Raw genomic sequence first — 72,089 nt, 5'->3', positions numbered from 1 at the left:
AGTTGTCTTGCTGGCCAAAGCTAACAAGTTGCTGCTAAATGCGAGTAAAACTGAATTTGCGTTGTTTGCGCCTACGAATACGCCACAAAACGAAAGTCTAAACTCCTCCTTTGGGGGTCAAACTTTAAAACAAGTAAATGTACCAAAATTGTTGCACGTGTGGTACCCGGAAGATCTTCTTTAGAATTAGATTATGAATAAATTTGCACCAGATGTAAGTAGAAGCGCTAACTGCATGTACAAGCTATATATATGTCCTTTATAACCACTTTGCCTCAAACAAGTGCTACATTCTACACTTTTCTACTCCAGGCTGCTAACTTATTGTCTCTTGTGTTGGGGAACAATGACAGTACAAAAGTGTACGACATTACTTACGTTACGTAAAAGAGTACTACGACTATTCAAAGGATACTTTGGTCTCCCACAAGATATTAGCACACGTTCGCTTTACTACATATATTTCATTTTACAAGCAAACATTCAAAATCACAAACCATACCCTCTGCATGATTTTTCTAGATGTGTTGAGTACTGTCTCCCTACGCTTAGCATAAGAACACCGCGAACTAGGACCACCTGTGGTCAGCAACACACTATCAAATACCGAATCTCCTCAACATACTTGACCCGAAGGGGAAAAAAAAAACTTCCAAAATTGAGTTAAAAAAAATTATCCTTCATAATTGCATATAATACGTTTAATACAGATATTCAGATTAGTTTTTTTCTTTATGTGTCCAAAGTGTTTATAGTACAGTTTCAATCCTGTTCATTTTTCGTTTTCGTTTTCTTTTAGTATGTTTTGTAAATGTATACGTGCACACATGCGTTCTTGGCCTCACCTATTTTGCATAATGCAATAATGATGTTTTTTAAACATTTCATTATTGCAGTGTTGTGTTCCATTTTCACATTGGTTTTGCGCGATCAAAATTCGCTGGCTGAGAGTCCTTGTATAAAATGTTGTTTCTTTTTTTGAATCTAAGTTGTGTTTGACATGTTTTTTTTTGTGTGTGTACCAGACCATATTTCGGAGCAAAAGCCTCCGCCAGGCCTTTTTCTGCTGTTGTTTTGTTTTAGTTTTTTTCCAGTTATATGCACAGAAAATAAAAAATCAAATAAAAACCTCAACCTCAAGAACCTCAAACAACTTCCCCTTATTGCCTAAACGTTATTCTTAACCTTACTCAGGAGGTATGTAGGTGGCGCCCTATATTTTCAGAACAATGACACCACTTCATCCATCGACTCCTCGCTACAGATTTTAATCTTTTTAAACACTAAAAACCATTTTTATTTATAACAATTGGCGTTTTCTTGAATTTAACCTTTGGCAGATTCCCCTCCTCAATCGTTTTTATTGGATTCAACCCGTCATACCACCTGGTGGAACGGGTCTTCCCCTTCATTCTTTTACTTTAGTTTTTATCGCTGGGATACAAAACTGCCCATACCCCACATAAAATAGCAGCAGTACTTGTCAGGCAATACTCATAAGTGACCACTACATCATTGTCAGCCTTTAGCAAACGATTAAGAGTCATGAAAACATAAGTCATATTCTCCCAGTTCCTGTCAAGTCAGTATATGGTGGTCGTCGCTCGTATGTATAAATAATGGTAGGATGTGCCAGATTAACGACGAAATTACATAAGTTTATTTTATTTATCCCCCCCTTCATTTCTTGCTCACGTTTGAAGAACATACAAAATATCTTCGGAATCAGAACACGAACATACCATTTCATACTAATAAAACAAAAAATAATTGCATAAAGTGTAAATACTGCGTAAGATAGCGTCATCACAACAGTGTGGCGACTTCTCTTGCGCACGATCAGATAAAGAACGCTGAAGCAAAATGCAATGAAAATATAAGAAGAATGTTAAGGAGGTGTCGAGATGAAACTTTAGGTGTGCTGTTTTCTTTCCTTTGTGGAATGTTTTGTTGTCACCGTAGACCCATTAGTCATAAGGCGACAAATAGTTTCCTGCAGTACGTAACATATAACTAGGAGCAGCCTCTAAATACCAGAACATTCTCGGTTTCAATTTGTGTTAGCTCCGAGAATGACAAGCCATCATGCGCAGCTAACTCCCTCTAGCGTGCGAAGGGGCGCAGAACAGTGACGCAGTACCACGCTACCTGCATCGTGTATTCGCGTTCTTTAGCATTGTGGTATGCGCTGCAAGATTTTGTTTGTGTCGCCATCATCATGGTCATCAGGTGACTAACATTGCCCGCAAACTTCGATACGTTCACCACAGGCATGGACTCATGCTCAGCCGCGAGTTAGTAACCTGCTGGTGCAAAAGCACCTAAAGTGCAGTGCATCCGTGACGTCATCAGTTGACTGTACCAGTTTCGAGCTCGAGCGCACTGGTGACGCCGCTGAAAATGCGATAACCTTCAGGTCCCATAACCGTGTCGCGAGGTATACTATGGCACTCTATCACGCACTTAAATTCGATGCTAGCATGAGTCATCTTCCGGGCCGTACTCCCTGTGATTTAGTACAAGATACACGTACGCTCACGAGCCTCAGTGCTGTAAGCTCTCCTCCGTGAAGTATTGCGTCAGTAGCTCTTCAAGAGAGATTAAGAAAAACGCCCCTAGAAATGAAATATTCTTCAATACGAACTGAAGTGCTATGCTGTGGATAAATTATAACCTCAAAGAAACAAGTGTTTAAAGAGAAGAAAAACTGCCTGACATTTTCAAGAAGATAACAACGAAATAGATTGCGAGAAAGTCCTACAAACACACACTGAAAAAGTCCGAAAGCTTCAAGGAATCTGAAAGGAGGGCGTTTAGGACCATGTGAAACCTTTCAGATTTCTGTGCTTTGAACTAATATCTATGGTTTTCGACTGATAACACGGAAAGAAGCAATGATTATACGCGTTCTTTGAACGGCTCTGAAAGAAAGCTTGTGCCAGAAAACATAGTCATGTTTGTTTTATTTGTGATATTTTCGGTGTCAAGGTTAGTGGTATGCTACCCTTTATTGCGATAAAATGTCATAATGACATGCCTGTATTTAGAACGATACATCATTCAATACTTCATCCTTCTAACTATAACATTCTTCATATACATCCTTCTAACTATCCTTCGTGTACATCATTGTAACTAAAAAATGGTGACTACAAATGATTCACGCCAGTGGCATGTGGCGAAATTCTTAACCTAAGAATTACTTCGCATGGAATGCCTTTCAATGGTGTTATAGATATCGGTTATACAAGTGTCTCCATACATACATGCTCTAGTTTATATGCGGGTGAACAAAATCCGGAAAGAGCGACACGATACTCAAACAGAAGTATTGCGAAAGTGTATTCTGGGAATGCGCCTCTTTTGCGCCCTTTTGTTAACATGAAACTGTTTTATGCCGCAGTCCACCACGCCTCCGCTGACGTATACCTTCGACAAAGAAAGTGACGTTGAAAAATATGTCCAAATAATTTTCGAAGAAAATTGGAAGAAAATTTCAAAGAAGCCAAGCATCTGCTGCACAGAATCGACACAACAACCTAACAATTCTCAGCGCTCGGCTCTAGCGTCTACACCACAAAACGCACGTTGTCAAAAAACCATTTATATACACCATACACTCACAGCTTTGAAAATTTAGCGTGTTTTTGTCATCATTGGCAAAATGAATGGTGAGACATGGTCTCGTAGGGCGTGCTCTAAGCCCTGTCGCCTCCACGGATCGTGGTCTCTCCTGCACGCGTGTTTATCAGACTCGTAATTCGGAAGACCACGAAGGTCACTTCGCGCGCTGCCGCGGCCGTGTTTACAAAAAGAGTGCACTGCTGACACATGACGCAGGAAAAACGGTGAACGTCATGTATGTCCTGTGCATAGCTGTACTCTCTGGCCGTTTAGATAGCTCTCCTGGCTGTTTAGATAATGAGATATACACCAAAATTGGTATGGTATAGCATGACTGTATGACAAGCATAAGAAATTAGTCACAACATCAGAATCGTGACATGTATGTCATGAATGTAACAATTTACATGCCATGGTCTTGTTGCTCTTGCGGTAGTATCGTTCACATAACACATAGCAAACTGGCAGGGTATGGCATGACTGCATGGCGAACATAAGTGACAGGCCCTAACGTGGAAATCATGACATTCATGTCATGTAAGTGATGACTACACGCCATGCACTTGGTGCGCTCACGGTATATACCAATTTTGGTATTATGTGACGTCAATGAATCATGAAGGTATGACTGGTGCAAAACTTCACAATCATGACATACGTGTCTTGCAAGAACGCGACTACATGCCACGAACATAATAAACTCGCGGCCATTTCGCTGGCTTCACATATACCAAATTTGGCACTTCGTGACGTGAACAAATGGCGACGGTATATCATGGTGCAAACATGATATTCACAACATGCGTGTCATGTAAAACATGACTACATGCTGCGCTCACAGTGCACTCGCGGCCGTTTCGCTAGCTTCAAATACACCAATTTTGGTGTTACGTGACGTGAATGGATGATGAAGGTATATGACTACTGCAAACATGATAATCATGACATGCGTCTCATGTAAGAACATAACTACATACTACGATCATGATGCGTTCGCGGCCGTTTTGTTAGCTTCACATATACCAAATTTGTTATTGCGGGACCTGAATGCACAATTAGGTAAATTGTATGTCCAAACATGATAACTATGACATGCATGTCATGTAAACATGACTACATGACCCGCTCATGGCGCGCTCACGGCCATTTCGCCAGCTTCATATATAACAAATTTCGTATTGCGTGACGTGAATAGACGAAGGTAAATGACACATCCAAACATGTTAATCACGACATGGATGTCATGTAAAACATGACTATATGCTACGCTCATAGCACGTTCGCGGCTGTTTTTCTAGCTTCACATATACCAAATTTAGTTTCACGTGACTTGAATGGACGACGAACACAAATGCTAGGCGTGACCATGATACTCGTGACATGAAAGTCATGCAGGAAATAATTTACATGCCTACTATTGCTGGTATTGGTATTGCAAGTGTTAGTGGTGCCGTCGTTATGCGGCTCTAAACATACTTGCAACTTATCTAGATACGTGAGTGCGCATAACATTTTATATGCGATGCGTTTCTTAGCAAACTTCGGCGACTTTGAGCTAATCTATCTATCTATCTATCTATCTATCTATCTATCTATCTATCTATCTATCTATCTATCTATCTATCTATCTATCTATCTATCTATCTATCTATCTATCTATCTATCTATCTATCTATCTATCTATCTATCTATCTATCTATCTATCTATCTATCTATCTATCTATCTATCTATCTATCTATCTATCTATCTATCTATCTATCTATCTATCTATCTATCTATCTATCTATCTATCTATCTATCTATCTGTCTGTCTGTCTGTCTGTCTATCTATCTATCTATCTATCTATCTATCTATCTATCTATCTATCTATCTATCTATCTATCTATCTATCTATCTATCTATCTATCTATCTATCTATCTATCTATCTATCTATCTATCTATCTATCTATCTATCTATCTAGCTGCCTACGACTTTTAGCTCTCCTGGCCGTTTAAATATAGGTATCAATACTTAACTTGGTATGGCATAGCATGATTGTAGGAAGAATATATTTGACAAGTCACAACATGAAAATCATGCCCTGTACGTTATTAATTTCATGATTTACATTTGATGGTCCTGCAGCTCTTGCGGTGGTTTCTTTCACATGGTATGTTGCAAAAATGGTATGGTATGGCATAATTGCATGGCGAACACAGGCGACAGACCTTAACATGAAAATTATGACATGCGTGTCATGTAACAACATGTCTACATGCCACGCTTATAACGCGCTCACGGCCGCTTCGCTAGCGTCACAAATACCAAATTTGGTATCACAGTACGTGAATGGATGACGAAGGTTTTTGACTAGCGCAAACATGATAATCATGAGATCCGTCTCATGTAACGACATGCTACATGCCACGCTCAAGATGTACTGGCAACCGTTTCGCTAGCGTCACTTATACCAAATTCGGTATCGTGGCACGTGAATGGATGAGGAAGGTATCATACTGGTGCAAGCATGATAATCATGAGATATGTGTCATGTGAGAACATGACTACATGTCACAGCCAAAGCGCCAATATATTCTGACGTGACGCGTTGAGCGTGTTCGCCGGCGTTTATTTTGTCGCGTCACGCCGGCGTTGCCCCGCCAGCCGCTGGTTTCACAGGCGCACGCCACGCTGCATTGCCTTTGACGCATGCTTGTTTCAACGCGTCCGGCGTCCCTCCATCACGAAAAGAGGGAGACGTAGTGTTGTCTGCGTAACGAATCCTCGTGAACTGCAGCATGTCGTATTTCGCACCGGTTGCCGTCGGGCCGTGCCGACAGACGCTGGTCGCGCCTGGCGCTATACAATAGAGAGAGAGAGAGAGAGAAAACTTTATTTGCGCATAACGCGGAGCATTCCAAATGGTCGGGCCCCTATTCCAGGGCTCCGCTGGCCCTAGCCATCATCTCTACCCGTTGGACCAGCCAGCGCTGATCAACAATGGCCGAGCTGGACAGCAGCGCCTCCCATTGTTCCTCTGTGTTGTTCATGTTGTGGTGTTCTTCATTGTAATGCGTACACTCCCACGTGATGTGAAACAGAGTTGGTGTGGCCCCACACCACGGACATATATCTTTGTATGCTGTGGGGTAGAATACATGCAGCCTGTGTAAGTTCGTGTATGTGTTTGTTTGGATTCTGCGTAATGCCACCGATTCCATTGCTGTAAGTTTCTTATGCGGTGCTGGATACACTTTTCTATTGTCCCTGTAATACAGAAGAATTGCACCAAAGTTAGGGTCTAGGGGCGTTGGATCCTCTATTGCAGTGTGCAAGGAAGCTCGGTAATCTGTGAAGCCTCGAGTCGCCTCATCCGCAAACTGGTTCCCGGTGACGCCCTCGTGCCCCGGCGCCCAGATAATGGTTTGGGTGTATTCAATTGGGAGGTCCTTGTGAGCTTTGGTTAGAATTTGGAAGGCCTTCATACATATTCTACCTTTTTCGTAATTTCTACATGCAGCCTTCGAGTCTGTGATTATTGTCATTGGGGTTTTTCGCTCCCTGCCCTCCTTGATTGCCAGCGCAATCGCTATCTCTTCCGCTTCTGTGATAGAGGCTTGGGCTATGGAGGCACAACTTGTGACGTTTCCTTTTCGGTCTGTGACCACGGCCACCATGTTCTTTGCATTTACCTGATATGGTGCAGCGTCAGTAAACCTCGCCGTATTCAGATATTTTGTCTGTTTATCTATGTAAGCGGCTCTTGCTTTACGTCTTCCAGCATGTAAAACTGGGTCCATGTTCTTCGGTAGGGGGCATATTTTGTACCAGGCTCTGACTGAGCACGACAATTCCTTAGCTCTTCCACGTGCCTGTACTTGTTCGCCGAGGCCGATCCTCTGAAGAAGTTTTCTGCCGGTTGTCGTCTGTAGCAGGCGGTTAATCTGGGTGGTTACTTGTGCCTCAGCCAACTCATCAAATGTATTGTGAAGTCCGAGCGCTAATAGCTTCGCAGTTGAAGTGCTTTGTGGTAGTCGCAGAGCTGCTTTATACGCCATCCTTATTATTTTGTCTGCTTTTTCTTTCTCCTCTCTATTCATGTTGTGGTAGGGTAGCGAGTATGTTAATCTGCTGATGACTAAGCTCTTTACCAAACGAAGCACGTCTTGTTCTTTCAGTCCAGCACGATTGTTCGTTATTCGGACTATCATACCAACAATTTGTTGAACTGTTCGTTTAAGCATATTCAGTGTGTGGAGACATCGTTGATTGGACTGTAACCACATTCCTAAGATCCGAACAGTTGTTTTCTCTGGTATAATATTGCCGTCTAGCTTGACCTCAAGGCGGAGGCTCGGGTCTGTCCTTTGTTTTTTACTCTTGGAGAACCGAATGAGTTCCGATTTGTCTGCTGAGCACTGAAGCCCCCTTTCTTTAGTGTAATCTTCGATAGTTTTAGCTGCCAGTTGAAGCCGCTCTTCTTTTTCCGCAAAGCTACCCTTGGTTGTCCATACAGTGATGTCATCCGCATAGAAGGAGTGTCGGATGTCGGGAATACCTTCCAGATTTTTGGCTAGACCAATCATGGCTATGTTGAAAAGCGTAGGCGAGATCACAGCGCCTTGTGGTGTGCCTTTGCTCGGTGGGTGGAAGACATTGGATTCGTGTTCTCCTAATCTGATAACAACGGTTCTTTTAGTAAGGAAGTTCTGTACATATTTGTACGTCCTTTGACCGCAGTTTGTCGCTGCTAGCCCATCTAATATGGCCTTATGGCTTACGTTGTCAAAAGCGCCTTTTATGTCAATGGCCATGACAATGTTTTCTCCTGCTTTTGGAACATTTGTTAGTACTTCCTCCTTTAAAAGCAGAAGGATGTCCTGTGTCGAAAGGTTCGAGCGGAAACCAAACATGGTGTTTGGCAACAAGTTATTTTGTTCAAGGTGCCGTTGAAGTCTGGCATTTATTAATCTCTCAAACACTTTGCCTAAGCACGAGGTAAGAGAGATTGGCCTGAGGTTTTCTATTGCCAATTTCTTTCCTGGTTTGGGTATCATAATGATTACAGCATGCTTCCATTGTTGTGGTATAGTGCCATTCACCCAGTGTTTGTTAATGAAGTTTAGAAGCGCTGTTATGGCTTCGTCATTCATGTTGCGAATCATGGCGTTGGTGATTTGGTCCGCCCCAGGCGCTGTGTTGCGTTTCATGCTGACGATTGCCGCTCTGACCTCGGCATGCGTGAAAGGTGCATCCAGTTCTGAGTTTGGGAGCCCAGTGTATTTAGCCTGGTAAGGGGCTGTGATGGCTCGGGCGCCGAAACACTTAATATAGATGTCTTGAAGCAGGTCATCTCTTGTGCCTGGATATGTGTGCAATAATCTTTCTAGAGATTTTTGTCCTTCGCGTTTAGTTTTCAGAGGGTCAATCATGGCTCTTAGGATATTCCATGTCTTTGCTGTTCCTAGGGTTCCATTTAGTGAATCGCAAAATTGTTCCCAGTTGGCTGTAGCGAGTTGATTAGCGTACTGTTCGGCTTGCTGCGTTATTTCTTCCATTTTCGCTTTGAGTTTCTTATTTCGCTTTTGCCTTTTCCATCTTTTAGTGAGGTTTCTTCTTGCTTCCCACAGGTGGAGAAGGTGAGCGTCTACTTCAGGGGTATCATCTGTTCTGGCGACAGTTTTGGTGTACATTTGCTTTTCATTTCGAATTACTTTGCACCACTCGTCCAAGTCGTCTATGGCGGTCACGAGCGCTTTTAGCGCTTTTCTATATGCGTGCCAGTCTGTAATTTTGGCTGTGCCGATGTGTTTGCGGATTCGGCCGGTGCGGATTGTGGTGCTTAGTATGTAATGATCACTGCCCAGGTTTTCAAGGGTGTTGTACCAGTCCACGCTGTAGCAGTTTTGTACTATAGTCAAGTCCGGACTTGTGTCCATGGATATGCTGTTGCCTATCCTCGTTGGTATTGCAGGGTCAGTTAACAGAGTCATTTCCAGTTTCTCTATTTGTCTTGCAATATTCTTGCCTTTGGTGTCTTGCATCTTATATCCCCAGCTTGCATGCCTGGCATTAAAATCCCCAACTATGATTAATGGATTCCCTTTCGCCAGTTTTGCTGTCTCTTGAAAGAGCTTGTCGAACGTTGCTCTCTTTTGTCTTGGGGGACTATAGATATTAAGTATGAAGGCGCTCTTTCCATGGCTTCCTTTGTAGATTATTTCTGTTATGATATGCGGGATATCCGCCTCTTCAATGGGCTGATGACATATTGCTGTAATTGAGTTATCGACTAATGTAGCAACTTTCCATTCTGCGTCCCTGGTACTATAAGTTTCGTAGCCCCGTAATTTTGGTTGTGTTCCGGCTTCCTGGACTGCTATGACAGCAGGTGGCTTTTGTTGCGACGCCACCAGCTGCAACAGTTGCCCTCTTTTCCGCCGGAAACCATGGCAGTTCCACTGCCATATTTCGCACTTTTCTGACCGCTGCGTTTGATGATTAGCCATTATGCGTCTCCTGGTTCATGGCCGACAATCCGGGCCTGTTGTAAATTTTCTCAGCTTTTTCTCTGATGTTGATGCCTGTGGCATGCTTTCGCAAGGCTTTCGTGAATTCGACGTGTTGTGCCTGGATTTTCTTGTCCAGAATCTCGAGCTTTCTATCTACATTTATCATTACTTGCTCTATAACTGTCGGTATAACTTCCTTTAATGTTTCTTTCAGCATCGACGACGTAATCATTGAGTCACCTCCTGCATTCGGTTGCGTCTGCGATTTCTGGCCACTCTGGGTGGGTATAGAGTTTTGTTGTGGGTGCTGCGTTTGTTGCTTTTTTAGTTCCCTATTTTCGCGTTCTAGGTCACCTATTCTCACCCGCATTATCTCTAACTCACGTTCTAAGCGCGTGAGTTGTGGTGTTTGGTGTGAGTGTTGGGAGGATTTTGCTGCCCAGCTCACCTGGTTCTTCTCTTCCTTTTTCTGCGCCTTCTTGCCCTTGTGCTGTTGCTTTGCTTGGGCCTGCTTGTGGCCACCATTCCTGGAGTTGGAGCAGTCTCGAGAGCCGGACCTGGATCGGGATGTAGATCGAGATCTGGATCGGGAACTGGAACGGACGCGTATGAGTTTCTTGGTGCACTCCGATGCCGCCGTGGGATGGCGTCCGCCGCACAGGGCACATTCCGGATCGCAAGTGTGGTCCTCAGGTGGGTCTCTTAGGCGACAGTTACTGCACGCCTTTGTCATTGGTGTGGGACAAACATCCGTCCTATGTCCCTGGCTCTTGCAGAGTTTACAGTACTGCCGTGTGGGTTGATAAGGCACGCACGGCATTTCGCCACCGTAATAATACACGAAGCGCGGCAGTATTGGTCCATCAAACGTGATCACTGCAGTTTGTGACTGTCCGAGCATGCGGGCTTGAACAATTGTCACTCCTTGAGTGCGCACTCGGAGATGGCTCAGGAGTTCAGCTTCTGGCGTTTCGCGTTCTAATCCGTGTACCACTCCTTTCAGGTATCCAGCAGGAGTGGATATGTAGGTGTTCACGGGATAGTTGGTGCCATTGAGCTCCAGTGTCTTTATCTTCAAGATCCTTTCTGCTACATCTTCGTACGGAGTGCTTGCAATAATTATGTTTGATCCGTTGCGAAGGCGAAGCAGAAATTTGTGGCTGTTACAGGCCTCCGGGTCACCGCTCGCAAGTTCTATCGCTCGCGCAACCTGGTATGCTTTCAGTTCCTTCACAACTAACCCTGGTCTGGGCCGCATAATAATCTTCATATCGTTTTTGGGCAGCGGCGCTGCGCGCGTTCGTCGCCGGCCCCTTTCAGATGCTCTTCCGCGTTGCTCTTCTGCAAGCGTTCTAGCGCCGGAGCTGTTGCTCTCAGTTTCGCCTCGAGCAACGCTGTCATCTTTCGCGGCGCGTTCTTGTTTTCTGATGCGTTTTCGCAGTCGCAATGACATAGCTACCTGCCACTGACCATTCTTGGCTTCGTCGTCGCGTTCCTCCACAGAGTCTTTTTCCTTGTTCTCGGCGTCGCTAGTAGATTCTCCTTGTAACACCTCGTCAGGTGAAAGGAAATCTTCGTTGGCGTCCACCGCAGAGCTCACTTGGGTTTCGATGTCTTGGTCATCCATGTCCATAAGTGCCTGGGCTAGTTCCGGGTCGTTGTCCGTTGGGGTTCGGGCAGATGCAGCGCAACGCGTCGGCCGAGAGCTGGCTGCCAGGACTCCGCGTTCCGCTTCGCCGCGAGGCTTAGCGTGGCGGGTTGGCATGCTCTGCCGAAGGTCTTCACTTCCCAGAGGAAACCGGGATCGCTTGTCCAAAAAGGTGGTGTCAGCGTGTACCTGACGTCTTCCTGCACAATTGCCGTAGTTTCACTGGTAGTCACATGATTTTAACCGCTGCTAGGTACGATGATTGACGGAGCCGATGTGAATGCGTGTGCACTTCTCGGCGCCACCTGGCGGTCCGCTATACAATAGAGTGCTCGCGTTTTGCTAACGTAGCGCCCCTGTGCCCAGCGTGCGCGGGCGTCAATGCTACAGTGAAGTATATTGGGCCCTTCATGATACGCTCGCGGCCGTTTTGCGAGCTCCACATATACAAAGTATGGCGTTACGGGCCGTCAATGGATGACCAAATATATGACTGGTGCAAACAAGATAATCCTAACATGCTGTCATGTAAGAATATGACAAAATACCACGCTTATAGCATGCTCGCGGCCGTTTTGATAGCTCTACATATACTATATTTGGTATCATGCGACGGGAATAGATGACGAAGGTAAGCAACACATCCAAACATGATAATCATGACACGGAAGTCATGTATGGCATCATTAACCTCCACCTCCTAATGTTGTGCTGATTTTAAATGGACAAATCAGCATTGCTCTTTCGTGTTTCGCATATCATCGATTCCCACTGTACGTTCTGCCAATTGGTTTTTACTTGTGTTTACTGTGTACTACGTCCGTACACCTCATAATGCTGTGCGGATTTTAAAGTGACATATCAACCTTCCTCATTCGTGCTTCGCGTGTCATCAATTCCCACTGTAAGTGGGATCTGCCTTATTTTTACGTTATTTGCGCCCATTTTAGACTCACAATAGCAATCGCATTGCGCTGATAGAAAGGGTACTAAGGTCGCTGCTGCGACTGGGTGATTGTCAGTTTAAGTGTTGTGCACACGCCATGCCAATCGCTAATGAAAAGTTAATGCGGCAAGTTCTGTGTTATGATTTTCACATGGCTGCTAAGTACACCACATGGTGCAGACATTATCAAGGTTGCCGTTAACCTTGCAGAATGTCATAATGTCATATGCATTACATTTTAAGGATGAAAATTCCCTTACCGAAACTTTGCTGCACTTGAGTGGGCGCAAACAAGTTCACGTGGTACATTGATAATGTTTATGGCGAGACTAATCACGTGGAAACACTGAACGCAGAGATGACTGATACAAGGTAATTTACGGTTTTCACGGGTGCTAAATTTTAGATGCGAAACAACTTATAGCGGAGTTCAATTCGGTGTTGATAACAACTCTTATGCCTAGTTCACACTGAAACATCCGCTTTCTACAGCGACCGAAATTCCCCTGCCGCCGAAACGCAGCGTCGTTCGCACTGGACGCGCCCCGCGCCGCCGAATATGCCATCTACTACGGGGCGAACGCGGGATGGTTGCGCTGTCACCCGGTTGTTGTCGCGGCTCGCAAACGCCACTACACTATCCAGTGGTGTATACTTCAACGATTCTCGTACGCAAGAAGCAAGAAAAGACAGTACTGCTTACTTTGCTGGCAAGTGGCTGTCTTGCAATGCACGAAGAGCAGAAAAAAATTGCCCGCAGCTTCCCTCGGGGGAACACTGAGGAGGATGCGGACCATATAATTGGTTAACGGGGTGTTAAAGTGCGACTTACTTGGGTCGATGGCTAAATTGGTTACCGTGGTTGTGAAATGGGGTGTTAAATTGCGACTTACTTGGGTCGATGGCTAAATTGGTTAACGTGGTTGTAGGAGGGGGTGTTAAATTAGTGAACACGTACACACGTATGCGAAAGGGCGGCGCTGGTCGAAGGGACGTCGATCATTGTGTTTGTGGATTCGTTGGAATTCATTTCACCGCGACCTTGGACGTCGACGCGCCGTACAAACCAACCGACGAGCGGCAACTGAGCGAGCGAGCGCCGACCTTGAGTATATATACAGCACGACGGCGCATGCACTGTCAGCTGTTGAATGTTCTCGAAGCGCGACGCCACATGCGCGTCCACTGGAGAATCAGGAGAATTGTAGATGTCGAACGCGGTGTGTAGAGGAGGAAGGGTGCACAGATGGTGGAGGAGTGAAGCGCGCGCGGTGTGTAGAGGAGGAAGGGATGCACAGATGGTGGAAGAGTGGGCGACGGCGCGACGGCGCATGCGCGCGCGTCAGCTGTCGAATGTTCGAGAAGAGGTGCGGACGGCGCGGACGGCGCACTACAAGGCGCGAGTATAAGATGCTCCGCATCTAAAAAACCACCGACGCCAGCGGCGTTGGTGGGTTTGTTTTGCTCTGCAAGACCGCAACAAGCTCGGTCACGCCAACAGCAAGCTCGGTCACCTCTTTCACGAAATACGGAGGCGAAATAGGTACAAAGTAGGTTAAACTCCCGTTGGTTTCAACATTCAGTTACATGCACTGCGGCATAACAAGTCATTAGGGCTTGGCCGCCATTTTTCAAAATTCGTTGACTAGCGCTCCTATTGGTCCGCGGTGACCGATTCGGCGGCAGACGCCGCAAAAATCGGTCCGAGAGCGATCGGCGCGGAGAGGGCCCTTTCGGCGGAACTCGCCGCCGCCGAACCGGATTCGGAGCACTTTCGGCGGTCGGAATGCTCAGTGTAAACGCGGCCTTACTGCGAATGCGCAACAGCTGGCTCAAGCAATACCAGCGTGCGCTCACCTTCTAGCGCGTTCCACTCTGTAGCTGCTTTTAGGGGCAAAGAGCTGTGAGTCGAGCCACCTCTAAATTATAACTTGCTCAATAGATGACGTTGTGTGCATATGTCCTTGGGAATAATATAACAAGATGGCGCTAGTGATTTGCACAGCATATCTACGGAGGGAATGATCATAAGTGGGGCAAAGCGTCCATCCATCCGTCCATGTATCCAACCATTTGTGCATCCGTCCGTGCGCCTGTCCATCCATCTACCGTGCTTTCGTCCATCCTTCCGTGAATCCATCCATGCGTCCATCAATCTGCCTGTCCGTGAATGCTTCCGTCCATCCTTCCGTATGTCCATCTGTCCCTGCTTCCGTCCATGCATGCTTCTGTCCATCCGTGTGTGCTTCTGCCCATCCGTGCTTCAGCCCGTCCGTGCGTCTTTTCGTCGGCCTCTTCACCCGTGCGTTCGTTCGTCCGTACTTCCGTCCGTGCTCCCACTCATCCGTCCGTCCGAGCATATGTCCATGCGTCCGTAAGTCCACCCGTGCCTCTGTCCAACAGTTCGTCCCCGTACGGGGACACAGACGGACGGATGGACGCTTCGCCCCACCCATCATCATTGAATTCGAGGATATGTTGTGATTAGTTATGTGCGCAACTGTACACAAACACACAGCCTTGTGGAAACCAAACACCGCGAGGGATGCGAGGGAAGACATGAAACTTGCTGCACAATCAAGCTAAGAATACGGCATTAAGGGCCCATCTCACCTTTGCACACTCAAGCACTTTGACATTATCACTGGTCAGTCAGTTGATCACATGTATTATGTGTTCATAGGCGTGACGAAGCGCGTGCCTCATGAGCCGGGCGGCTATAGTGTACCCTGCCTTCGGTGAACTGCCGAGTGAATGAGTGGCACTATTTCTTTAGTCGCGCAGGTCTTAGGCTATTTGCTTTGGTTGTCAAGACAGGGCCTTTGCGGACTTTAAAGCCACATTCATTTGCAGAATATACATTCATTTGAGCAAGGGGAAGGAAAATTGCCTAAAGGAAAAGGAAGGTTCCCACGTATGCTCTTCGGATTTCAAACTCAATAGTGGTACTAATTTAATATTCTTAAGCAACGAAATAGTGGTATGATGGTCGCTACAAAAATTTGAAGTCAGTTTCTGTCAGAAGATGGTTCCTATGAACACGTGTATTCACAAAGTTCAATGAGAAACGTGTGCAAAAGCTAATCTACTGGCAGCCACGCCTATACAGGTGTGAAATACCCTGTAGTTTCTCTACTTGTGAATAAATATTTTCCGGAGATAAAAATATCATTGTGCCCTAATGGGAGTTTAATATGTCGCATCTCTACGACATATTAAAAACCAAGCTTGCGGGTATTCCTATACTTAGACGGAAAGCTGTACTTATATCAGAACGCCACTTGGTCTGTAAATTATTCTTACTATTAGCGTTGTTCATCACCTCTAACAGTCACTACAATTCCTCGTTTAAAGTTAGTTAGTGTGAAACGTAGCATGCAGACAAGAAGCCACTGATCGCGATGTTCATTGTTGTGCAACTGAGATATTTACATACAAGCACGACACATCGTTAGCACTTTCATTCCTTTTTTCGAGTTTCTTTTCATAGTGGCAAATGGTAGGTTAATAAAAATAAAAAAATGACAGATCCCATGTCTAGAGGGAATCGATTATATGCGAAGCACGAATGAGAAAGGTTGATATGTCATTTTAAAATCAGCATAATGTTACGAGAGGGAGGCAAGTGATGCCATACATGACTTCCGTGTCATGATTATCATGTTTGGATGTGTATTTTACATTCGCCTTCTATTTACGTCACGTGATACTAAATTTAGTATATGTGAAGCTAGCGAAACGACCACGAGCACGCTACGAGCGTGGTTTGTTGTCATGCTCTTAAATGACACACGTGTCAGTAGTATCATGTTTGCACCAGTCATAAAATTTCGTCATACATTGACGTCACTTAAGACCAAATTTGCTATATGTGGAGCTAGCTAAATGGCCATGAGGGCATCATGAAGGGCCTAATATGCTCCAATGTAGCGTTGACGCGCGCGCACTGGGCACAGGGACGCTACGTTAGCAAAACGCGAGCACTCTATAGCCTGACGCCAGGCGCGACCGGCGTCCGTCGGCGCAGCCCGACGGCAACTGGCGCGAAATGCGACATGTTGCATTTCGCGCCAATGTGTTACCCAAGCAACACTGCGTCTCCCTCTTTTTTGAGGGAGTGGGACAGGACGCGCTGAAACGCGCATGCGTCAAAGTAACGCAGCGCAACGCGTCCCTGCGAGTTTATAGCAGGACCCCGCGCCTGCCGTCGCAACGCCGGCTTGACGCGTCGAAATGAACGCCGGCGAGCACGCGCACCGCGTCACGTCGAAATGTATTGGCGCCTTCACTGTGGCATGTAGTCATGTTCTCACATGACACGCATCTCGCCATTATCATGTTTGGACCAGTCACATGCTTTCGTCATCCATTGACGTCACGTAATACCAAATTTGGCATATGTGAAGCTAGCGAAACAGCCGACAGCGCATCATGAGTGTGGCATGTAGTCATGTTCTTACATGACACGCATGTCGTGATTATCATGTTTGTATGTGTCATTTTCCTATGTCACCCATTCAAGTCACGAATACCGAATTTGATACATGTGAAGCTAGCGGAACGGCCGCGAGCGCATCATGGGCGTAGCATGTAGTCATGTTGTTACATGACACGCATCTTATGTTTATCATGTTTGCACCCGTATCATACCTTATTGATCCATTCACGTCCCGTCATACCTAATTTGGTATATGTGATGCTAGCGAAACAGCCGTGAGCGCATCATGAGCGTGGCATGTAGTCATGTTGTTGTTACATGACATACATGTCATGATTTTCATGTTAAGGTCTGTCGCTTATGGTAGCCATGCAAACATGTTCAACCATACCAATTTTTCACCATGCTATATATGTGAACGAAACCACCGCGAGAGCTGCAAGACGATGAAATGTAAGTTATGACATTTCCACAGTTTCAGTTGATCATCTACCTAAAGAGAGACTACAACATAACTTTGGATTTCCAGCAACCGTGAAGCACACGTTAGAATGTATTCGGACAAAAAAAATGATTAAGTTCATTAATTTTTTTTCTTTCTAACTAGCAGACACCCACGACAGAGAAGTGTCGTCAGTTAGCGTGTCTTCCGAAATGGAGTGTCGTGCCAGTCGCCCATTGGCAGCTTCAGCAAAATGTGCAGGTATCACGGGAATATGAGTTTCAACAGCAACCTTATGAGCCTCCTAATGTACTAGAACAGCTCGACAATTGCATGTAGTTGGTTTTCATCCGATTCACTCGTTCTTGTTAGAAAAAATTTATTGCCACAAATGTCAATAACACTCAACAGAACATTTCCTACTTAGACATACTCTAACTATGTTGACAAAATAGACGTAATTTACAAGAACATGAATATGAGATGACGTTGAAAAAACATGTACATAGGATGGTTCACACAAACTTAACCACAAAAAATACTTCAAGGTAAACAAGAGACACAAATAAAACATGAATATGTACATTTTGCAAATATACATGTTGGCATGCCATTTCTGCCGGCGCATGGACACATCAGCTACAAATACAGGCCGGCCAAAAAACAAGTTACGCTCGTCCGTCACAGACCGACACAAAAGGGCAAGACCAGTGTCGAAGAAATTTCTCTTCACCGAGGAAGAAGAGCTCCTCCGACAAAACAGACAACAGCTCCGAGTACAATCGCTCTAGGACCGGGTAGAGCGTGTGGCGGCGGCGGCCCGCTGCAATCGCCTCGCAGTGATTGCCCCAGAGGCAGAAAGAGCCGGCAACAATGAGAAGACAAGCGAAGCGGCCTCACGAACAACGCCCAGAAGAGACGAAGCGATTTACTCTGAGGCAGCGAAATCCGGCATGTACGGCTCTCAAAAAAAAATTACGGCATATTCACGGGGTGGATGATGATGAATGGGCGAAGCTCCGAAGGGATTCATCGGTAAACTGTGAATCTTGTGTGTAATTCGCCCAGTCGATCATCATGTAAAGACGTGAGAAACGCTGTGTGTGTATATACACAAATCAACTTTTATTTGTTCTTAGACGATGGATGGCTTGCGATGTCCCTTGCCTCGCGCGCTCCCACATCGGGATTCTGTCTGCGAGCGCGCGCTGCTGCCGCCTTGCGCTCTCTCCGCTGTGCAGCGTTATCCATCCGGCGACTCCGAGCGCGCGCCAACAGCGAACGGATTTTATTACAACGCTCCCCCTAGCGTACGTCGCCGCACTAAATCGAACGATTGCCTTCAACCAATGACACGCGCCATATGTGACATCATTCCTATTTTATAAGATCTCGCGTCTTTCATCAACTACAAGTACCGCTTTCTAGTTTATAACATCTTGCATCTTTTCATCATCAGCTACAAGTACCACCATCTAGTAAACACTACAAGAACTAAACGAAAGGTGGCTACATACAGGAGATGGTACCGCCATCTAGTGAACACTGCAAGAACTAAACTAGAGGTGGCTACATACAGGCTACAGGGGACGCACAGCCCACGCCCTAAGGAGCTTCGCCCCTAAAAATCGCGAACAATGACACAATGCCTCAGAAAATGCTGATTTGTTTCCCGAAGGCAGCAGTTCGGACATGTTGCTGACTGACCATTCTCCACCTCTCCAGGCGGTCAAGAGTGGGAAGCACACCCCACCCCAGGCGCCACATGAAGTCCCGGAGGTGTCCAGGCAGAAAAGAAGCCGTTAACGTGCTCCAAGACACCCGTCTAGAGCAAGCACGGCGGGCTGGCGTGACCAACGGAAGCAACAGAACAGCAGTTGTCTCAACTATGTGGTTGTTCAAAACTTCTATGCCAGGACAGCTCGACTTGACATGGCGAAAAAATGCAACAGTTGTTGCATAAAACGCAGGAGGCGTTATTGACTGCGGCCCCCTGTTAAGTTGCACATTAGGCATCAAATGCCGAAGGTGAGTACCCAGAAAGTAATATGCAAGTGTTCGTGCGGGAGATTCCTTCCTTTGCACTAGGCGCAAAAGGAAGCGCAGTGCCAGCAGCCGACAGCGTATGGACACTGAAGGGAAAGCAGAGCCTTCCTGAGAAACCGAAAACTTCGTCTCCGAATCGCCCAACTAGCTACTGAGGCACATGACTATGCGAACATCCTCACTAGCAACAATTGGCATAACTTGTGTGATCGACTCAACGGCTCACTAAGTACACCTCGAACGTGGCGTATACTCCGTGCTCTTTTAAATCCCACGCAGACAAAATGACACACTGCTAACGCAATACGCACCATTCTCCACAAATCAGGGCTCGACGATACCACTCTGCTGCACACCTTAAAGCAACACTATGTATCCACGGGCCGCCATCCTGCCTACCGTGATTATCCACACGTACACGATACGCCTCTAGATGAGGACATTACAGAAGCAGAGGTTAGGGCAGCTTTGTAGAGCACTAGGCGCAACACAGCACCCGGTACAGACGGGATTACGTACACACTTCTGCGTAATTTAGATGACCAGTCCATCGAATATTTAACCGCTTTTTACAACGAACACTGGAACAACGGCACGCTACCACAGGAGTGACGACACGCAGAAATCATACTTATTCCAAAGCCTGGCAAGCCGCTATCCCTCCAGAATCTTCGCCCTATATCCTTAACTTCATGTGTAGCTAAACTCTTTGAACGCGTTTTCCTCTCTTGACTACAATTTCGAAGACAATCACTTTTTTCCTGATACACTATTTGGCTACCGTTCTGGTATCTCTATACAGGACGTATTATTACAGCTTAAGGAGGACGTGTTTGATAGCCCCACTTCAAACCAGGTCCGAGCTATTCTGGCCCTGAATCTGAAGGATGCTTTTGACAACGTCTCCCACGACCTTATTCTTGACAATCTCGCTTCATCTCAGTGAGGCTCACGTATCTACAGTTACATCAGGTTCTTTCTTTCTAACCGCACGGCCACTATTAGGATTGGAGACCTACGTTCGGACGTCATTCGTCTCGCAGGCAGAGGAACACCACAGGGCTCGGTTCTCTCGCCCACTTTGTTCAACGTGGCTACGGCTAAACTCCCTTCCCTATTACAACAGGTTCCCAACATCCAGCATGCCATCTATGCAGATGGAATTACACTTTGGGCAACCAAAGAATCAGACGGAATCATTCAGGACGCCCTACAGGAAGCTGTGTCTGTGTTACAGGACTATGCTGCTGCCGGCAGCCTTACGTGCTCAGTGGATAAGTCGGAGTTGTTATTGGTATACAAGTGGCGCCGCAAAACCGCTGATTCTCCTGACATTTCGCAGTTTCTTGATGGCCATCCTATCCCTCTGGTACCACGAATTTGCATTTTAGGCCTCTACCTTCAGTCCGACGGCAAGGCCTCGCACACTACCCGCCTTCTGGCTCAGAAGATAACTCAAATTACACACATGATCCAACGCATCACCAATCGCAGGAGAGGCCTCTGTGAGAAGGATGTCCTCCGCTTAGTACAAGCACTCATAGTTAGTCGGCTCACTTATCATCTTCCCTTTCACAATCTCACGCTAGCTCAAATAAAAAAGATGGACATTCTTCTACGGACCGCTGTGAAGGCGGCTCTCGGCTTGCCTCCACATGCATCTACACAACGCCTCCTTCAATTAGGAGTCCACAACACCGTAACCGAACTCATCGAGGCCCAGCACAAAAGTCAGCTCCAACGGCTCAGGCAGACCCGTCAGGGCTGCGCCATCCTGTCTCGTCTTGGCTACCCGATTCCCCGAAAACCCGCACAAGTACCGCGACACAAACTTGCTTCTACTGTCCGCGCACTCATCAAAGTGCCTCCGATTTCACGCAATATGAATCCCTCCCGCCCCGCCGGTCATCGACGTGCCCGAGTTCAGGCTATGACACGCGTCTTTGGTGATGGCACCTCAAACTTACAAGTGCTTTACACTGATGCAGCGCGCTACCCAGAGAAGTCAGCCATGTGTTTAGCCGTGACAGATGACACAGACACCCTTGTGGCGTCTGCCACATTTCGCACTACAGACAGTGGTCTGGCAGAGGAGGGAGCTCTCGCTCTGGCAATTGTTCACGCTACGACAGTCACATGACTCCCCTGTCACTATTGTAACAGATTCACAAGCTGCTTGCCGTGCTTTCGCTCAAAGACTTGTGGCTGCACATACACACAATATCCTCTCTTCTATCTCACCGTCCGCATTACGTCCTGTGCGTATCGTCTGGACTCCTGGACACGCCTCTGTCCATGGTAATGAACGCGTTCATGCGGTTGCCCGAGAGCTGACCGGCCGGGCTCCATTGGAAGAGCTGTCCAATCCAGACGACGCATCGACAGAACCACTAAACTACAACGCTACGCTGGAGTACTACCGACAGAGCCGTTATACGTATCCTCCCCCTCATCCTTCACTTAACAGAGCAGATGCTGTCGCTTGGCGGCAACTACAGACCAATTCATTTCCTTGCCTTTATATGCTCAATCGCTTTCATCCCACTCTCTACCCCTCCTACTGCCCCTTCTGTGGATCCGTACTGACGGTGTTCCTCCCATTCCCAATCCCACCACTTCCTCTTGGGAGTCTGGACTGCTAAGCTTACGCCGGCAGGAACAGCAGCAGCTGGTCCAGCGGGCTAGCAGGGTCGCGCAAGGCAATGGAGCCCTGGACTGAGGGCCCCACCAAAAGAAGGCTCGGTGTGCATTTGTTAACAATAAATGTTTATTCTCTCTCTCTCTCTCTACCTGAGAACGCTGCCGTCCCAGTGCCGCGCGAGAGACCAACTCAGTGCCACCTGACCAAAAAAAGAAACTCAAAGCAGACTGCAGTGATCGCACGATACGTAAAGATGGTTGCCCGACGTGAGAAAGGTACCAAATGCGACCGGAAAATACAGTCTGCGCAAGGTACCTCCGCTCAAGAAGCGGGAAGTCAAAATGCCATGCATCCCGAATTTTCACTCTTACTTCTTCGAGAGCGTTTAACCAAATGGATTTGCAAATGCCGTAGTGGTTGTATAAAATACCTAAATTACGAAGGGACGCGGCCAGCTGAATGGGAAAACCGGCGCTAAGCCTGGGATTTGGAGAACCAATTAAGAAATACCGGAATTTGGAGATGTTCAACGCTGCACCTTAAATGTCACCATACTGGGAAAATAACACGCAGGCTGCGTAAAAGGCTATCTTCATCTGAAAGGTTCAAGGTTATATCATCAGCGAAAGCTGTGACTTTCACGACACCGCTACCAGGAAGCGCAAGACCCCAGACATGTGAATCCGCGTCAAGAGCACGCAAGTATGGTTCAAGGCTGAGGACAAATAGCACAGGAGACAGTGGACATCCCTGACGGACCCCACGTGTTATGTAAAAGGCGCCACTTTCCCAGCCATCCAGAACTAGTGTGCTTTTCAGACCAGTGTATTTATTTTTAATCATTTCCGCAAACGAATGAGAAAAGCCGAAGGCTGTGAGCACATTAAGGATATACGCGTGCTCTATAGTCGGTCAAACGCTTTTTCCTGGTTCAAAGACACAAGGATACCACGCGCAGGTCGCGACAGAGTATAGGCTATGATATCCCGTGTGGTAAATGACAAGCTCTGTATTTCTCGTCCAAGCACTGATGAAGTCTGGTGATGACCTACCAGGGTGTTCAACAGACCCTTCAAACGTTTAACGGCTACCTCCACGAATATCTTTTAGTCAACGTTGAGGAGCGTGATAGGTCTCCAATCTTCAGGATTACCAGAGGAAGAAACACCTTTTGGAATAAGCACAATGTGTCCATCTCCAAAACTTGATGGAAAAACACCGTCCTCGTAGCATCGCCGGATAACCGTGGTAAAGGTGGCATCAATATCATTCCAAAATGTCAAGTAAAACTCAATAGGGAAACCATCTGGCCCAGGGGCCGCTCAACGTTTCATAAATTTCAGTGCCGCTTTTACCTCTTCAGCCGACGGAGGGATGTGCAGGCAATCCGCAGTTTCTTGAGGAACACGGGGCAAACTTCTAAGCATTGGCGGTGTTTCATCACAGTTAGTCCGCATGGCCGAACACGACATTGCTTCAAAATGCGCCAAGAAAACAGATCTATGCGCTAGGAAGCCGCTTCGCAGGTGGTATTTGTGCTGTCATAGAGACAGATGGCTGTGATTGCCCAAAAAACGAATGTCTCGCGTAGCGCAGCACCTCGGGATGTGCACATGGGTTGTGTGTACATCGCCATGCTGTTGCCGCCAGGGACGAAGCAGCAGTCAAGCGCTGAAAGCGTTCACGCATTTCGCGCTGCCATGCTCGCATCAGAGGAGAAGGCATCTCGGCGTGCGAAGCAGTTCGTAACTTCATCGCAGTATCAGCAAGTTCTTCAGGAACGCGTCGACGAAGCGAACGCCCCTTCATTGCGCAGCGCAGGCGCCACTGTGTTTTAAGCGCATCCCGATCTTTAGGACCAGACGCCGTGAGCGACACATGTATTGCGCGTGACAGATCTGATCTTGAGCGCGTGTCCTGCAGGACGCGAACATCAAGACGCCATGGCTTTTCCGAAAAAGAAAATGGAACTTCGAGCTTCAAGACAATAGGCCGATTATCATATACGTACACTGAAGAAGGTGGGAAGGACGGAACGCATAAATCGGAGACAAACGCGTCTAACGCTCGTAGAATATAAGCCCGGTTGAGCCTTGTGGAGAATCGTCCGCGTCGCCATGTCCAAACAAAGGTATTTCCGTGCGCTAAATTGTGTGCGTCCAGTAATGAAAAGTGGTGGACAAGGCGTCGCAGCTCGCGTGAATTCCAAGCAGACCGGCCCCAGCCAGGGCCTTGTACATCGGTTCGCGTATTTAGAACGCAGTTGAAGTCACCAATCAGAATGACATTAAGAAAAACACATTCAGAAAAGAAAAAACACATTCAGGTTTCTAAAAATTCATTAGACTGTACAGCTTACGCTGGCCCATACACCAACAGTATCCTTAATTTGAAAGAAAAGTAGCAACAGTCTAAAGCCAAAACCCTGCCCACGCCATCGTAAAAAGCATGACGATCCAGTAATGGAGCTCGATTAAAAATAATAATACCGACTCCAGTAAAACAAGATGTAGCGAAAGAGAAATAACCATCTTGTTTGAACTTTCGTTTAAAAGCAAGCACGTCGGATAGCGAGAAGAAATTTGTTTCTTGGAGGCAGAAAACATCACAATTTGCAGCACGAGCCACTTCAGCCTGCTTTGCCGGACTACGAAAACCCTGAACGTTAAATGAAATAATATGCAGTGTAGTAGCCATAATAAAAAAGTAAAGAGTAACCTGGACGCATAGTTCTAGACGGTGTCCTGGAAATTGTCCAGGGGACACTTCCTCAACCAAATTACAACGCACTGTTCGACCCTCCAGAAGAGGGTCGAGGTTTTTTGGGCCGTTGGGATTTACCACGGTCATCACTGCGTTCATCGGAGCAAGAGCTGGAAGTGTGCCCTCGCTTTGTTTCACGTGGAGCTCCCATGTCGACGTCAAAATCGGCAAGGCTAGACAGTCCGATGCTACTATCCAGTCCCAGGCTGAAGCTGTCTTCCGAAGACGTGTCCTGTGGAGGTAGGGACTGAGCCGCCGGCAAGCTTGGATCCACATCCTTGATGCTGGCAACACTCTCCACGTCTCGGCAGGCCGGTGTAGGCACCCTTTGTGTGGGCAATTTTTTACGTGTACGATGCGATGCCGAAATGGTCGGAGCAGCCGCAACAGAAGAGGCTGTGGTATTTTCGCCATTGTTTCCCGAAGTAACAGGGGTCGTAGGGTCAACTCCTACAGCAGCAGCCTGAGAACTGGGGTCATTTGTGCACTGAACATCAAGTGGCATCAGATAAGAGACGCCGATGCCGTTTGCAGGGCAGTGCGTTGCGTCTTTCGAAGCGCATGGTTCCTGCACCAGCGGGGAGGCCGACGCGCCAAGCGTCGCAACGACAATCGCGCTTTCGTTGAGCGCTTCGTTTGAAGGAAATTGTAGGGGTGAGGCCAGCACAGCGGTGACCTCCTCTGCGTCCCCCGAGTCGGTAGTTGGTTCCGTTGCCGGTGTCAGTGGTGGAAAGGCACCAGCGGCAGCGTCTGAGTAAGAGCGGCGGACAGGGCAAACCACATTGGGTGGCCGTCCCCGCAGCGTCGACACGGGCGGTCACATCCTCCCCTAACGTGACCGTGCACACCGCAGCGACCACAATATGGTGTTGTGCACTGGGCTCGTAGATGGTCCCATGAGCCGCATCTTCGGCATTCACGCTGGAGAACACCGTAGTCGAACGTGGCACGGTGACCGGAGATGCGCAGGTAGTCCGGCACAGGATTAACGGTGTTCATCTCCATTCGAACATACCGCGTTCCAGTGAGTACGCCACGTCGCCCGTTCATCAAACCACTGGTGACAGTGAGCATCTTGCCATATAGGGATAACGCTTGAACGAGAGCTTCGTTTGAGACGAACGATGGCAGGGACTGTTTAAAAAGAATTATTTTTTGCATTTTTTTCGGTGGCACAACGCTGCCATCGTTGAACGATGGCTGCTCTGTTTAAAAAAATTATTTGTTTACCAAAATTACATGACACACGTTCCACACGCAATATGGTCCCGCGGTCAATAGGCGTTCAATTACGATGACGCAGGTTAAGTGTTTTGAAAAGAAGAAGTTCAACGATCTCGAGTACTTCGTACTCAACTATGGCAGAGCAGTGAGCCGTCTCAATAAAATCTACGCAGGCAAATGAGCACAAATATTTTACATATGACTTATTTGTCAAGTGTGAACCGAAGCGGCTACAGTTCAACCACTTTCTCAACACCGATTAGTCCTGATCTGGCTCCTGCGTTCATACTTGTACCCATTGTCGATTAAAAAGCGAATATTGCGCATATATGAGGCACAATATCAGCTTGTCGATGTTCTGTAGTTTGCTTCTTTATACTAGAAAATGCATACATAACTAATCTTATGCACCGTAGCGTTTATTACTCTGCGCTGGCAATGCGTCGCTATGCCCGAAAAAGCAAGTGTTTTCTTCGCTGTGCTAAGACAATACGGTGCTGCCACCTACCCGTGGCCTTGCGTTCTACAAATTAGGGCCTCCGAGATTGTGCGCGCACGCCACGCTCTTGCTATCGAAGGCTGATGTATTTGTCTTCCGAGATTACTGTCAAATGGGGCTCCTCTATGTCTCAAACAGCGTGGAGAGCCCGATGTGCGCGCGCGGAGCACATCGAGGCACCCATACACAGCGCCTTTCGAATTCCATTTACCGTCTTTTTCGCGCAGAAAATCAAATAAGCGGTTTATTCATAAAAGCTGGATATGTCGATGACTTTCCGTCAACAAAACGTGCACTGCAGACCCTAGATCACTTTGCTTGCTGCCACTAGATTGCGTTAGCATTGTAAAAACAGCGGTTCACTTGCGTGGGGCGCCAGTTAAAAGCGAACTATCCATACTCCATATCCATGCACAGGATCACTTACTTCACACGGCGTACGCTGCGATTTCACCGTTTCCGCTGGCCCATAGGAGGAAATGACGCCCCAAAAAACGGAAGAACTTTGTTCGAGAAAGGCATTTTGCGTGACTACTAGCGTAATTGACCACACGGTAATTCATGCGCGATATTGCAGAGCTCCTCTGTCATCGTGACTCGGCTCGGCTTATGGAGCGGCTGCTGCATCTATCGAGCAACTTCGTTTCGTTCCCTTCTCCCCCAGTGGCGCCACCAGCTCAATGCACGTTCCCTATACTTTTGAAGCATATCTTTAAAAATACATTGCGTAATACGTTAATGCGCATAATATACTTCACCGATCACAGCCAGGCTTTTTCGCGGGCTGTTATACTGTTAAATTACTGCTTGAATTTTCACACGCACGGGCCCCTCCGCCGTGGTCTTGTGGCTAAGGCACTCGGCTGCTGACCCGCAGGTCGCGGGATCGAATCCCGGCTGCGGCGGCTGCATTTTCGATGGAGGTGAAAACGCTATAGGCCCGTGTGCTCAGATTTTGGTGCACGTTAAAGAACCCCAGGTGGTCGAAGTTTCCGGAGCCCTCCACTACGGCGTCTCTCCTTATCATATGGTGAAGATGATGATCAAAACTTTATCACTCCCAAATACGGGGACCGGCCGAGTGGTCGGTTACGCTGCTTAAAGGAGGTCAGCGGGGATCCTTTGGTACACCGCGGCCTCCAATGCGCGTGATATCATATGGTGGTTTTAGGACACTAAACCCCCCATATCAATTAAAACATGTGCATGTGCGGTGCGACATTGCTTCCTCCTCAACAAATAAATGCACATTGATTACTGAATTACTATTTTAAGGTCATTTACATGGTTTGACACGCTATACATTTAGCTTCTTCACAAATCTTGGGGCGGCAACAAGCTGGTTGATTGGATAGCAGAATACTTGCGTTCGGGCTGAAAATTTGTTTCGTTTATTCATGCAATGTCATCTGATGTACAGATTACACCAGGGGCGCCACAAAGGTCTTTACGTGGGCTGCTTTTGATTATTATTTTATTCACTACGCCAACGCAGGAAAAGACCAGTGAGACTTAAATTACAGTTAGAATGTATGCAGAAGGCTGAGTTATCTGTAAAACCATCTCTATAGTACTCAAGACAGAGATGCGCTGAATAGTTTTTTTTTGTCGTTTAGTAACAGAAGTGAAAAATGGCAAATGTCTACCAACTTCAAGAAGACTAATCACAACTTTTGTGAATAAGAAACAGCCTCTTCATTTTACATATACTGATAACGGTGTAAGTCTTAAAATAGATTGGCGTAACTCTAACAGCAAATTTTAAGTGGCATAGGTACGCGAAACACTCTGCGATGTTCGAAAACTTCGGTATCTCCTGCGCACGTTGGGCAACTCGGTAAAAGAATGTGGACTGACAGCGAGATATAATTATATCACACTCCTGTTTGCATCGGTTTCTTGCTTACGTCACTTGGAATTGACATAGCTTGGTTAGAATCGGCTTTAAAAAGTAGTAAGGTTTATATTTTGCCGCTTTGACTGGCGTTGCAGGCCTACTTAGCATGCGCATGGTTTACGTCGAACCTGCAATCGTGCCACCCTGCTGTATAACACAGTTTATTTATTTATTTATTTACTTATTTATTTATTTATTTATTTATTTATTTATTTATTTATTTATTTATTTATTTATTTATTTATTATTATACCCTCAGGCCCGAAGCCATTACATAAGGGAGTGAGTAATACACAAATACAGTGAGTTTATTTATTTATTTATTTATTTACAGATACTGCAATCACCTTTGGTGATTTTAGCAGGGTGGTACATGAAGTTAGTCATGAACAAATGGCAAGTACAATGACATATAATATATACAGGTTATACAATGTCTATAGGGCAAATACACACTTCGGCTGCTGACCCGCAGGGAAGTTGGTAGACATTTGCCATTTAAGTTAAGTTAGAGGCAATATAAAGCAGAAAACATTTCCTAATTAAACAATTTTAGCTAAGTAACAAAGCAAATAAGTACATTGGACAGTAAGTAGAGGCAAGTAATTAATAAAAAAATCCTAATATACAGTGTTAGCTAAGGTGTTTTTGAACAATACTTGGTTTCGTATAGGGGCAATGGAGTCGGGAAGGTGGTTCCAGTCTGTGGCGGTCCGCGGGAAAAATGACTGTGTGAAGGCGTTAGTCCGTGCGTGGGTTATCCTGACTTTGTTTGAGTTGTCTAAACGAGCAGAAATGTAATGAGGCGCTTCAATGAATTCACTGCGTAGTTCAGGGTGATAGAATAGTTTATGGAAAAGACACGGACGAAGAATTTTACGACAAAACGCTAGAGATGCTAGGTTAAGCCTCAATTTCATGTGAGTGACATGTGAGTGACATTTCATGTGAGTGACGCTGATAATCGGATAGTATGTAACGGGCCGCGTTAATCTGAACTAATTCAACTTTTTGCATCAGGTTGACTTGGCTTGAATCTCAGAGTGATGCCGCATACTCAAGCTTTAGAAAAACCAGCGTCTTGTAAAGTAAGTAGTGGTTTTAGTGAAGAAAGTGCTCTGAAAAAATACGTCGAAGGTATCGTAATGCCCGGTTAGCGTTGTTGACGACGTAATCGGTGTAATTACGTCGTCAATAATCGGTGTGAGTGTTCCAGGTAAGGTCAGCTGAAAGGTGAACACGTAGGTATTTATAACATGAAACATTTTGTGGGAGTTATCAATAGAGTAAGAAAGTAGCTCTCCAGGAGTTCGGGATGCACGCATATACTTGCACTTGTTAGTGTTAAGCTCAATGCACCAGATTTCACACCAACATGTTACAGTGTTTAGATCTGGTTGTAATGTTATCACGTCGTTGTTGGAGATTATTCGACGATAAATTAACAGGCGGTGCAATGTGCTTTGTAGAAAGATATTCTTGGCGTTCTTTATTGCTGCTATGTAAGCGTCCTGCGCGGCCTTGTAGGAAGACCAGCGTGCGGGGGATGAAGATTGCTTCGCTGATTTATAGCGGCGCTTCTTTTTGTTAAATGACCTTTTTAAATGAACGTTGTACCATGGCGTTTTTTTGGTCAGATTCAATAGTGTAAGTAGGAATGAATTTTTGTGTTAGCTCATTCACCTTTGCTCTAAACAAATCCCAGTTCTCTTGTACGCTTCGTTTATCAGAATTCATCAAAAATGTTTCAAGAAAACTGCTTAAATGGTTATTGATAACTTCAAAATTAGCTTTTTTATACTTACGTATCACTTTGGCTGATTTTGTCGGTTTTGGACGTAACAGGTCAATAAAGAACGCTAACAAAGAATGGTCGCTGAAACTGGGTAGGTAACTACTTGCTGATATTAAGTCCGGCGTAGAAGTTAGTACGAGGTCAAGAGTGTTTGCAGTGGTCTGGGTAGTTTTGGTTGGTTGTTTGACAACTTGGGTCAATGAGAACGTTGTGCAAAAGTCCACAAACTCCTGGGCTAGCGAATTGAAAGGAGTAATAGAGGGGGAATCTCTATACCAAATCATGTTGGGAAAATTAAAATCACCGAGCAAAAATATGGGGAGATTCGGGTACTGAGTGCGAACAGAGTAAGTAACATCATGTAGCTTGTTAAAAAAAGTGATACTGTGCGTGGGGAAGCGGTAACAGACAGCTAGGACTACTTTCTGATAACATAGTTCGACGACTGCCCAGACAGTCTCTAAGTCACTTTGTACATGTATGTATGATGATGGAAATTTATTGGAAATGGCTAGCATAACACCACCGCCTCAACCTTTCGGGTGATCACAGCGGTAGATTGAAAACTGATGAGCCGAGAAAAATGTTTCATCGTCGGAAATTTGCGATGTCAACCAAGTTTCTGTTAATACTAAGATGTCGGGGCAACAGGTGTTGGTGAGGGATGCCAATGAATCTCGTTTATTGCAAATACTACGGATGCTACAGAACAGAACAGATGTGTTGCATAGCTTATGTCCACTACCCCTCGCGTCCCCCTAGGATATCTGTCGCGGAGAAGAGCTCACGTTTTGCGAAGTTAGACGTGGTGTTTGCTGGGTAACGGTTACGTCGTCTGTGACTGGGCAGTACGCGAATTGTTCTTTGTTGATCACTAGCGTTTTGTAGCGTAGGTGAAAATGCGGGCTCAACCGGTTGGTTTTTTTTGCGTACGTGGCAAGCTTTTTACGAATCTGACACGTGGCCAAGCAAAAATCTTCGGAAACGGATACCTCCTTCTCTTTAAGCTTTTTACGGACCCCGAGTATTTTATCTTTCGTTTTAAAGCTAGTAAACTTGACAATTATGCGGCGACATTTGGCATTCGAAAAAGTGCCAAGTCGATGTGCTCTTTCTATTGCTCCACTCGGCAACGAATCGATCACACCTGCCAATGCATAAAGCACTTTTGCCTCACATTCTTCCCACTTTTCACGCTCATCATAAATGCCGTAAAATAAAAGGTTATTGCGTCGCGACCTGTCTTCTAGCTCGTTTATGCACAGCTGCAGGAAATCAACTTGATCTGTTAGTGTTTTTACTGATTCCTGGGTGACACTGTTGTCAAGGTCTAGCGCTTTAGTTTTTACTTCTAACGCATCGACCCGTTTTTGTACTTCGCGAAAGTTATCCTCTATGTTTTTTTTCCAGCTGTGATTGCCTTAATGCCAGCCGCGAGATCGGCCTGATTGCAAGCCGACTGCACCGAACGCACCTGGAGGTTTTTGAGTATAGTTAAGATTGCGGTCATTTGGTCAGGTGGGTCGCTTGGCAGTGATTCACAACCTTGAGGGGTGCTCCGGAACGAGTATTATGCGGCCCAGAATTCAATTCTACGTCACCCGAGCATATCAAAACTAGCATGCAGTCACAAATACTTTCACAAAACACTTAGGAGCACGGGAGAACTAGCAAGCAACGGTTGTCGCTTCTTTTGGCATATAACAAGAATTGCTTACGCACCTGCGAAATGCAAAAACGAGGAGCGTCAAACATGCTGTACGAATTGCTCCCGTGCCCACTGAAGAGACTGCCGGCCCGCCATCCTTTTAACTGCTGGTGCCGTAGGTGTCGACGTCGATGACACTCTGTTTGGACACACTGGTTCGAGTGTTCTAGCACACATATCTTTCATTGCATTTTTTGCACAACATACCCACTGATTTAATGACTTAAATATTGTACCCGTTATGTCTAGTCTAAATAATTTTCCATCATTTCCCCACGAAACGAAGATTTATGAATGAGCTCGATAGGCTTTCCGCATATTCAGTGTAGAGCAATATGAAAAAAAAAATTGCACGAACATGTATTTTGTTAAATTGTACTTTTGCAGGGTGCTGAACATCTGCATTTACACCTGCTTTGTCTCAAAAGCTGGGACAGCCGTATTTGTAAATATTCAACATTGAGATGCTGCTGTCACGCTAACTATTCTTTCCTTTCGGAGAAACCGGTGTTTTGTTGCGAAATTCCCAGCGTAAACTGCTAACTCCACCAACTCTTCAATCTGATTGCTCCCCCCCCCCCCCCCCCCCCACCACGCCGTTACCGATCTGAAGAACCCCGAACTGATGAAGCCCGTGCCGTTTACGCGCATCCACACGAGCCGCGATGCCACACTGGTTCGCAATTCCCTAGAAAACATCCTGCGATGCACATGAGGTAGTAGGTTTTTTTTTGGTTTTCTTAAGATAATCGAGCTCTTCGTTCCCATATAGCCTGTTCGAGAACATTTATGATAATAAGACCTCTTTATTAGAATCTTAACTAGCATTTTTTTTTCAGTGGAACATAAGCAGCATGAATGAAAAAAGGCTCAAGGGGTAAGAAGGCTGGTAACAAAATAATCATGAAAAAAGACCCGGACTCAACTTGATGGACGACTCGCGTAGTCAGAGTCCTAACAAAACACCACACCTCAACACTACGCCGACAGCTGCCAGCAGAGGTTGGCCGACGAGATTGTGAATGTTTTTTCTTTCTACTTCTAATTTAGAGCGGCTGCAGTAGGATACAATTTTCTCGCGATAGCGTTGAAGAGCTCGTTTTGCGGAAATTCCGGCATTGGCGTCGGAGTAGGTGTCAACGTCGCAAAAAATCAGGTTGTCAGCAAAAAAAGGTTGTCAGCAAAAAATCATTATCTTGCGCGTGGCCTAAAGATACAGAGCGGGCAGGCCGACTCAAATCACCCGTTGGCGTCGTTTATACACACGAAGGACACCGATCTACGCAGGGCGACATTGGTAGGCGCATCAGTATGAAAGAGCTGCTACATGTAGGGCTGCTTGTACTCAGCAGAGTGGCGGAGCAGAAGCGTACTGGGCCCATAACCCATAGGTCTGCTTATCGAAACAACGCTCTGCTGCTATCTTTTTAGATACTTTGAATTTTCGGACAATTTCTTCACATTTTGCTTATACGACGTATTCATTAAAGTTAGTTGCGAGCTACCTGAAGAAAGTATAAGAAAGATAGGCATACAGTCTTTTTAAACTAGCCCATAAAATCACTTCAAAAGTAGCTTCTGGCTTTTAGGAGCAACGAATAACGAAATGCACATTCTAGTGGTACAGCCAGTAGCGTCCTGACTCCTGCGGATAATAAAAACTCAGATGCTTAATTTCGTAATACCATGTACCTTTTTTGTCAAGGTTGCAGCCAAAAAATGTATAACTGAAGACCTTCTTACCGCATATGCGTTAATGATGAGTAAAAATCTTTGAAAAGTTTGTTGGCAAGGCACAGGTGAGATTCGAAATCACGATCTCCTGTTTACTATACAGGCGCTAAACCAACTAAGCCAGGGCGCTCACGCTTCTTCGTAAATGCGAAGCCCACCGTTGAAGGAGAAAGAGTTTCGAGAAAGACCTACTGCAGACGCGTGATGTGACTGAAAAAGCAGGGCGGTAGCTATATTGTCAACTTAATGCATAATGGAGATCACGCATGATATCCGCTGCATGTGTCCACCAGGCAGTTAGTAATTTGATTTCACGGGTCAGATGGTCATTTCATATGGTCATTAAAACCTCGCGTCAAGTCCCATTCAGAATTGATCCATATACTACACATGTGAAATGCTTGCTTTGATGGCGACAATGGATGTCATATTGTTCCAATTCCGCTTGCGCCCCTCCCCCCAGGCCTTCTTCATGGTGTCGACCCTCGAGTGAGTAATTTCTTAATGACTATGGCCCGCTAGCTAAGGTGAGTTCTAAATGAAAACTATATCAAATCAAGTTTCATTGTTTCATAATAAGATGTACAGAAAGAACATACAGAAGGAGGTCCCGTAGTATACACTGAAACGGTACCTCCTATGAAATGTAAACATAAGGATTTGATTGGCAACAACAGTGCGAAAATAAGAAAATACAAGGTTAAAATTTCAAATACAGATACAAATAAATGACGACGCTCTCGCCAACTATATGCGATCGGAAATGTTAACTGTAAAATATATTCGAGACAACCTTAATAAAAAACAATATAAGATTGAATATTACATGCAGCGTGCGACTAGCTGACTCCCGCATAATATTGTCGGCAGGAGTGCTCAAACCGTAAGAATAGGAGGCAATGTGGATTTATGATGCATATTTTGTAATTATTTTGCACAATACTGCAGACAGTTGTCCAAGCTGGAGATGATGCACATAAACAGACACAAAAAAAGAAAACATATCACTTTCTGCGTAGCAAAGGTGAAGAAGGTGTTAAATAAATTTTGATCTGTAATTGATTGTTCGAGGGAAGAATAAATATTTATATAAATTAGTTCTTGCGAATACAGTTTGATGCGATAACTGTGCTTGTGACTTGAGGCTCGACCGATATGATTCTGAAAGTAATCGTCCGAGTTTATTCCGTGCTTGTTAAAATAAACCGATAAGAAATTCAAGCGTGCCTTTATTCTTCTTTCAGACGTTGGCTCTAATTCGGTCATCTGTACCATATCTGTACCATATCTGAAGCGTTTGTAAATGTACCGGACAGCTAATCTTTGAAAATTTTCGAGTTCTTTTAGGTTGATTTCGGTATAAGGATCCCCTGACAGGACTGTCCTATTCCAAAGAGGGTCTAATAATTGTTTTGTACGTCATTAACCCAAGGGAAGGGGAGGATTTACCCAACTTGTGTTTCACGAAGCCCAAATTTGTTCGGGGGTGGGGGGGGGGAGTGTTTATGTTTAGAAGAAGGATAAAAAAAAAAGTGAGCCTCGCAACTGTCTGCATCAGGGTACGACACCTCAGCAGTAGCTCACAAGGGATGGGGGTGAGGAGGGATTAAAAGGATAGGAACAAAGGTTTAGAGATAGAGAAAGAGAGATGAGGAAAGCCAGAGAGAGTGACGACAAATCAAGGGCATAGAAGAGATAGGAAAGATGGAAACACGGTCACAAAAGTCGGAGGACGGGGCACCACACAAGACGGAACACTACATTAGTAAATGTACCACTCATTCAGGAGACGCGCGCCTGCTGTGGGGCACAATTAATCAGCTCATTAACAAAAAGGAGATATCCAGGCGAATAAAATTTGAAAAACTGGGCATGAGTAAATTAGAAATCGCTGACACCTTTAACAAATATTTTTAACAGTTGGTGAGTTTCCAATAGACAGCACGGAAACGTGTTGCGAGAACTATATAGCGTCAAATTACCCGTCTAGTGCATTCCTGTATCTTACTGATCAACAAAAAGTGCTAAAGCTAATCACTTCATTAAAGGATAACTGTGCTTGTGGCCCAGATGACATTAAGCCAAAGCCATTAAAGGCTATAAGTCACCTTATCGCTACAGCACTAACGCACATTTATAACTTGATGCGATCTTCAGGTGTTTTTCCCGGTCAAATGAAACTTGCGAAAGTAACTGCCATCCATAAACGTGGGTCATTTGATGAGCTTAACAAATACAGACCTATATCTGTACTCTCTGTGTTCGCGAAAATGGCTGAGCGAGTTACATATAAGAAGATTATGGGCTTTCTATACGCAAACAATATAATAGCAAAAGACCAGTATGGATTTTGCAAAAACAAGTCTGCTGAGTCGACTCTACTCAGCATCAAAGAATACATTCTAGACACCATTGAAAACAAAATCTTTACACTAGGAATACTTCTGGATTTTAGAAAGGCATTCGACAGTATACAACACGATCTAATTTCACGAAAACTACCGTAATATGGCATTCGTGGTACCACAGCTCAATTATTACAAAGTTATCTCTCGTCTAGAAAACAATATACTGTTGTAAATAATACACACCCTCAAGTTGAACACATTAAGTATGGTGTCCTCCAGGGATCGATTTTTGGACCTATCCTATTTCTGCTGTTCATTAATGATATCGTAAATATCGAGGGACACAAGAAAATAATATTGTATGCTGATGACACAAATGTATTTTTCGCAGTTTCAAACGTATGTGAACTATATAAAGAAGCTAACGTTTGGATGGAAAAACTAAATTTATGGTTAAACACAAACAAACTTCAATTGAATATCGCTAAAACAAAGTATATGTTTTTCGAGCCTAAAGGAGTAGCTCATATACCATGCACTCCAATTTACTTCCAGAGCACCGAGATTCAGCGCACAACAATAAAATTTCTAAGAGTTCTATTCCAAGAACAACTTTCTTGGTCTCCTCACATTGACGAGATAAAGAAAAGATCTTTCCAGGAGAATCGGCATTTTAAATAGACTGAGATACTACGTCCCAACAAATGTCAAGCTGCAAATTTACTACGCACTAGTACATTCACGACTAACATACCGCTCCTTGGTGTGGCTAACAACGACCCCTTCAAACTTTAATTCTCTGTTGATATTACAAAAGCGTGCTATACGTCCTATATCTAACACTCCCCTTTACGAAAGTGCTCGACCATATTTTAAAATGTACAAAGTATTGCCTATAAAACTGTTATACAGACATAAGCTATGTCTAGAAATATTACACCAGTATAAACTGAATACATCACTATTCTTGGACACATATTATGTGAAACAAACACCATACGAGCTGAGAAAGAGCCTAATATACAAATATAGATCACGCACGAACTACGGTGGCCAACGACTAGCGTCACAAATTCTAAACATTCTAAACAAACACCCAACTATATTACATTTACTGGAAGACGGAACTTCAGCTAGATCATTAAAAAAATAACGAAAGAGTTTCTAGTGGATGAAAGCGATGCTTGTCTTGATTTTCGACATTTGTAGGTAATGATATTTTGTATTCGTTGCACCTTGTTCATTATTGTCCCTTTGCCTGTTGTTTATTATACGCTAATTTTTCTTGTAGAGCAACTCGATTTCCTAGTCAAGATGTCTCTTGTTAATTTATTTGATAGAAAACATGCATTTGTTTGTATTTGCCACCACTCGAATAAGGGCTGTTTAAATTTCTATTCTTTTATTCACACTTCTGGCAGTTCTTGTTCGACTATGGTACCCGTGTAAGATAACACGTGATGTAATTTTCTGCGTACTGTACTTGCAGTATGTTTCTGCTTTGCTGCCAGGGTGGCACGACCACGTCAGGAATTTACTTAGCCTTTAGTCGTGCCCCCAGGGCAATCTTGTTCAATGTTGCCTTGAATAAAGCAAAGCAAACCAAACCAAACTTGCGAGAGCTCTTGACGGCGTCAAGAGATGGCGTAGAGTAAGTCCAGTTGGTCAGAGCTACGCTGTCGTTGGAGGTCGGCGTCAGGAGATGACGAAGGGTGAGCCCATGAAGTCGGCCAGAGCTACGCTGACACCGGAGATCGCGAGGGCAAAACCGATCGGCACGGAATCCAGCAAGCGAGTCCCCAATTTTTTTCGGGATTTAAAGCACATACCATTTATAAGGGTTGACGCGACTGGAAGTTAGCGTAATTTCTAAATATTTGCACGCCTAAACTTCTTTAAGGGGGCTATTTTGTATACTGTAGGTAAAAGAAAGTTTCTTTCATGTGTTATTGATGCTCATGTGCACCGTTTTCTGAAGATTATTTACCATTTCCCATTTGTTGCACTCTTCTGCCAATTATTTAAAGTGCCGTTCAAGGTGATTTGATTATGTACAGAATTTACCGACGTAAACATGACGCAGTCGTCTGCGAATCATTTCAAATGAACAGAGTGGTCCGTTACATGTTGAATGTCATTAATACAGATGTTAAAAAAGAGTGGGCCCAAGACGCACCCCCCCCCCCCCCTCCAAGGAACTTTTGAGTGCACATTTAAAAATCTCAAACTTGATCCATCAATGTTTACCTACTGTTTTTGATTGGAAAGGTGTGTGCTAACCCAGTGAATAATGCGCGAGGGTAATACAATTGCTCTCATTTTTAATATGAACTTTGATTGCACCACTCTGTGAAATGCCTTAGAAAAGTGTAAAAATATTATTCAATCTCACCACCTTTGTCGAGAATCTTAGTAAATTCATAAACTGTCGTGAATAGTTAGTTACTGTAGAATATCCATGCCTGAAACCGTGTTGTGCTACAGTTATTACATGATTTTGCGCTAAAAATCACTTATGTATTTTGCTAATATATGTTCAAGCATCTTACACGAACACAAAGTCAGGGGGATAGGATGGTAGTTGTCTATCTGTAATGGAGAACCTTTTTTAAATACAGGAATTACTTTTGCAACACGCCATACACCAGGTAACGTGGCCGTATCGATCTTCTGAAAAACTATTGCCAAAAGAAGAGCGATCTATACTGCATATCTTTTAAGGAACGCGTTTGGAATATTATCCGGTTGTTCTATCACGCGCCAGTTGTTTTATCATTACAGCAGTTACAGCAGTTGTTGTATCACAAGATCCATACCTTTCTTGGTTATATATGAATTGTGGTTGTTTTGTATCGTGTATAAAATGGGAAACATGGTACACTCAACCCTGTATTGCCGATAGTTATAGCTCGAGAACAAAACGACGACACTGAGTCAAGAAGGACACGAAGGACACGTGTCCTTCGTGTCCTTCTTCTCTCTGTGTCGTCGTCTTGTTCTCGTGCTATAACTATCGTCATGTCATACCAACTAGACCAAGCTGCCACACTTCTAAGTTATCCGGTTCGGTTGGCGTCTTCATGTATAAGTGCAGGAGGTCAGTTACGCCTTCAGTAGATACACTAACGGGGTTAATTTCGTTATCGTGGAATTATTCGGAAAGCGGCTGTGTCATCGAAGCGCATGGCTTCGTAAAAATTCTTTGAAAAACTTGTTGAATGACTCGGATATTTCCTTTTTATTGGTAAGAACATTTTAGATAAAAGATTATTATTTATTTACAATAAAAAAACTTTATTTGTTTTCCGTTAATTCGTTTGGAAAAGAAACTGCCAAAATTTTGCGCGATTTTCAGTCAGAGAACGACCGCGCTTAACAATAAAGTAGCGCTTTCTCGGTTCTTGTAGCGTCAGCTTTAGATCGAGAGCTAAATTAGATATAACAGTCCTAACAAAGTTTTGTTTTCTATAACGTTTTATTTTGCGTTTTATTTGAATATTTTCTCCCTTATCTATGATTTCTCTCAACCGATTCTTTTCATTTTATTTGGGATAAGGATGTCAATTCAGTGTTGACAGCATCTTTTAAATTTAGTCCGTAACGTGTTGACGTTGTCATCGCCGAAAGAAAGAAGGGTGTCATCTAAATGGAGTATGATGTTTGAGTCATCAGCTGCATCGTAGCTTTTAACTTTCACCGCTTTAGAACAGCACGAAGACGAATTGCGTGAAAGAACACATGTGAAATAGACTAAGTTATTGTCTGAAATCCCGTTGTGGATTTCAGAGGAGCACTCGCCAAGGCCAGGGGTGCACAGCACTAGGTCTAATAATAAAGACGATGTAGGGGTTCACGTGTTGGAAGCAGGACGGTTTGGCATAAGTTGTACGCCAGCTTCATGTCCAATAAGGTTTCAGGTCTAGTTACATCCGTTGGGCGACACATCAGCGATCGCCACTCAATACAAGAGAGATTCAAATCTCCTCCCATATTTAGCTTCTGATTCCGATATTTGTCCCGGTGATCGTACAGATTTAACAAAAAATTGGGATTAGCGCCAGGTTCCATGTATATAGCCCAGCAACTACAAGCTGATTGCCTGACAAGCTAACTATACAAAACAAAGTTGGCCCGAATCTGTAAATGTCGTTGAAATACGATAGTCTTGCGTCTGGAGAGAGTAAACAAAACGGTTATTTGATGTTCTGCGCAAGAAAATTGGTGAATGGTATTCTGAAGGCGCTGCGTTAGAGTGCCTCGAGCGTGTAGCAGAAGCGAACAAACACATCTATGCACGTTAAACCACGAGCGCCATCTGGCTGTTATCTCCGAAAACCAAGGCGTGCGTGACCGCGGAGAATGATGCGTGCCAGTCTCGGAGGTGATAATGTGTAGAATTCAAAGCGACGGGCAGGTGCCACCACCACGTCGTAGCAAAGCGTTGGAAACACCTTCTTGCGCATCGCGTTGCACTGTCAGTGCAGCGCGATAAATGCTACAGTCCTTAAAGTTACTTGTGTGTGCCTCTTCTAGTATAAAGGGAGACATACCAAACATAGACGTGTTGTTATGGCGCCTCTGATATGCGCAATATTTGCTTTTTAATTGACAATTGCACAAATATGAACGCTAAAGCTTAAGCAAAATGGGCGGGTGCTGCGGATGGGTTTGGCCGTTTAATGCCGTTTGAGGTAACCTTAGGGCGGACAAACAGACAAATGTACAGACAGACAAAATTTTTCCGTCGAAGGTCTCCAAGGAAGACTATTGTCTTTAACAATAAACGATTTCATGTTCTGAGTTAATGGGAGGTAAGGGTACCGATGGCAACATGCTTTTTACATGAATTGCTCCTGCCCCTCCACGCACCATTCATTTGCATTCATCTTCCATTCACGTTGCGTATTACCCGATTTGGTATATGTGAAGATAGCGAAACTACCGCGAACGCATCATGACCGCGGCGTGTAGTTATGTTCTTACATGACATGCATGTCATGTATATCATGTTTCCACCATTCATATACCTTCGTATTCCATTCACGTTACGTGATGCCCAATTTGGTATATGTGAAGATAGCGAAACGACAGCGAGCGCATCATGAGCATGATGTGTAGTCATACTCTTACATGACACGCACGTGATGAGTACCATTTTTGCAGCATTTATATACCTTCATAATCTATTTACGACACGTCATACAAAACTTGGTGTATATGAAGCTAGCGAAACGAACGCGAGTGCATCATGAACTAGCATGTAGTCATGTTGTTACATGACACGCGAGTCATGATTATCATGTTTGCACCAGTCATATACTTTCAAGCTAGCGAAAAGACCACGAGCGCAGCATGAGCATGGCATTTAGTGATCGCTAAAATTGAATTGCTACTGAATTTAGTATTATGTAGCTTTCATAATTCATACACGTCACGTGATACGAAATTTGGTGTATGTGAAGCTAGCGAAATGAGCGCGAGCGCATCATGAGCGTGACATGTAGTCATGTTCTTACATGACACGCACATGTCTTCATTTCCACGTGAGGGCCCGTCACCTATTTTCGCCATGCAGTCATGTCATACCATACCAGTTTTGCGATATGTGCTGTGAACGAATCTACGTGAGGGGCAGCAAGAGGTTCACATGTAAATCATGACAGTCATGACATACATGTGATGATTTTCATGTTATTAGTTATTTATGCTTGTCATACAGTCGTTTTATGCCACACCTATTTTGGTATAGCTACTATGATAAAAATGGCCGGGAGAGCTAGAGCTAAAAGCCGTAAGCGGTTGGCTGGCTGGCTGGCTAGCTAGCTCGATAGATAGATAGTATATATATATATATATATATATATATATATATATATATATATATATATATATATATATATATATATATATATATATATATATAAATAGAGGTATGGGATATGGCACAACGGGAGCGTAAGGATAAATATATTTATTTCCCAACAGTTTCGGGAGGGGTCCTCCCTTCATCAGGGGATGAGTTACACTGACATGAATTTCCAAACTTCCTTGCTGCCGCGTCCCTCTCGCCTTGAAACATGTTTGCGAGAGTGAGAGGAAACTAAAAAAACGAGGGGGGAAGAAAAAAAAAGAAAGAAAAGAAAAAAAGTAAAAGAAAGAGGAAGAACCACTGTCAACACTGAGAACGAAACCAACTGTCCGTGTACGTCCACATACGTTTCTTATCACGTGCTGCTCAGTTCTCGACGTGTGTCGGGCCACCCAAGATTGTCGCCGCGGTGCCGGGAGGGACCGTGACGGCGTGCGTAAAGAAAGGGTTTCCCCGTAATGGGTCGGTCGGCATGCGGCGTGCGTAAAGGAAGGGTCTCCCGTTAATGGGTCGGTCGGCTCTTTTTACCTTTAATCTTCGTCCGTTTCCCTTCGATGGTCATCAAGTGGTAGGCGAACGAAGACACTTTGCATGTGCATGTGGAAAAAGGAAGAAAAGAAAAAATGAATGAAGAAAAAACGAAAACAAGAATGGACAGTGTACGCGTACGAGTCAGTCAGAAAAAAGCATGGTCTCCAGCTATCAATCTTTGTCACCAATTTCCTCCTGGCTTACTTCTCGGAGGCAGTTGAGCTTACCGGGGTCCTCGTTGATGCCGGCTACTAATGTTCGAAATTTGAAAATAAAATATGCCTCATGCTGTTCGCGCTCGCGTATGTTTGAGAAACCGGACTGCAAAAGAGTTACGCTGATATTTTCAAAACTGTGGTTTGGCAGGCGCAGATGTCTAGATAAAGGTAGCTTCAGCAGTGAAGTGGCGTGGTACCGGTGATTATTGAACCGCAGCCGAAATGGCGTGTCTGTTTGGCCGATATATTCTTGTCCGCAGATGTTGCAATTTAGCATGTATATTACGTTACTGGAGTCACAATTAAGGCTTTCAGTTATGCAGACTTTGAAATCCGAGAAGTTCGTTTTAGATTCACGTGTTGTGACCATTTGTGGGCATATCTTGCATCGAGCTTTTCCGCAGGGATGGCACCCTGATTCAAATTCGGGGGTGGTTGTTTTTGCTCTGACAAGAATGTCCTTCAGATTTTTATCCCGGCGGTACACCACGTGAGGTGGCTTCGCGAAGATAGAAGTTAGTCGTTTGCTTTGCCTGATTATGTTGAAATGGCGGGACAGTATGTTGTTGATTCGTGGCGCTGATGAGAGGTAAGTTAGTACAAGGTTCGTTTGGGAAGTTGTTTTAGATACTCTGTTTGGTCCCTTAATAACATCATTCCTGTTCACGTTGCGAGCACGTAGTATGGCATCGTCAATAATATCTTCTGGATAATTTTGTTTCAATAAAGAACGCTTTAGGTGTTCCGCGTGTCTGTCAAATTCCTACATATCGGTGCATATTCTTCGGTACCGGTAGGCCTGAGAATATGGAATACCCGTTTTGCAATGCTTTGGGTGGCTGCTGTTGAAATGTAGGTACATTTGACGGTCTGTAGGCTTTTTGTAAAGGTTTGTTGACAAGCGGTCATTTTCGACCGTGACAGTGACGTCCAAAAAGTTAATGCTAGTTTTGGAAATTTTGTGCGTGAATTTTATTGACGGGTGGCACTTGTTAAAATCCTCTATGAAGCGGAAAAGACTTCCCTCATCATGGTTCCATATCATAAAAATATCGTCTAAGTATCTTCAGTAGTAGAAAGGTTTCAAGGTGCGTCCCTCAATGAATGGGATTTCAAGTGAAGCCATAAAGGTGCTCGCGAAGTTTGGGGCCATTTTCGTGCCCATTGCAGTGCCACTGACCTAAGGAAATGCTTGCCATTGAACTCAAAATGGTTATAATTTAGTACAAGTTCAAGAAGTGTAAACAGTACCTCGCCACTTACACTAGTTGATGAGTCAGATTTTACATATTCAGAAACCATAGCCGCTATTCCGTCATGGTGGGGTATGTTGGTGTACAGTGAGCAGACGTCCATGGTCACCAGAAAACTGCCGCCTGGGAGGTCGAGACTTGAAGTTTCGCAGATGAAGTGGTTTGTGTCCTTTAGGTAATCGGGAAAATTTGGGGGGATGTTTTTTATTAAGGAATTGATGAATTCTGATATATTTTCTGTTGATGTGCTGTTACTGGATACTATCGGACGTCCCGGATTACCTGCCTTGTCTATTTTGGGGAGCAAATAGAATCGACCGGGAACAGAATGGGCCGGTAACATTGCTTTTAACACTTTGCCGGTAATTTTCTCATCCCGGCGGAGACTGTGTAGGGTTACTTTTATCTTCCTTTCAAATTCGGGAGTCGGGTCAGTTGGAAGTTCTTTGTAGAATTTTGTGTCTGATAGCTGTCGTTCCCCTTCCTTTAAGTAGTCCGACGTGTTTAGAATTACTATGCAGCCCCCTTTATCAGCCGGTTTGGTAGTAATTTCAGTGTTTTTTCGTAGTTCATCGAGTGCCCTTCGTTCTGACTTTGATATGTTGTTTCGAAATGACCGATTTTTTTCATACGCTCTGATGCTATCTTTTTGAGCTGCTGATATATACATATCGAGGTGTTTGTCCCTCTGCTCACCCGGACAACATGATTTGTCCCCACCAATCACTCTATTCTCGTCCGTACAGTCCTTGCGATCATGAAAGTATTCACGGAGGCGGAGATTACGCGCAAAGTTATCGAGATCTTGGTACAGTTCAAATTCATTGAATCTACCGGATGATGGACTAAATGTTAAGCCTCTCGACAAAAGTTGAAGCTGAGCGGGTGTGAGTGTTGTGTTTGACAGATTGAGGACATTTTTCTCATAAGTTTTCGGGTGCTCTTTGCTATCACGTGGCACGGGAGTGTCAGCGTCATATTCGAGAGTAAGGATGTTTTGATTAGAATTGCACTGTAGTTTCGAGTTCCCAATTTTCTCCTCAAAGTTAGGTTGTGGTACGGGTGGCCCCTGGCGTGCTTGTACGGCCTCATTCCTATTTTCCTGTTGCAGAGCAGTGGAGCTACTGCAGTCCCGCTTGAATTTTTTATCTTTTACTACTGAAATTTCGCCTCTCTTTTTTAGTTCATATCTTTCCAATAGATAGATAGATAGATAGATAGATAGATAGATAGATAGATATATAGATAGACAGATAGATAGATAGATAGATAGATAGATAGATAGATAGATAGATAGATAGATAGATAGATACAAATGCGCCGAAGTTCGCGAAGAAATGCTTCGCAAATAGAAGGCTATATACCTAACTTTCTTACTCAAATCGTCTTCAAACAGGTCGCAACTAACTTCAATGAATGCGGAAAATGTCGAGAAACTGTGCAAAATATTTGAAAGAAAACTTTTAAGAAATGAAGCAGAGCATGCTTTCGATCCGTGGAGCTATAGGTCATAGATACAGCACGCTTCCACTGGGCTACTCTGTCGACTTTTTTTATTTTTTCTCATAGAATGCAAACACATACAAGTTACAAAATATGAAAATACATTTTTTCACTTACGCACAACAAAAAAATGCCATCAGTCGCACATGGACTGGTGTTTTCTACCTAAAATTCCTTGAAGGCTGCCAAGGGTTGCAACCTGGTCAGCCATTCCTGCACGCACTTCCTGCCCTTTCACCATCTCAATGAAAGCTGATATGCTTTGCCTGAAATAAATTCTTACTGGCTTAGCATCCGGGTCGTACTGGTATCCAACCATTCGTGCGCGTAATATAAAGAGCAGGCCGGTCAACATCACCTGATCAAATTAGATTCCCTCATTCTTCACAGCCAGATCCCTGATCCTATGTGCATCAAGTGAAAACTCCTTATTTCGTCGTCCTTGTAAGACGTCCCAAAAGAAAACCCCTTCCGAACAGTGTAGAAAAAACATGATCTATTGTTTCAGTCTTCCTATCTCGATAGTGTGTAACAGCCCCGTTCCTCGGTGAATGTCTTTACTGATAGCGTTCCTGTGTGTAGCTTACAGAAAAATGTTTTCATCCCCGTAGGTACCTGCACATTTCTCACTCGCTTCAGTACATTTTGTGCCGGTCTTCCACTTTATATGGCCCTGCACAATGACACTGGAAAAACAACGTCATATAAACCTCTGTACAGTTTTTCTTCTAACACTAGATAGATAATCAAAGGCAAATTGAACAGGTAAGAAACGTACGCTATCTACTACTTCTTTGAGATAGCCACGCAACGTCCCCGGCTTGCTATTATTAGTGGTGACGACGAGGTCTGGTAAGGCATTGCTTAACATGAGTTGGCATAAAGTACGCAGAAAAGTTTCACAAACGTCACGGAAGATCAAGAATCTACTTACTACCTGTCATATAAACAGGTGTGCCAAACCGAGACCCCCGTCTTTCACGTGCCTGGACAAATTGGTCTGGCTGCACCTCAGTAGTTCCGAGCCCCCATATAAAGCCCACAAACACTTTGTGCAGCCACTACACGTTGATCCTCGAAGAATGCAGCACCTGCATCACATACCACTGCTTCGTGATAGAAAGTATGTTGCACACAGTGGCTCAAGCAAAAACAGACAGGTTCGTGCCTTTCCACCCGTCTGCCCTTTCTTTATATTCTTTTGTTTGATGTGACCAATACTCCTCGCTGCCTTTATAAATTACAAAAGAAACACCAAGGAACCTAGTCGGTGTTTCCTTCCAGCACATGTTCGGAAATAGGCCGGTTTTGAAGGCCATATTCCATGCCACGACCCGAGGGGTTTCTCCCAGTTTACACGGCTTCCTGTGACGTTGAAAAAAATGATTGACAACACTTATCGTTTCCTCAACATTTTCTTTGTTAGTACAACACACCCTAGTGTCATCTGCATATTCCAGCAGCTTGCCTTCAGCTTGTGCGCGCATGTGCTGCTGAATGTGCTGTGTTTATCTCTCTATCTTTAATCTGCCCCATCCCCCTCCCATGCGCAAGGTAGGAAACCAGCTGCCTATAGGCTTGTTAACCTCCCTGAAGTTCTTTTCCTCCTATTTTTCCTTCCTTGACTTCTGCTGCAGCCAAGCTGAAACCATGTAATTTATCGTTTTCATTGATTGCCAGACAGACACAACGCTTCAATATAAATACAAAACAAAAGTGGACTGAGGGTGCAGTCCGGACGCACAGAACGCGTTACGTGAATGGGGCCCCCCGAACACTTATTAACAATCAAGCGTGCTGTGTAGTTCTGGTAGGCCACTCCCTGCCTGATGATGGAACCAACATTAACATGATTGGACATGACATACAAAATATCATGAGCAACACAGTCGAATGCTTTCTCCAGATCGAGCTGGAGCACAGCAACGTCATGTAACGCTTTGTCACAGAACTGTGGTAGGCTTCGCATCTTGTGAATGCTAGTTGTAATATTTCTATCTTCGGCACACGTTTGATGTTCTGCCACTGTTTCTTTGATGACACCGTGAAGCCTTGCTGCAAGAACCTTCATAAAAATTTTGTAATCAACATTGGTCAGCTATATGGGCTTATATGACATCATTATCACTCTTTAAAAAATTGGTGTGACGTTCTCTCCATTTAGGGACGAATAGCTATGTCTTCAATGTTCGTCTTTAAGTAGAGAAATGTTTGTCATTTTGCCACGGAGAAACATGCTCCTTCCTTAGAAAACCAAGATGGCTGACCCCAGGTTAGCGAAGTGAGTAGGCTTAGCAAATGATCGATTCTCAGCTGATAAGGAGTACACGGCACTGACAGTTACAAAAAACGGCCGCGCTGAGTTTGACGTCGAACGACATGATGATAAAAACAAGCAGATGAACCGGCGGTGATGAAAACATCGCGAAACAGAACTACGGAGCAAGTAGGTTACGTTCGGCCAGTGAGGTGACGTTCACTTTGAAAAAACTCGGATATTGCAGAGTCCTCACCCGAAGAGTGCAGGCTAGGCTTGCTGTACTTATTTCTTGCAGATTCCCATAGTGTAGTGACGTTATCCACGCGTTTACGGGGCCACAGGTCACGAGATGTGCCGCCAAACCGTACACTAGATCGCAGCGAAGCCATTCCGACCATAGCCTTCTAGATTTCCCTTGCCTGTCGGATGAGCGCAAAACGCCCAATATTTATGGCGGTGCTACCTACGTAGAGGTAAAGGTCTTTGTACTTGGCCTTTGAGATGGGCAATTTTGGCGTTTGCTACTAATTTCAGAGGCTATGCCTTGTAATGCAGGAGTTACCTGCTGACAGACGACGTCACTTACGCAGGGTCAATTACAATTACGTTTACGCATTTTCAAAACTTTTACGTCAATTTCGTTGCATCTAAGCTTCGAAAAAAGTAAGAACTTATTTAACGACACCCCTACTTAGGTGGAGCCACCACCATAGTTCCGACGACGGCCGCTTTCCAAGTGGCCGCCGATAATTCGGCAGGCAAGGGAAATATAGAAGCTATGTTCCGAATCAGTAATGCAGTTTTGATACATGTTCAACGTTATACGAGCAGCTAGCTGGAGGTGTGAGAGCCTCACAGCCGTGAAGTAAGTTGTAGCTGGCGCCATCTGGAGGGACACGATGATATTAATTTAAAAAAACATGCCTGCGGCGACGTACGCTGTCATACCCACCATCACGTCTCCCTTGGCGACTCTGCGCATTCTTGGATTACTCTCGGCCACTGGACGAATAATAATTGCTGATGCAATGCTAGCTACATATGCACACAAGAACACCTACTACACATAGTACGCATATGCAGTGAACTCCATGGACACCTACTGCACAGAGTACGCATGTACAGCGAACTCAGATCAGGAGTTCTTTAAACCATTCTCCACGGTGGCACACGTTCAGACGCGTTTCCTCACACCCTACTACGATAGTGCACAAGCTTATATAGCAATGAATTTCGACTGACCATTGTGGCACAAGTTACAAGCAACATTTCGTCAACTTTTTTACGTTTTGTGCCCATACCACATTATGCGCACACGTAAATATGTTGTATCTTCTTGGATTACTCTCTGCCACTGGACGAATAATAATTGCTGATGCAATGCTAGCTACACATGCACACAAGGACACCTACTGCACATAGTACGCATATACAGTGAACTCCATGGACATCTACTAAACAGAGTACGCATATACAGCGAACTCAGATCAGGAGATCTTTAAACCATTCTCCACGGTGGCACACGTTCAGACGCGTTTCCTCACACCCTACTACGATAGTGCACAAGCTTATCTAGCAATGAATTTTGACTGACCATTGTGGCACAAGTTACAAGCGACTTTTCGTCAACTTTTTTACGTTTTGTGCCCATACCACAACATGCGCACACGTAAATATGTTGTATCTGATGCATAGACAAACGGAAGTTTATCAACAATTGCACATTGATGAAAGGAATAATTACTTGAGCTTATCAGGTTTTCGCGAAAACGATTACACCAAGCCATGCATAGAATGCCAACGGATGGAAGGATGGATGGATGGATGGATGGATGGATGGAAGGATGGATGGATGGATGGATGGATGGATGGATGGATGGATAGATGGATGGACGGGTATGGCTGTACCCTTTAGATCGGGCGGTGGCTAGCGCCAGCAAGCCGTAATACTTAATGAACCAAGAACTACGTTTATTTTTTTCCTTCAAATATTGAGGTTGAGGATCCGTACTTTGCAGTGAAGGGTTTAATTTTCACTCATGCCTTAAATTTAGCCACCAATCAGATAACCTCCTTCTAGTTAATTGTACCCGCTTAAAGTCTATTTTGCCCTCCCTGTCCCTAAAGCCCAGTGCTTTGAGAAACTGTGCGCCATCATCCTGAACTATAGGGTGAAGCCCTTTACAGAACATTGTCAAGTGTTCGGCGGTTTCTTCTTCCTCTCCACACGCACTGTACCGTGTCTACCCCTTCGTATTTGGCCCGATATGTCTTGGTTATTTGGGTGCACGTTAAAGAACCCCAGGTGGTCGAAATTTCCGGTGCCCTCCACTACGGCGTCTCTCATAATCATATGGTGGTTTTGGGACGTTAAACCCCACATATCAATCAATATGTCTTGGTTCGCAATACTCCCGTCTTGGCCTCAAACAGTAGAGAACTATTCCGAGTATTATCATAGAGCCTTTCCTTGGCAATTTCCTGCTTAAAAGTTCGATAGATCTCTAGTGCGGACTTCTTAATCATGCCAATTCTCCACATATCGGTCTCAGCTTCCTTCACCTTCTTCTTAACCGATAATTTTCTTTGATTTGGCCCCCAGCTGTTTTCTTAGTATTTACCAGTCAATTTTCTGGTTCGCTTCCTCCATTTTGTATCGACATTCTTAATGTACAAGCAGCCAAATATCTTCCTAGCCCAACGTTCCTCCCCAATTTCTCTCAATCGCTTCTCAAATTTTATCTTGCGGATAGCTTCCCTGCGCTCAAATGATGTCCATCCCATATCACCTTGTACTCCCTGATTTGGTGTATTCCCGTGAGCTCCTAAGGCAAGCCTACCTATTCCACGTTGCTTAATTTCTAATCTTGCTTCGACTTGTGATCTCATGCACAAGACCGCAATGCCGAACGTCAGACCAGAAACCATGACTCCTTTCCATATTCCTCTCACAACATCATACCAATTGTAATTCGACAGTGCCCTGTTTTTTGTTACCGCTGCATTCCTGTTTCCTTTAGTCGACACGTATATTTCGTGTTCTCTTAGGCACTGGGCCCCATTGCTTATTCATACGCCCAGATGTTTGTATTTATCTGTTATCTCTAGCGCGACCTCCTGTATTCTAAGCTCACTACCTTCACTGTCATTAAAAATTATGACTGCTGATTTTTCCTTACTGAATCTGAAATGTAACTTATCTCCCTCATTACCGCAGATGTCCACCAATCTCTGCAAAACTTCCTTGTTGTCGGCCATTAGCACTATATCATCTGCGTACATCTTTACTGGTAGTGCATGTTCAATGAGTTTTCCTTGTTTGACGAAAGAGAGGTTGAAGCCCAGTCCACTTGCCTCTAATTTGGCCTCTAATCCTTGTAGGTACATCATGAATAATAAGGGTGAGAAGGGCGTTCCGAACGCTGCGCCATCTCTCAATTACTGCCACAGTTATTTTCTTTTCCTTGAAGCCTCCGAGAATGCAAACGCTTGCCACGCGCCAACCATTTTGGAGGTCACGTATTTTTTTTTATTCTTTCACTTGTTAATCGGAGAGGGCACAGCATGCAGGCCAGACTTCGTCTCCGCCGTGGTAGGTGTTCTGTGGTCATGTCGACCTCGTTTACTTGTTTCGTGTTAACGTTTGCTTATGTTCTTTTTACGTGCTTACCACAAGTGTGACCATTAGTCATGGATACATTAGAGCGCTAGCCCTTCAATGACAATGTTTTTGATGGTGTAACGAGCGTCCTAGCAGTGTATACGTACGTAACAATGCAGGTCTTGCGACAGAAATAAGCGAAGACCTCGCATCCGATGGTGTTTTTTCGTGAGCGATGGCAGTGGCTGTTGGCGTCGCTGCAGCTCTATTACTTGAGTGGAGGAACTAGCGCTGCAGTGCGCCAATTTACTATAACGTTATAGCATGCTGTGCCTACAGACTTTTCTGCTTCAGATGCCTCTGGCGATTCGCCTCGCGTGTTAACTTGCAGTCATAGTGCGTGCTACAATTTTGTTGTTAGCACTGTGGCTGTGGTGGTTACTATTACTCTGGATTTGGATTACTCTTTTCACAAAGGTGAGTGAGTGTTAGTACTTACCTGCTGTGTACAGCTGTTACTAGAAGTGAATTTTGTGTCAAGTTTCTCACGACAACGGAGAATGATGGACGAGGAAGACATACTGCACGCGTGCATAATTCCGTCTTGCTTCTCAGTGCTGGCATGGGCAATTCAAAACGCATGCGATTGAGAATTTGGTTCAACTGACAGAAGTCATTGGTTTACTTTTCACAAAAAAGTAGTTATGATGATGTTTAAAACGCTTCTGATGGTTGTAACCCAGTGTGGCAAATAAACGCTCTGTGAAACTTCGCAGCCTGTTTCCTTTTGTGCTTTCACCTGCCGTGGTAGCATAGCCTTATTGGGTGTCGTGTGACTGTGCTGGAGGACGCAGGTTCGACTTCCGGCCACGACGGCCGTATTCGAATGGGGGGTAAACTGCAAAGAACATCCATAAGGTTGTAGTGGCTCATATAGCTCTATAAGTTGTATATGATAGAGCTTTCACGCATGGGCTGCACAGTGGTATCAGTTTTCCTATAATGTTGAAAAATTAGGTGTGATGCATTTTGGTTCAATTCATGAGTGCTGTTGGTGCCGTGCGAAACTAAAAATGCGTGGGCTAACCAACTATGTCGACACCGAAAAAAATTATTATTTGTGTACAGTCTAAAGTAATCTATAAAGCAAGACTGCTTGGGAAGCAGAACTCTTTGTATTCGTGACAAATTGGTAGTATGAAACAACATGAGACACACACGGAAGTGTGTGGAGCATCGTGTGAATGCCTTGCGATACAAAAAGAGAGGCTTTTACTCAACACGAATAATAATAAAAAAAACGTCAGTCCTGCATTGCTTACATCAAACTTACGTAAAAGTAATCGCTCGCAACTGTCCGCGGTTCCAATGATTCCAATGATTTTCCACGGTTATAATGATTACTGGCGTGCTCAACTTCGCCTCCAGTTATTTTTTCTTCTAGCAGCTCTCTCGTATTTCTGACGGAGGCGGAAATTCTTTAGGCCCGTGTGCTCAGATTTGGGTGTACGTTAAAGAACCCCAGGTGGTCGAAATTTCAGCAGCCCTCCACTATGGCGTCTCTCATAATCATATAGTGGTTTCGGAACGTTAAACCTCACATATCAATCAATCAATTGCTCCCTCGTGTCGTCACTCAGCCGTGGCCTGCGCTGAAGAAACTGTTCCTTAAAACCATCTACATTCGCTTGTCGTGCTGAAAAGATGGTCTGATAATGAGCAAGAAACGCGCGCTCTATGGTTTCATTGTCACTCGAAAGTGTGCCATTGCAATAAACCATGTCGATATGATTACGCTGCGCCTGCACTTTTTCCAGACCTACCACTCTTTTTGTGGGCGTCTACCCCGCTGCTAGTTTTCTGGCATGAGCGCGAACCCAGCCACCATTGTAACGCTGCATATCATATTGTTCAAATTTTGCTTCTATACTGCGCACATGGTCTTTTCATGTCCCAGACTCTTTGCTTTCGAGGGATATCAGCTGCTGCAGTGTTTTATTCAGACTTCTTTCTTTTAATTGTGCTTCAAATTTTAGCGAGCTTGACCTGTCCAGCATTTCATTTTTTCCTTCTGTTTTAAACATTCCCATGTGTCTGCGATAGTTTCAGTTTCTTTCGTAAGCATTTAAGTAATAACCCCGTGTACTACTTCTACAAATCACTCATCAATTAGCAATGACGTGTTTAGTTTCCATACCTCCCAATTAAAAGCCTATTTTTGTTGTTTCATACCTATGCGACAGACAACCAAACAATTATTTGTAAAAGACACTGGCACTCTGGTCCAGCCATGACACATTGGCATGATTTCTAGCGATAAGTACACGTGGTCTAACCGCGCATTGTTAGTGCATTGAAACCGCCTGTACATGACTTCCCGGTTCGCTCTGACGCATTCGTACACGTCGTCTATGTCATGGTCGCTAATTATTTTACTTAACACATCACTGCTTTTGTCACGAATGCCAGTACTACTAACTATCATGAGCATATAAAAAAATTTGAAACCCCCAAATATTAACCCCCTTATCGCACTTTGTCCACTGGAATGGATTCGAAAAAAATGGGAAACGCTCTTCTACAAAATTTGGCGCAGATATGTATATTACACAAAATTCTATACGTGGCAAAATACAAAATCACAATAAACAACTCTTCCTGGCCGACATTAAAATACACTTTGGACAACAAGGTCCTCCAATTTCTTTACAAAAATGACACACCCCGCGGACGTTCCTTTGAGATGGCTAACGACTGCATAGTATCTTTCAGCGAAACGACACACCATGCTCCCAGTCTTCTCCTTTCCATCAACCTTAGTTTCCTGGACGGCTAAGACGTCTCTGTCTTGGTCACTGACCAACCGTAAGAGCTGACTTTGCCTACGCCTAGCCGCCAACCCTCTGACGTTAAGCGTCGCTATGCTAAGTGACACAGTCGGTACCATGGTGACTTTTACGATGAAGAAGTAGGCACTGAACATAGTGCTTACCTTTCGCGACCAGCCATCGGCTAGCCGCCTCCAGGGCTAGCCGCCTCTAGCGTTCTTTTCGTTTGCCTTGTACGCAAGTCTCTGGTTCGAATGAATGTTCAGTTTCAGCTTCATACGCCACCGCCTTCCTTGAGAAGTGTTTACAGGGGGCTCCTTGCTGTTGACCATCGACGTCTTGCCACTTTCACTTAACTCGTCGCGCACACGCTTTAGCGTGGCACTGGTGGTACTCATTTCCACGCTGTCCTACGTCTCTCCCTGGGCCTCTGTTGCGTCGACCTTGTCCTGATTGATATCTGGGGTTTAACGTCCCAAAACCACTATATGATTATGAGAGACGCCGTAGTGGAGGGCTCCGGAAATTTAGACCACCTGGGGTTCTTTAACGTGCACCCAAATCTGAGCACACAGGCCTACAACATTTCCGCCTCCATCGGAAATGCAGCCGCCGCAGCCGGGATTCGAACCCGCGCCCTGCGGGTCAGCAGCCGAGTACCTTAGCCACTAGACCACCGCGGCGGGGCGTCGACCTTGTCCTCGGGCACACCTTCCTTCAACGCGCATTCAGGCTTATCCGCTGACCGTGTGATGGCAGGTGCCGTCCTGTGCCGAGGAGTATCGGCCTCCTTGCTTTCATCGCCCGACGCTGACTGCCCGGTTTTCGGAATGACCACTGGGTTGCTGGTTCTTTGAGCAGCTTCCTCCGTCTCGGCCACGTCCATGAAGTGCTCGGCCACCCCTTCGTCCTTCGCTGTTCCAGTTGCCAAGGCATATGTCATCACACAATCAGCCTCCACGTGCCCGAAGCGTCTATAGCTGGAGCAGCGAGTGACCTTGCACTCGCGACAGACGTGGCCAGTACCTTGGCAACGCAGGCCCTGCATTGGATGGCTAGGCACCACGACCAAGGCCAACTCTCCTTTGACATGGATATAATGAGGGAGGTCCTCAACCTTGTAGCCGCTCTTGAGTTTGAGCAGCACCATCCTTGTCGCGGAACACTCATCGGCCATTCCGGAGACGCGCCACCTCTCACGGCTCACTTCCACCACTTTTCAGAAATTGACAAAAGCCGTTCTTACGTCTTCATCCTTACACTGTGGAGCAGCCAGTGCAGCCTTAGTTTTACTTGCTCATCCTGCGAGTCAGCTACGACGCAATGCCGCCTATTAACCTGAAGCTCTTTCAGCACAAGAGGCGTTTTGTGGGAGCAGCGTCGTTGAAGGTCACCGCCCACAAGTGGGTGATCTGATAAGCGCCGATGCTCAACATATCAGGCAGCAGGCCTGCCGGCGTAAGTGCATCCCAAAAATTCTCGACCTTGTAGGGCCTGGCTTTGACGTCCCCGTGCAAGAAGACGGTGTCTGTAAAACAAGTTTCTTTTAGGCAGGTGAGGCAAAATAAACTGATATTCGTCATCCTCGTTCCTGTTTCCGCGGCTCATAGTTGCCGTTGTACCCGGTGCGCTTGAGCACATGACTCTGCGAACCGTTCAACTCGGCTGCAAGAAACAGAATGCGCCACTCTGCCGACTTCACGACGATGAACTCGCAATAGCTGCAAAAGCATGTGTGATTGGGGAGGTTCAATAATGCAGATTTTATGTCCGATCTTTGGTTTTTTCACTTGCGCTGTCTTCCCGTCAAGCCATGTAGCAATTTTGACCTTGTATGGGTCGTATACAGCAGTTGTTTTATCACGAAATTCACACCTGTCTCGGCTACACGAATTGTGTTTGTTTCGTGCCGCGTGTAAAATGCGAAACTCGGTATAGTCATATTCCTGTTTGACACCACTAAAACCCACTTTGTATAGAGAAAGAAACAGAGCAGTGTAGTTACGCGGTTGAATGGCTGTTTAATAGTCATGCATGTATTACTTCATTAGGTAGAGTTGGGCTTGTGTAAATAAAAATAATTAAAAAGTTGGCGTCATAATTTTTAGCGAATGTGGAGATCTTTCATTAACAATTTTAGACAAATAAGACGACATAAGTATACGTTTTCATTTTCTGAAAATGATATATTTGTTATATTTTATCTGTCGTCTATATCGCTGATTACTTCGTGGTGTATTGAGAATTGTGGAAATATGCTACGCTGTGAAAAAACATCATTATCATAGTCTTGTCAATGTCACATCGCGAATTCTCAGCTTTTTGCATTTGGTGCTGCCGGTCTTCCAAGTCTTTGTAGTGCCCTTCCCCCGGTACTGCATTGACTACAGTGCCGGGGACGTGGGTAACTGCCTCTTTGTAAGTTTATATCATTTCACGTGAAAGCATGCTTGGCGTTCTTTTTTAGAATAAACTGACACTTGCTCTCAATTGTAGAATGCTCTTTCATTGCGAATAATTGTTCAATACTACCACCTTTACAACACATAGAACTGAAAGAATTAAAGGCAGCTTTTCTCCAGCGCCGCTCTTGTAATGATTGCAAAGGAAGTGTGTTTAGAAAAACTGTTTAATGATTTAGAGTACTTGGTACTCTACTATGGGAAAGCAAAAGTGCTGTCCCTTGGCGCCCGGTTTACATAGTAAAAAAGTGGCTGCCGTAACAAGGTCGCCACGCGTCTTCAGAAAGCAGTTTTCTAAAAAAAAGACAATGGTAGCGTGCAGTCATGGCCGATTGATTAAGGCGTTGAACTAGAAATCCATTGGGGTCTCCCCGCACAGGTTCGAATCCTCTCAGCTGCGCGAAAGTTTTTTCTTCAGGTAAAAACGTTTTTATCGAGCTGTAGGGCTGGCTCAGTAACTGATTAGCAACGTAACTAATTACACGTATTGTTATCATGGTAGCACTATACAGCTAAGTTTTGCATTTTATGCAGTTCTCGTAAAGTGTGGTTACCCGCATATTGTTTCGGACGATTGGAAAGTGTACAGGCCATGGGGCTTGACAAAGAGCTCATCTCTGAAGTCGCAGTAAATTAAAAAGAAAATGTTTGATTATGACTGCAGTCTTATTGTTACATAATATTGAAAAAATGTTGTGTTGTCCTGCGTTTATGAAGCTGTTGTTTTGCTACACTAGCAGAGCTTAATTACTGAGGCGCGTTATACCCTTCTTCGTTGGAGCCTGATATAATACCACGGAAATATGTAGGCGAAGAGAGAAGGGGAGGGCTACTATCAATGCGTTCAGTGCATGAATATTGCCTTACATAGCATATATGTAAAAGATTTGCGGTGGTAGCATCTTCATAAATTAAAAAGAAATTAAAGGAAAAAAAACTAGCACAGCGTGGTTTCGATCCACGGACCTCTGGGTTATAGGCCCAGCACGCTTCCACTGCGCCACTCTGCTGAGTACAAGCAGCCAGCTATGTAGCAGCTGTTTCATACTGAAGCCCCTTACCGATGTTGCTCTGCGTAGACCGGTATTGTTCACGCGTATACACGACGCCAACTGGTTGATTGCGTCCACCTGCTGCCGCTGTGTATTTTTTGGTCAAGGAAGGGATTACGATTACAATTACAATTACAATTAACGACGCCGAAGCCGACATTGAAGCCGACACCGGTGCCGGAATTTCCCCAAAAAGAGCTCTTTAGGGCTATCACTACGCTATCACGTTCAAATTGCATTCGCCTGCAGCCGCTTCCTATTAAATTAGAAATAAAAGCAAAGACTGATTTTCATTCAAGTCGACCAACCCAAGGTGACAGCTGTTTTTTTGTAATATCGCAATGTGGTGTATAATTTTAGGACTTTGAATACGCGGGTCATTTATCAAGTTGATTCCACGGTGTTTTTTTATCATTATTTTTAACCGCCCTCTTATCCTTGAGCATTTCCGACTCGATTGAATAATGCGCTTTTGAGCAAGTAATACCTTATTTCTGGTTATTTGTTCAACTGAAGAAAAAACTTAGTATGAAATAAAAAGGTTTTATAATCTATATTTTTCTTCGGCATGCTATGACAACGAACTGTTCGATTCTTTTAAGAAGCAGAAAAGACCTACTAAACCAAGAACTTTTCTAAGGGATTGCGAACCAGTGTGGCAGCCTGGCTGGTTTGGACGTCGTGAGGGCGGGGTGCACTGCATGATTTACCTTTGGGTAAGGGCTAGTGCTGGAGTGGCTCGAAGGGCAAAAGTACCCACTATGCACATGGCGAACCAAATGCTGTCTTCGAAATATTCAACCAAACAAAACAAGCGTATCGATATTTGTAAGCATGTTTGATTTACCAATTCATACGGGGATCGTGCGTACAAGAATTGTAAAGCGTGTGAGGTCCGTTTATAGCTTCTCGTGTTTTTCTGTAAGTCAAGCATCGCCACGACATTCCACATTTGTTCGTGGCTGCCCCTCTCCTAAGTATTTGTGTTGGTACGCCTAAGGCCTGGCTTTTTCTGAATGGTGATGCATGTTATTCATTTCTGCAACTTCTTATATATGCGATGTGAACTGTCCCACCTGTCTGTCCTTTAGCAGGCTTTCTGTCTGTGAGTCGCAACTCTCCATCAACATTATTACAACGTTGTCACTATTATTGTAATATTTGTTGGTGTTTTACGTCTACAAATTTCATGTTCGTGAGGGACGCCATATTGGAGGGTTCTGCAAAGTTCAACTGCCTGCGTTGAGCTCTTCACCACCGTGCACCTAAATCTAATTACACTGACCTCTATACCACTTCGCGTTCAAGGAAACGTGGCCGCCGGTACTCGAACCCATGACCTTTGGGTCAGATGTTGAGCCCCGCCACCAGTAAATTTCGTTATTTCTGCTTTATTGTCGGACGGTTTGTGGGAACGTTTGATCTCGAAATTAAAAAAAGAAATCGCAGCATATGCACGGAGTGAATGAGGACGAGCGGGGTGAAGCGTCCGTCCGCCCGTCCGTGCTTCAGTCCGTTCGTTCGTTCTTGCTTCCGTTTGTCCAGGCGACCATCCGTGCTTCAATACATGCGTCCGTCCATCTGTCCTTGCATCCATCCGTGAGTCCATCCATCCGTCTGTAGGTCCGTTTGTGCGTCCATCCGTCTTTGCGTCCATCTGCTAGTCTGTCTGTCGGACCATCCGTGCCTCCATCTAGTGAACGCTGATGTCCTGCTGGCTAAGCTAATAATTGCCAAAGAAGCTCGTCGCATTGATAGCACGCATGTCATTCACGACTTCGAGCCTCCGAAGACCAACGCTAAAATGATAAAAGGCGCTTAATTGATAATGAACATCACTTCATTTGCTCTTTCGCCTCATCTCTTACTGTGAAATGATTCTATTGATTTCCCACTTGGCGCAACATTGCATTATGTGCGGCTGCTCAATCTCTTTTGCAGACATGACTGTCCTGTCAAGGCACAGGGATAAGGCCACTCGGAAAATAATCAAATCATTTCACAATAGTAGATGCGGCGAAAGATGTGTTAGCCACCTCTTCATTGCCATTTCAGAGAAAGAGTACTTATATTTGGTAAAATCGCTGCGCTAATCTTTCTTTTTTTATTTGAACCACAGATGTATATTTTTGCTTATCTTTTGCTCAGGCGCTTTACCTTGATCATATTCTGATTATTTTTGCGGAATGGCGATATTTTTTGTTATTGTTTTTTAGGAAAGAGAACTTCTATTATGTGACATTTTTTGTGAGCTACATGTGTGTTGCACCTTCAATGAAAGTTCAATTGCAAGTGTGCCCTTGTGTTTTTGTTCTCTCCACCAGCCCGTGCCACGTACCACGCCCCACTTCTATCTTCCATAATGAACCGCTACCAACTAGCCCTAATGACTGTTTTGCTACAATGCTTGTAAACGTCCTCAGATTCCTCATAGCCGCTGTTAGGCGCGTTAGCCGCACAAAAGCTCTTGGAGGCTCTCGTTCCATTTCCCGACAGTCTTCAATAAAAGCAACATGAACACCCGTCGCATGCCCCGTCCCTATGTGCTGCAATGGAACGTCAGGTCTCTAAGGTCGCGCTATGCAGACCTCGTTTTCATTTCATTTCATTTATTCCACCTTAAAGGCCCGGAGGCATTACATAAGGGGGGGCGGCGTACAAGGTATGTCGAACAACTCAACAAAACTCGAAGGGTTCCAAAACGTAAACATTCAAAAAACAATGAAAAAAAAAAGGTACAATATGCAAAGTAAAACGCCAATATTACCAAATGCAAATAAAAAAGTAAAGGTACAAAGGTAAGCTTCCAGAGAAAAGTGACGACAGTTTATACATTAGTTAAAAAAAAGTATTTAAACATTGGCAGGGAAAACAGCACATTCAGTTAGATTGCGACATGTGACATTTTAGCTTACTGCGGAAAATTTGGCGGTTATTACACGTGACTATATTATCAGGTAGTTTATTCCACAGTGTTATCCCATTGGGAAAGAAGGAAGTAATCATTGCAGAAGTGTGTCCATTTATTGGTGCGATAGGGTGACTGTGGTTTATGCGGGATGAAGTTCTGTGTGATGGTTGAAGGAGGACGTGCCGTGATTGAGGGTGATAATAGAAAGCATGCGTCAGACACAATCGAGAAATGATACGACGACATTCGAGGGACGGCAGTTTCAATGATTCTTTTAGTGCAGTAACGCTGATATCGTTAGAGTATTGGGAGTAAATAAAACGGGCAGCGCGGTTCTGAATCCTTTCTAAATCGTTAGTTAGATATGTTTGTGAGGGTTGCCAAATTGAGCAAGCATATTCAAGTTTCGGTCGGACGTACGTTTCATAAGCTAATTTTTTAATGTCTGGTGAGGCTAATTTTAGGTTGCGGCGCAGGTATCCGAGAGTGCGTGAAGCTTCTGAACAGATTATTTGAATATGGGTTGACCAGGATAGCGACGATGACAGATGCACTCCTAGGTATTTGTATGATAGGGTAGGGCTAATGGGAACAGACTTTATGCTATAGGTAAATTTTTCTGGGCTCTTTTTGCGGGTGAATGACATAATTTTACACTTAGTTAGGTTTAACGGCATTAGTGACTTATCACACCAAGTTACAATTAAATTTAAATCATGTTGAAGTTTAATGCTGTCGTCTGGTGTACAGATTGGAGAGTATAAAACGCAGTCATCGGCAAAAAGTCTTAATTTGGTTAGCACATTGGTGGGTAAGTCATTTATGTATATTAGAAAAAGGAGCGGGGAGAGACAGGCACCTTGGGGGACGCCGGACGTTACGTCGGAAAGAGGTGAGTCGTGGTCATTAGCGCTGGTGAACTGCTTACGGTTTTTTAGAAAATTTTCTATCCAGAAAATTATGTTGGGAGGGATTCCAAGGTTGCATAGTTTAGAGAGTAAGAGGTTATGAGGAACACGGTCGAATGCTTTAGAGAAATCTAAAAATATGGCGTCAGTTTGAAGATTTTCATCCATGAAGTGAAGAATATCATGTGTGAATTCGGCCAGTTGTGTTTCGCATGATAGTTGTTTCCGGAAACCATGTTGGTGATCGAAGAAAAATTTGATGGATTCCAGATATGTCATTAGGTTTGAAGCTATAATATGTTCGAGCATTTTAGATGGGATGCTGGTTAAGGAAATAGGTCGGTAGTTAGCTGGGATTGCGCGGTTGCCTGATTTAAAGATGGGAATAACCTGAGCTTTCTTCCAATCGTCTGGGACGTTTCCTGTTTGTAATGATTGTGTGAAGATTAGGCAAAGTATTTGGCTTGAGACAGAAACGGTATTTTTTAGTAATTTACTGTTAATACTGTCGCAGCCCGCCGAGGATGAAACTTTAAGATTGTTAATGAGTAAGAATATTCCTTCTGGGGTAATTTCAATTTCTGGCATCGCTACAGCTGCAGATTCGGGCAGTGTTACGGTATCAGTGGTGTTGGCAGAGGAAAACACAGACGTAAAGTGGTCATTTAAAGCAGAAGCGCACTGGTCAGCGTGTATTGGTTCTCCGTCAGCGTTAGTGAGGCTTATTCGATTAGATTGTGACTTGGGGGACAGCATGCGCCAAAATTTGCTGGGATTTGATTGAAGAATTGATAGTAGGTCATGGGAAAAGAATTTGATTTTTGCAGCTTTTAGTTCGGTTAAGTACTGATTAGCGCACGCGCGGTAGCGCTCCCACGCAGTTGAACTTTGGCTTAGGCGGGCCGTTCTGTACAAGCGTTTCTTTCGGTTACAGAGTAATTTTAGCTGTTTGTTAAACCATTGGCAGTTTGAATCTGATTTAATGAGGGTAGAAGGAATATATTTGTTTTTGAGGTTAAGCATTGTAGTCTTAAAAAGTTCCCAGTTACAGTTGACACTTCGTTTTAGGTGCGTATTCCTAAAGTTTTCTAAGAAGTTGGCGAGTTCGTGATTAATCGCATCAAAATTTGCTCTCTTGTAATCCGTGATTACCTTCCGTGTGGGTGATTTCTTTTTAAGCGGGGAGGCGATGCAAATATGGATTAGGTTGTGGTCACTAAGACCAGGGAGCGTATTAATGGTTTTTATGTCGTCAGGGCTCGAAGTTAGTAGGAGGTCTAGTATGTTATTGCCCCTGGTAGGGCACGTAATAGCCTGGTGAAGGTTAAAATCAAGGGCAGTGTTTAAAAATTGTTGCTCTTTAGATGATGTCTCATTCGACGCTGAAAGCAACGACCAACTGATTGAAGGATAATTGAAGTCCCCAAACAAAAATATAGGTGCATTAGAATGTTTATTTGTAATGGTGTGGAGGGATTGATGAAGTAGGTCGCAGAAGTCGGGGTGGCTGTCTGGCGGCCTATAGCAGACGCCAAAAACAAATTTCGAGGCTCCGTTGGAGACAAGAACCCAGATTAATTCTATTTTATCGTCATGGAAAATAAGTGAGGATGCTAGAGTGTTTTTAATAGCTATTAGCACGCCACCTCCTTTCTTACTTTTGCGATCCCGGCGAAAAATTGTAAAATTTAAATTGGATGGAAACACTTCCGTATCTGTGACGTCATCATGCAACCATGTTTCAGTTAGTATCACCATGTCAGCACTGATATCATTTATGAAACTGCAAAGTTCGTCGCGTTTAGGAATTATGCTTCGTATGTTAGTAAATGCAATGTTTATGTTTAGAAATGCCATAGGACGGATACACGTGTTACACGAGGCGGAATGATTGCAAACCCGTCATGTTCTGCCAACAGAGGTGGCTTCCGATGATGCGCTGTTTTCAAATGTAATGACGGGTGAGTTCCGAAGTTCTGTGACTTTATCAGTTTTCGCGTCATAGAAGTATGATTTATTTCCAACAATAAGTTTGTCTACCCTCAGCTTAAATGCACACTTTTGTGGCCGAATGAATTTGAGTAATTTAGAGCGTGCAAGGCGAGTGGCTGCTGCAAAGTCTTCTCTTACGGCGAAGGTCGTATCTTTGAGCTTAATTCCGCAGCTCAAAATCTTTTCTTTTGTTTTAAAGTGAGCGAGCTTTATCATGATTGGCCTATTCTTGTCTGGGGCAAATTTTCCGATCCGATGAGCACGTTCTATGGCTCTTGGTTCGAGCGTAATATCTAGTTGGGCGGAACAAAAGTTTATGACGTTAAGCTCTGATTCTTCCCAAGTTTCTTTAACAGAGTCCTCAATACCTAAAAAGAGAAGGTTATTGCGGCGCAGTCGATTACTAGCGTCGGTGTTAGCAGCTTTTAGCGTTTCAATTTCATGTTTGATTTTGGCGGTGTCATCGGGTACGGCGCCCGATGAGGGTTCGATTTGGACTGTTTCTAGCGCTGAGATTCGGTTTGTTAGTGCTGAGAGAACTGTTTCATGGTTAGTTTGTACTGCCTTGAGCTGAATAATATCTTCACGAATGGTTAAAACGGTTTGCTCGATCTTCTTGATAGCGTCTGATAGAGGTTCTATCTGTGCTTTAGTTGGACCGGGGTTTAGTTCCACATCCCCTGATAGTAAGAGTATCAACTGTGACAACAATTGTAGGGTGAACACATTGTAACAAGTACATAGCCAGTTGCGCAATTTCAAGTCGTAGGGGCACGACACCGTGACAAGGAAGTAGTTGTTGGTATAGTATTGTTTAGAATGGGTAAGGTAACCAACCTGGAAGGTGAGCAGCGGCGTGAACATTTTGCGCCAACCGGTGTCGTGCCCCGAGCTTTTGGTGATGTTGTGAAGATTATATAGGCCGCATTGGCCCCACGTGGTTGGTGACGTCGACGATGAGAAGCGTTGCCAGGCGTAGCTGCAGGCGCGGGCTGGTATCAGCGGGCTGACGATTGGTGACGAAATCCGTGGTTGATCCAGATGGCTTGAGGGCGCTATGGGCACGGGTAGGTCACCGGGTGGTGACCAAGCGCAGTCGCCCAGGCCAACGGTGTCTGCAACCCAACAGGCCACGATCTGGAAGGTGAGCAGCGGCGTGAACATTTTGCGCCAACCGGTGTCGTGCCCCGAGCTTTTGGTGATGTTGTGAAGATTATATAGGCCGCATTGGCCCCACGTGGTTGGTGACGTCGACGATGAGAAGCGTTGCCAGGCGTAGCTGCAGGCGCGGGCTGGTATCAGCGGGCTGACGATTGGTGACGAAATCCGTGGTTGATCCAGATGGCTTGAGGGCGCTATGGGCACGGGTAGGTCACCGGGTGGTGACCAAGCGCAGTCGCCCAGGCCAACGGTGTCTGCAACCCAACAGGCCACGATCTGGAAGGTGAGCAGCGGCGTGAACATTTTGCGCCAACCGGTGTCGTGCCCCGAGCTTTTGGTGATGTTGTGAAGATTATGTAGGCCGCATTGGCCCCACGTGGTTGGTGACGTCGACGATGAGAAGCGTTGCCAGGCGTAGCTGCAGGCGCGGGCTGGTATCAGCGGGCTGACGATTGGTGACGAAATCCGTGGTTGATCCAGATGGCTTGAGGGCGCTATGGGCACGGGTAGGTCACCGGGTGGTGACCAAGCGCAGTCGCCCAGGCCAACGGTGTCTGCAACCCAACAGGCCACGATCTGGAAGGTGAGCAGCGGCGTGAACATTTTGCGCCAACCGGTGTCGTGCCCCCTTAGGCTCCTTGCAATGAAGAATCCGCCGGATGGTATAGCTCTCCAAACCAATGTGAGAAATGACGAGCTCCGACTTCCGGGTTACGTGGGCGTTCACAGCAATGTGGTGTGACCACATCAATATATATATATATATATATATATATATATATATATATATATATATATATATATATATATATATATATATATTGTAAAACCATTGTAAGACAAGTATACTTTATAGTCAGACTCACCGTTTTATCGAATGTGTTCCGATCGCGAACACTTCCTATCTAACTGCGAGCAACATAAACGCTCTCATTAAACGACGGTATCCAGTGGACTTGGTCGATGACGCTATAGACCGAGCAGACCAATTGAATAGAGTCGACATTCTTAGCGCGAACAGTTTGTCTGAACAACGCGCTGGCACTAATCTCGTTTTAACTTACTCGGCATCAGTGCCAAAGGTTCGTTTTATACTCAAACGCCACCACAACATCCTTACCCAAAGTGAGCATATGAAAAATATCTTTCCTGAACCACCTCGCATAGTCTACCGGTGCTCTAAAAATCTCCGCGATAAGCTAACGTCATCAAAAATAAACGAACCCACAACACCTGGCTGTGCACCTTGCAACAATTCACGCTGCAAGGTTTGCCTACATATGCAAACCACCCAGGAAGCCGTTAGTACGTCGTCTAATTTCACCTTTAAAATTCGCGGCCCCTTTAATTGCGATAGCTCTAACGTCATATACATGCTCGAGTGCGCCGTCTGCCAAAAATAGTATATTGGCCATACAGAAACATCGTTCGTAATACGCTTCAACAACCATAAATCGCATACCAATACGCAACCTAACCTCCTAATCTCAAAATAAGTTCGCTTACCAGGGCACTCGTTCGAAAAAATTAGGGTCACTATACTTGAATTGGGCTTTCATTCTCACCACTATCGGGAAATCCGCGAATCGTACCTCATCTACAAATTCAACACCATGTCATCAGGCATAAACGAAAGTACAGGCACGCTTTTAGTGTGCCCACCAAGCATTATCACCCTAAACCAAGGAGGATTACAAAATTGCTGGAGTGGAAATGATTGCGCAGAAGTGAAGCCGTTCCTCTGGCAAGATGGCGGTTGTGGCGGCCATCTTACTCGGGGCATGATAAAGTATCACCGTTCAGCGATTAAAAACGAAGCGTTTCCCTTGCAAGCCCAACGAGTTTCATGTGGGAACGTTTTCGGGCCACATAGTGCTCCAAGTGCGTCTTAAAGTTACTAGTTTTTAGTAGTGAGCCTCTGATTGGAGGCAAAGTTCTTTGAAGATTCAGTCATCCATACTTGTTTCTGTGTGTTATTTCGTCGGGAACAACAATCCTTTAATATAGAACTAACGTAGCACCTACATAACGTATCAAAGCCACTTGATCTTTAAGTGGGCACTATCAGAAAAGAGCACGTTTCTGCCATCTTGGCAGTGGCCAAAGGTGGCTTCACTTCTGCTGGCGAGGCATTGCAGGAGCTTTTACTCCAGCGATTTTTTTTAATCCTCCTTGGCCTAAACCCATGGCCTGTAGCGTGATCGGTTAAGCTTGTTGGATACCGTCTCTAATGCTACTGTTATTGTGTATATTTGTGTATCCAATGTTTACAGTCACTTGAGTTTATTAATCGCCGCCGCTATCATGAATGTGGATGCGAGACTTTATTTTAAGCGCGTGCGCAATAAAAGCATCAACTATTCATCCTATTCATATCCCAATGACTGCGCTGTGTATATGACGCGCTATCTGACTGTAATATCGCGCGCTTTTTGATATTTTGATATCCATGTTTCATTGTTGTTTTATCATTATCTATTTCCGGTTCTTACAGAGTTATGCTGTGTGCACGAAGAAGTAATTTCTGTTCTTTGGTGTTATACATTTTTATAAATGTATATATATTTATTTATATTTTGCATGATATCTAACTGTACCGTCATCAACACTTCACGCTATGAATCGTCTAATCGCTGATATACGTCGCCGATCTTTATTATCTCATGTGAATCGTATTTATAAGCAAGCGCGTTGACGTGTACTTGTTACTTTCACAAAGGCTGGTCCACCAGCTGACACGTTGGTCAAAATATACCGTGCAAAACCAACGTGCGTCGTACTCTATTCCCCCCCTCCCATATATATATATATATATATATATATATATATATATATATATATATATATATATATATATATATTTCCAAGCGCCCACACCAGAGCCAAAAGAGCCAAACACTCTTTCTCTGTCACGCTGCAATTAGTTTCGACTTTCGTCAGAGTGCGGCTAGCGTAGGCTACAGCGTATTCTGAATAGCCGGGCTTTCGTTGAGCGAGGACTGCGCCTAGCCCGACGCCGCTGGAGTCGGTGTGCACTTCGGTAGGAGCCGTCGGGTCGAAGTGGCGAAGAATAGGTGGGGAGGTGAGCAGACCAGACGGCGCAGAGTAGTGAAGGCAACGCCACATGCAGGGGACAAGGAGGAGAGGTTCACGTCACCGCGAAGAAGCTGGGTTAGTGGTGACATGATGAACGCAAAATTGCGAACAAAGCGCCGGAAATAAGAGCATAGGCCTACAAAACTGCGAAGTTCCTTCATGGTCGTCGGCTTGAGAAATTCTATGACTGCTCGAAGTTTTGCTGGGTCAGGTAATACGCCGTGCTTCGACACAATGTGGCCTAGGATGACGAGCTCGCGTGCAGCAAAGCGGCATTTTTTCAGGTTAAGCTGCAGGCCAGCGTTGGTACGACAAGTCAAAACGTGCCTGAGGCGAATGAGGTGCGTCGGAAAGTCGTGCGAGAAAACCCCGACATCGTCGAGGTAGCAGAGGCACATATTCCACTTGAGGCCACGTAGCGTATTATCCATAGGTCGTTCAAACGTGGCGGGCGCGTTACAAAGCCCAAAGGGCATGACATTAAAGTCGTATAGTCCATCAGGTGCAATAAATGCAGTTTTTTGGCGATCGGCTTCAGCCATTGGAACTTACCAGTAGCCAGACCGCAAATCTAGCGACGAGAAGAATTCCGCTCCGTGAAGGGTGTCAATGGCGTCATCAATGAACGGCAAAGGATATACGTCCTTGCGGGTTATCTTATTCAAACGACGATAGTCCACGCAAAATCGGATGGATCCGTCTTTCTTACGCACCTGGATGACAGGAGACACCCAGGGACTGTGAGATGGTCGAATGACGTCTCTACGAAGCATATCTTCGACTTGATCGTTGATGACGCGGTGCTCTTCAGTGGAGACACGGTAGGGTCTTTGACGCAGTGGCTGGTGTAGGCCGGTGTCAACATGATGCTTGACTTGCGACGTGCGGCCTAGTTGAGGTTGCGACACATCGAAAGAATTCCGGAACTCATGCAGAAGATCAAGCAGGTCGGCATGTTCTGTGGGAGTGAGGGTGTCGGCGATGGCGCTGGAAAACGTATCTTTGGACGACTCCTCAAAGGCCGACAGTGATTTTGGGTGGTCGCAGTAGTCATCCGGGACATCAACCAAAGACGAAGGGTCGAAATCCTGCACGCGGCCGAGACATTCCCCTGCAAGCAAAGTGACAGGTGTGGAAAGCGGGTTGTGTATGAACATATTGCTTCTTCCGGCGGCAAGGTCAATCGTTGCGAAAGGCAGCGGCAGAGCTCGACGACTCGTGAAGATGTCGGAAGGCATAAAAAAGACTGTAGCGTCAGTGTAGGCGTTGCATGAAACGGGAACAAGTGCGAAATTTTCATGTGGAATATCGGTATCTTCATGCACGAACAACTTCGGCGGCTGATGAAGAGCGTCAAGTAATGGGACATCACAAAAGGGTGAGAACTCAACTTCAGCGCGTGCGCAGTCGATGACGGCATTATGGCGGGATAGGAAGTACACCCGAGGGTGACGTCATGCGAACAGACAGCGAGGACAATAAACTCCACGATGTAAACAATGCCTTCGATAGACACTCTTGCAGTGCAGGCTGCGAGAGGCGTCACTTGCTGTGCACTTGTGGTGTGGAGTCACAGTCCCGAAAGCGGCGTGGTGACTTTACCTAATACACGCAGACATTAGCGGCAATAACAGAAACAGCGGTGCCGGTGTCCACAAGAGCGAAAGTACAATAACCTTCAACAGTTACTGCGACCACGTTAGCAGGAGAGGGGCGAGGGCTTAGACAGTTCGAAAATGGCGCAGTTCTTGCCTCTTGAACTGCGGTGCTTAGTTTTTCTGGTCAGAAGGTCCGGGCCCGTGACGCATGCGGGAGGGCGATCGCCAACGAGGAGAGGGTGCGCGCGGCGTCATGAAGTCGGGGTCGTTGGGAGGGGCATAGCGAAGTCACGAGACCGGCCCGTATTGCGCGAAGGGTTGGCTGCCGGGTTGCGACGATCGGACATTGTCGGCGAACGTCTGAGGTCGACGGCGGCAGTAGCGGGCAACGTGTCCGGGAGTGAAGCAGGCTTCGCATATCGGTCGGTTATCGGGCGTCCTCCAAGGATTCGTGACTGGTGGTGCCGCCCAAGGTGCAGTATAAGCAGCCGGGTGTGCGGGCTGTGAGCGAGAGTTGTAGGGTGGTTGCGGAAGCCTACGCACAGCGTCTGCATATGGGAACAGCGCTGCTATAGGCTGCATCTGACGACAGAAAATCTTATGCGCGTCCTAACTTCAGTTGCAAAAGGCTTGCTTCGTACGCTTCGCAACCCAGGATGTACAGCGAGTCGTGATTCCGAGAAACCGAAGCACCTAGTCGTCATACCACACTACACAAGATATCGCACAACCTAAAGAAATTAGCTAAGCGCTCTGAAGTTAGGGTTGTCTTTTCGGCTCCCAAGAAATTGGTCAGCCTGTGTGGCCTTCATGACCATGACGGAAAACCCAAAGGTTGTAGTAAGAAGCATCGAACTGTTTACGTTCCCTGTATCATATGCGTTGTTTATCGTATCCCGCTTTCTTGTGGTAAAGAGTATATTGGACAGATGGGCCGTTGTCTTAATGATCGATTAAGAGAACATTGTAATAATGTGAAAAACGGCCAGGGAAGTTGGTTGGCCATACATTGTAAATCCTGCGGCTGCGTGCCGATATTCAATGCATGCACAGTTATCAAGAGAATGTTTGACAAGCTTACTGGAGAGATTATTGAGGCTGAGGCTATCGCTTCACTGGGGTCTAAGTGCGTCATCACTCCCTCTATTATGCTCAGTGATAAAGAATTGTATTATCTAAGAAATTAATTTTTTTTGTGCGCATCATTCATGTCTTGTGATGTTATTTTTCTTGGTGATATAGGCGAGTGTGCGGTGGTAATAAACATTATGTTGGAAGTTAGCGCCTGTGCCGTGTGTCCTCGTCTTGTGTCCCCGTTTCTTTGCGCTATTTTCTGTCGTCACAATGCACCAACAAGCCCAAATTTCGACAGTGTTGAGGCTGAATCTCTTGCGAACAGACAACAGGAGAAGCCAAAGCTGCGCTGCATACGTTAGGGGTGCGGCCACAGGCTGCACGGCTGGCGAATAGGTGACAAGAGGGCCTACCCGCGGCGTGACACGCTGGCAGTGAACAAGGCTGGATAGAGGCAGCTCGTGGTGCGCAAGAGGAACAGCTTGGGCAACGTCTTCCTAAATAGCAGTGTAAAGCGGGGTAGGTAGACGGGTGGTTGTCTCGTGAGTGAAAGGCACTAGGGAAAGTTGGCGGGTGACTTCCTCACGAACGAAGGCTCGGACTTGCTGAAGCAACGGTGAATTGTCAGGCAGGGTGTCGAAACTGGACAGTGACTCAACACCATGCTGAGGCTGCCGAGTCAGAGTGCGTTGCTTTTTCAACTCGTCGTAGCTCTGACACAAGCTGACGACTTCGGAAACTGTGCTCGGATTTCTTGCGAAGAGCATTTGGAATGCGCCGTCGTCGATTCCCTTCAGGATGTATTTGACCTTGTCAGATTCAGGCATGGTGTCATGCGCACGTCGACAAAGGTCGACGACGTCCTCAATATAGCTGGTAAAGGTCTCACCAGTCTGCTGAGAGCAGACGCGCAAGCGCTGTTCTACCCGCTGCTTGCGGACAGCCGGCCGACCGAACAGTTCAGCACATGACGTCTTGAAGACGCTCCATGTGGGGATGTTGTGTTTGTGGTTCTTAAACCACAATTCGGCGACGCCAGTGAGATAAAATATGACGTGGCCCAGCTTGTCGGCTTCATTTCACTTATTGTTGGCGCTGACCAGTTCGTAGTGCTCGAGCCAGTATTCGACGTTGGTCCCATCCGCACCGCTTAAGACCTTCGGGACCCGTAGCCTAGGATGGCCAGGGCAGTTGATCTGGGGCGAAGGCGCCGATGGAGTGGTGTTGTCAGTTATGACAGGCGGTAGCGTGCGGCTTCGCAGCACCAGGGTGTAGCAACGGGGATTAACAGGACCTTCCACCAAATGTGAAGAGGTTTATTAGCCGTTGAAAACAGCGACGAGACAGCGTGAAGAACCGTCCCGCGATCGGCACAGCAACGTACCGAAGCACGAGCCGAGAGAGCCGGGCGTTGGCGATGATGCGTGCTGCAGGCACATCTTCTCCTTCACAATATATATATATATATATATATATATATATATCAACTTTATATATATATATATATATATATATATATATATA

General features: G+C 45.1%; 1 non-coding gene across 1 annotated transcript; it reads right to left on the bottom strand.

Annotated features, from left to right (window-relative positions):
• Positions 1–57,711: 57,711 nt before the first annotated feature.
• On the bottom strand, positions 57,712–57,783 carry TRNAI-UAU (transfer RNA methionine (anticodon CAU)). Its single transcript has one exon. It is a non-coding gene; the product is annotated as a tRNA-Ile (tRNA).
• Between the last annotated feature and the right edge of the window lie 14,306 nt (positions 57,784–72,089).

Source organism: Rhipicephalus microplus, chromosome 5 (genome assembly GCF_043290135.1).
Source record: "Rhipicephalus microplus isolate Deutch F79 chromosome 5, USDA_Rmic, whole genome shotgun sequence".
In the NCBI taxonomy this organism is placed as follows: domain Eukaryota; kingdom Metazoa; phylum Arthropoda; class Arachnida; order Ixodida; family Ixodidae; genus Rhipicephalus; species Rhipicephalus microplus.
Note: the sequence above shows the minus strand (reverse complement) of the source record. Positions and strands in the feature narration are given on the sequence as shown.